Genomic DNA, 72,089 nt, shown 5'->3' with positions numbered 1-72,089 from the left:
GTCTTCCCCATTGAGCTAGTTATTCGGGTGGAGTTTGATTTTATCTATTATAATATGATATGAGAGCCCATCCTTTGGTGTGGCTGTGTGGGGCCACCAGGCCACCAGCAAATGTCCAATCAGGCGGCTTTAAATTTCTTGGGCAATCTTCCGATTGAGTGTTTTCTTTTTTTTTTTTTTGGGGGGGGGGGGGGTGGTTAAGTTAGGTCCATTTAAATAAAATGTTCTAAAATATTCTGATGGACTTTCAATGTCATATTTGCCCAAAGCTTCAAATATAGTTAATTCAAATTGAAGAATATAAAGCTTTACCATTAGTTTTTTGTTGTATGGAGGTAAATAAATATTTTAAAAGAAACTAAATGTTAATGGACATTTGATATCCTAGTTTCTATATAAACCCTTTTATCTTCAAACAACTTTTTGACCTTCTAGTTTGTGGTTGGTACTTAAACGAATTGTTTTGCAGGTTCGAGGCTCAATTCCTCTACTGTGGGAGCAGATTGTTGATCTAAGCTATAAACCACACCTTAGTGTCATTAAACATGAGCAAACGGTAAATTTCTATTCTTGATGATGCTTGCACTCCAATTGTTCTACAAGAGGTTTATACTAATAACTTTTTCTTTTTTTCCTCCTTCGCATGTGCTTCAGCCACTTGTAGTGGAGCGTCATTTCAGTGATCTATCACAAAGATACGGAGAGATAATAGCAATTGATCTAACCGAAAAAGTATAGTTATAGCTGTACCCCTCCTACTCTAAGCAATGAAAATGTCACAAATTTATTTCGGATCTAGTGTGATTCGAAATATATGTTGCTGCTTCTTGATGCTTGTGAGGCAAAGATATTCATGATTGGATAAGAATGTCTTTAGCTTTCTGTTTTGGTTCAAACTGGTTGCTGGTTAAGGGACTTTTGTATCATATCATGTTTAAATATTTCCATATTTTTCAGCACCCTTTTCTGTTCCCTGCAAAAGTTTATGCAGGGAATTCAGGAAAAGGACTGGCTTAGTTTGGTTTATCATGTCCTAGAAGTTAAATCATAATCTTCATCTAGTCTCTGTTGCCATTTTCCCCTTCTAAGTGCATGTTACTTTATGTATTATCTTTTAACAATATTTTGTTAATTTTACTGTTGTAGCATGGTGAAGAAGGTCAATTAAGTGCAGCATATGCTGCTGAAATGAAAAATGTGCCAAACGTCAGGTGATGTTGAATCCTTTTCTCCTCATAAACTTATTGCTCTAGTGATGATGGAATTTCCTTCTGATTGTATAATAGAAACTGTATCTTTGTGGTGAGATGATTATTTTGTATCATATTTTCTTTTAACCTTTTTTTTTTTAACTCATGGATTACTGCAGATATGTGCCATTTGATTTCCATGGCCACTGTAAGGACTCAAACTTTGATAATCTGGAAATCCTGTATGACCAAATCTCTGAGGATGCTGAGAAACAAAGGTGATTACAGAAAAAAGAGAGAGAGAGAGAGAGAGGGGGCGGGGGGGAATTAAATAGGTAGTTTCCACAGCCCAGATAAGCTGGCAATCTATAGTTCAGATTCTTAATCGCTGCTGTTTCAGCTGAGCAGATACTTCTTGATAGATAGAGAAGGAAATGTACAAGAGGAGCAGAGAGGAGTTATTAGATCAAACTGTGTTGATTCCCTTGATCGAACAAATGTTACTCAGGTTTGCTGATAATTGATTAATTAATTGCTAAGATTTGAACTTGCTTACATATGACAATTGTTTTGACCGTCTTTACTCTATTTGTAGTGTTATCTGGCGCAGAAAGCCTTAAATCTACAGTTGCAGAGGATTGGGGTGCTTAGTCCTTCTGAGTGCATTTCTATGTTTGATGAAGAATATGGAAAGTATAGAGCATGTAAGGGATTCCTTGATAACTTCTAGTCTTTCTAGAATTACTGTCCTGCTTATTTGAATTCTATTTCTTATATTTAGTGTGGGCGGAACAAGGTGATGAAATAAGCCTCGAGTATACTGGGACTCATGCCCTCAAAGGGGACATAGTGAGGTATGAGAAATACTACTACTACTACTAGTACTCGTACCACTTCCGTATTGAAATTCTCTTTTCCTATTTTTCCTTCCGATACAGATATATTTTGGAATATTTTGCTGCAGGTATGGAAAGCAAACAATATTCGGAATGATTAAAGATGGGATGAGTGCACTTTCGCGATATTACTTAAACAATTTCCATGATGGAATTCGACAGGCAAGTTCATTTGTCTTTCACAATCTTCCACTCAATCTTGATCGTGTTTGACAAGTTTCATACATCTCTTGCAGGATGCTTTGGATTTAATAAGTGGCCACTATACTGTCAATCGAAACAGTCTTTCTCCAATCGGGCAGAATGGCTTTGATCCTTTTTCTGTAAGTAGCATCAGGACTTACTCTCTCTATTTTCTAACCCTCCCAATCCTTCAATTTTGTATTGAATTGAGAAAAATGGAAATTGCATTTTAAAGACCATATCATATCTCTAAGTTGGTTTCAGATGATATAAACTTGTCATCTTAAGAATTTCCTTGTTCTCCCCTTGTACCCAAGATGGTTTGGGTTTAAGGGGATCTTGGTTGACATATATGTAATGACCATTCTGATTTGACTACATGCAAAACTTGATGCATTATCATGCATTTAAGGAGCATCTGTTTCAACTTTTGTGAAAAATGATTCGATAAATTTTTGTATATAGCTAAAAAAATTCTAAGCCGCTTGTTTTAGCTTTGACAGAAACTGAAAAAAGATTTTTGATCCGAAAAGTATTTTATTTTGGATAAAAAATGTCGAAACAAACTCACCATAACTTCATTCATCCGAAATATAATGCACATGGCTAAAACCTAACTAACCAATTTTTGACAAGCCATTGCAGCACAATTTGAATGCAGTTTCTGGAAATACACTTTGTCTCACAAGTACAAATACAAGTATTGAATATGATACGGTACGATATGTAACTATAATAAGTTCAGAGAAAATATAAAGGTGGCAACATATATTAAATAAAATATTAAATGTATATTTATATAGATACTGGATATTCATCTTAATAAAAGATTTATGCTGATTTTTTCAATTGCTAATTTAAATGAAGTAAATTACATTGATTTCCCTTGAGGTTTGGTGATATGACACAAAACTCCGTTATTTATCGAAGCATACACTAACCTCCCTTGAGTTACAAGTCATTTGACACTTGGTACTCCTATATTTCACAAAGAAGTTAATGTAATTTACCCTTTTAAATATGATCAATTGTTCTAAATAATAGATAAAATAAACATTATTTTTAGTTAAATCAATTGGTCACAAATAAGAAAGTCCAATCTCATGCATATCCACATACAATTCACATACTTCATAAAAAATGAAGTACTTGTGCATCATAGGGAATAGATAACTATATTACACTTCATCTATGGCATAAACAACAAAATTTCATTGGCATTGGAATTGACATGTTATGAAGAAAACTCTTACCATGCAGTTCCTTCCGGTGACATCAGCATTGATAATTGGTGGTTTGACAGCAACAACCTTGACGGTTCAGCAAGGTATAGTAATCTTGTCTTTCTTATACCTTAATGAAGTGTCCTTGAAAGCACACTTTTCTTGCTTTTTTATTTTATTTTATTCTCTGATAATATAAACGTGTGTGGCTGCTTTCTCGTTCGTGCTGTAGTTGGGCGAAATGTGCACCAGTACGTGTCTACTGCAATCTGTGCTGGAATAACTGCTGGAGTTATGGCAATTCTCAAAGCTAATGGAAGGCAGTTTTGTTCAAGGCCCCGCTTGTGCGGTCTCTTGTAATACAAGTAATCACTTATTCGCTTCCTCCAATGAACAGAATGTAGAAAGTTTGTGTGTCTTATTCGATATTGTAAATATAATGCTTATGCTGTTAAATAATTTGTGTAAAGATTGATAGTTAGCTATCCATCCTGTTGATCAGTTGGTGTAGCATGGACCTCGGATTTCCATTGAGATGTCCAGATTTTGGTTCTTTTAAAAGAAAATACAGAATACAAAATTAATTCTTTGTTTCTAATCTATTTTCATTTGTGGATACTGTTGTGACTAAGCTGGAAATGTTGTGATTTGGCTTTCCCAACCTTTTCTAATTCTCTAGGATTCAAAATCAACTGTTGAAAGGATAGAATAGTCTCCTAATTTGATATCTTTGAGGCTTTTTGGTAGTTTTAGGAATCATGAGTTGCCCCATGGATTTACATCAGTTTCTTTTTGCTAAGTTCAGACTTAAAAGGTTTTTGGCTTATTTAAAAAAGTAAGGCATTCTCTAGTTTTTACACTACTATGGTGTATATGGTTGGATTTTTACTTTTTTTTTTTTTTTTTTATAGTGATTCCATTCCAATTATGTCGGTTTAATTTGGGATAGGATTATTCCCTTGGCTTTCCTTTGGTACATGGTCTACTTGATGGAGTGTTTTAAGCTGATATTCAAAGGGATTGAACATGTTGTTACATAGCTAAGTTTATGTCTTATCTCATACCTTTTGAATCTATGTGAGGACTGAGGATAACTTATCTTTCTTTTTTATATATTCTCTTATGTTCTCAGAATTTACTGAAAACTACATTTGTTTGTTAATGGTAAAAAAGTGTCCTGTCAACTTTGTTGAATTCTACTATAGTAATAAGCAAATTGTGTAGTTGGTATTGACAAGTTTGGCATCCTCTTGAGTGTTACACAAATGGTTTGTTCTTTAGCAGTCTCAAAATAACTCGAATATGCTCAATCTTCCAAAATTGCTCTCCCTCCCATCCTTGCCTTGTGCCGATGACCTCATGATTGCTAAGATTTGCTGATTTTCAGCAGAGAAAAGAGGCACCAAAATGGTGAAATAGACCAAATTCATGCTTTTATTTTTGTCTCCTAGTTAACTAACTGCCTTCATGTTTTAACCATCCTTATTCAGAAGTTAAGTGCAATGTCCATCTTCCCTTTTAAGGATTTTATTATATATTGCATCACTACTATTGAGGTCTAAGGCTTCAAAGACATTGGTTAAAAGATTTAAGCCTAATTGACTAATTGCTTAAGTAAATTTCCGGCAATACTATATATTTATATAACAAAACTTAGTTAACCTATGTTTGGATTGGTGGAAAATGAGGGATATGATGGAAGGAAAAGGAATTTTAATGAGTTCCATTACTTGAACAAAAATAATGAATAAAGTGAAATGCAGTATGAAATAGCGTGGAATATTATGCACTAATTAACTATCGTTAAATTTTTTTTTTCTCATTTTCCTACCAAAAGAAAAAATGGGGAGGATTGGGATGTGCATTACTGTTTTCTTTTCTTCATAAAAATTAGATATTCCAGTATTCATTTATAATATCTGAACGATAGAATAAAATAATTATAGCCAACTAAGATTTGATAGGTTAAGTGGTTAACTTCGTTCTAGTGGATGGAAAATTCCCTATTGTGATATCTCTCTTCCACTATATCTTAATTCTATTTAATTACTTACTATCAAAACAATCATAGGTTAAGAATTTAAGATAAAACAAGTAACCAATTTAATATTGGTAACTATTCTTTTATTATTTCATTTTTGTTCTCCCTTCGATAGTTTGATTGACATAATACATTGCTCTGCCTCTCGCTCTCTCTCTCACACACACACACTCACACTTAAAGGACACCAAACCAATGATGTCATACAAGATATAACTTCAGTCTTTCTTCTACCGAATGCAATGGTTTACAAAAGTCAGATGAATTATTATTGTTGTGTTAAATCTTTTCCTAGTCTTCTTTTACAAATACAATGTATCTTTCATGTGGGGACGGTGTTTTTAAGGTAGCGTTGGTAGAGAGAGATAGAAATATTAAGACTGAGAGATAGAGATAGAAATTGAAATAAATTTTAGTATTTTGTTTAGTGTAAAATGGTTGACAGAAATTGAAATAATAATGAAATTTTAATTTAATTTGTACAAAAGATAAAATTAGAATTAATTAATTGAAATGAGAGTATTTTATGTATAAAATATTATTAAAATTTCAGTCTCTATTTTTAAAAATTTTAATTTTCTGTATCCTCACTTTTTGGAGATATTGAAATATTGAAATTTTAGAGATAGATATAAAAATTTTAATACTAATCTCTAAACCAATAAATATAATACTAAATCACAATCTTTTTATCTTTATTTCAGTACTTCAAAACAAACATTTTATTTCAATACTTCAAAACAAATACTTAGCGTGAGTGAATTTTCTAATCAAAAGGTTATAACTAAGTTAACTGTACCAAGAAAGAAGAAAAGTAGGGGACAACTTATGCTAATGCTTAGCCCCAAAGATAAGAACAGAACAAAGACCCTTTCTCTTTTATTATTATTTTACATATTGCAGAGGAGAATCTTGGTTAAACAAAAGGTTTATCTTCTTAATCATAACGGGAAAGTTTGCTACCTATAAAATATAGGATTTTGCTATTTCCATAGTAAGGATATTATAAAAAAATATTTTATTAAAAGGTACTAAATATATATATTTTTTACATTTTTATTATATTAAATATATTAAAAATTTCAAAAATTATTATTATTATACCATCAAAATACGTTTTTAAGACATAAATTAACTAAATCAGTAATATAATATAAAAACAGTATTATAAAATTAGAAAAAATTGTAACTAGAATATGTGATAAAATTTACGGTAATTAGATTATTATATAAAATAATGGGGTTTATTTATTTACTTAGTAATATTATTACATTTGTGGCAATTTTTTTCAAAAAACTAATTGCTTAGTGTTGTTCATAAAATATAATTTTGAAGAATCTAGTAAGGAGTAACCAGTTTCCAAAAAAAATTTTCTTTTAATGTGTTCACCGCCAAGGGGGAATCTAGTCATGTGAAAACAAATTTTGATGATTCAAGCATATTAATTTTGAGTGATATCATCGGATGTGCATCAACAATTAAACGAAAAATGTCTTTTGTTTTTTCTTCTTTCTCCTTTTTCCTTCTCAGTTAGGAAAGCATTATATAATAATTTCAGTTTCAGTTTCTCATACTTTGGTAATATGATCTGTATAAGAAGATATTTATTTACATTGCTAAAGGCAATCCTCTCTCTATATATATATATATTAAAAAATAGAATCTAAGACTAATAATGTCGAACTTTTATGAATACAAATGTGATGGTTTTGGTCAGAAATGGTATTTATTTTTTTTATTTGAATCCTCTAAATTTTGAATTTTATTTTAAAGAATAAAATATAATCTCTCATTATTTATTTTATAAGTGAGACTAAAAAAAATATTCAATAATAAAAAATTACACGTTATCTTCTAAAATAAAAATTCAAAATTTAAAGAATTCAAATTCTATTTTTTTGTCCTACTTTTCGGTCCATTAAATGATGTATAATATTTAATTTAGACTAAAGAGGTGTTACCTTGTTCCAAGGCAATTTGGAATCCAAAGTAGCTCTTTCTGTGGATTTACTATTTTATAAAAAATCAAATAGTACTAATATTATACATTATGACACTTTCAATAGTGTCTTTGTATTTTACAAAAAAAAGTCGTAACTATAGGGATATACATTAAAATAGAAGGTTCATCACTTCATCCTCCACCTCATGGCAAATTCAGATATGGAGGAAATATTTGATGCCACAACAGAAGAAAGAGTTTACTAACACTTGATTTTTATACTTTCTCTTTCTTATTTGGCTCCATTTCCTTCACTTCTCTGTCTTACATGGCATGAAACCAAGAATGCCTGAAAAGGCGGCACTTTAAGGGTTGCATGCCACTTGCATGGGTCACAATGCCCCCACCACATCATTACTGTTATAATAAATTCCAACGGGCTAAATAAAGGATTTTTTATAATGAAAATTGGCTATTAAAAAAAAAAATTGGCTGAAATGATAATGAAAATTGGCTTTGATTTTGGCGCTTGAGAATACCGGAGGAGATAAAGTGTCTGCTCTGGCTTTGCCTCAACAACAGAGTTCCCACAACTAGTTACCGATTTTAAAAAGGTATTTCTACTTCTGATTTTTGTCAGAGATGTTATCTTATTCTAGAGAATATTAACTAATGCTTTAGGATTTGCCAAAAAGCTCGTCAAATTTGAATTAGCTTAAATTTGGGAATGACCGCTGAGGACTCTAGTTTGGAATTTGTGTCTTGGATTCGTTCTAACCTCAACAAAAATAAGTTTCTCTTTGCAGGGGCCTTTTGGTGGATTTGGAGGAATAGGAACAATGACATCTTCCACCAAGATGATCCATGGAGTAAGGAGAAAATTGTTCACTTAGTTAAACATGCTGCTCGAGATTTCTCTAATGTTGTTATCAACCAAAAACATATTATTCCTTCTTCTTTGAAATATAACTGGGAAACACCTCCAATGAATGTCTGTAAAGTGAACTGCGATGCAAACGTTTTTGAAAATGAGCAATTAGCTGGCTTTGGATGTATTATTAGAGACAGCATGGGAATTTGGATAAAAGGTTGTTCTGCCAGTATACCTCTTTCTAGTGTTCTCTGTTGTGAGCTTCATGCTATTTGGAGAGGGCTTGTTATGGCTTGGGATTGCGAGTGCAAAGAGGTCATATGTGAAACTGACAATCTTGATGCGTTTCTTCTTGTTTCGCGAGGCACAACCAGCATGATTAGGAATGACTCTGGTATGCTTGACAAAATCAAAGAGATGCTTCAGCGCAATTGGACAGCTACTTTAGTGCTCATCCAGCGGACAGCAAATAAAGCGGCTGATTTAATGGCTAAGACTGCTGTTTTAAACAAGCAGGTGTATCTAGAGTGATTACTGCCTCCTAATAATTTAGACATTATTATTAGAGAGGAGTACTACTCTTTTTCTTAAGTCTTTTTTCTTTGTGTTATGTTCAGTCACCAAAAAAAAGGATTTTTTATTTTAATAAATAAATTAAATGTTATATTTACCAAATTAAATATTTTTACGTGTATTTACAGATTTAAATAGCCTTACCATATCTCGTTTATACTGTAAATGAGGTTATTTTGCACGTATTTTGTTTACAATGTAAACGAGATATGGGTAGTCAGTCAAACACGTGAAACGAGATATACTTATCTGTAAACGAGATACGTAAAAACGCCATCTCGTTTACACTATAGACGATATATATATATATAAAAGACAAACCCAGCATCTATAAAAGAATGTGTAACTTTTGGTATTCTTCACACACATTTCATATCCTTTCTCTATATCCTCTTTCTCTAAAAATAAAGCTGAATGGCAAGTAACAATCCATTCATAGTTGTGCTTCTTTATCCGAATTGTCGTATGAGAAATGGCGACAACAGAGTGACATTTGAGTGTCAGGATCCGATATTGTTTTGCACTCAACGTGTGGAGACGCTGTCGGATTTGAAGAGTTTGATATTGAGTAAGATTGGCGGGACACAAGCGAGGAAAATCGGGAGGGTGGCGTATAGGTTGCTGGCACCCATGGAAAATGGAGTCTTCCAGTTTCGACTATTTCGACTTTACGGGAACGAGCATGTGCGACTGATGTTCAATATTCATGGGAGAGTCGTACAACAAGGTGTGGATGGTAAAGCAGAAGGCAATTGCACGGATCTATGGTGATTGAGAAGAGTCGTACAACAAGGTGCCGAAAATGCTTCAGGCACTGCAGAGCTGTTTCTCTAGCACCATATGTGACCTACGCGTCAAACCGTACTATGAATGACACCTCATGGTGCGCAACTGCTGCATGCTTGACAAAGTATTTTCGGAGGGTCTCGGAATCATCTATCTGGGGCATCTGGCGGACCCGATCCCGTAGCCATACAAGTTTCAGCGTGAACGACTCATTCTTCTGCGCCGCCTGCTGTGCTGCCACGGGAGGCCTGGCACCGAGGAGCTGCTCCACCAACGCCCACGTCTCCGTATGGTACCACCTACAAAAGTCACAGAGGCACCCCCCGACGGAGTTACCGTGTGCACGTAGGCCTAGGTGGTAAGCCACGTCCTACAGGGTGATAGTGACCTCACCCCACAGGAGATGAAACGTGTGCGTCTCTGGACGTCATCGCTCCACCAATGCCGAAATCAGGGAATTGTCAAACGTAAAATCCCTAAGTGGCACAGTGTCGCCGAATCCGGCCTCAACCAGATACGGGACGATGGCATCCGGTGGAGGTATAGTATGGCTCACTCGCCAGGGCAGTAGGAGGTGAGACCTCTGATTAATGACAAACAAAAATAATATTTAGATTATATTAATTATAACTTATACATTATTTTTTTACATTTTAAAAATTTAATTTTACTTTTATAAATATTTATTTCTCAAAAGTCTCAAGATTAATTATTATTATTATTTTTATGACAAATTAAATAACATAATACAACTAAATAAAGTCCTAAATTTCTAATAAAATAAAAAAAGCACAATTTGTTAATGCAAACTGTGTTATACTATAATAGCATTAAATTTATAAACACTAACAACATAGCACGGAAATAATAGAATTTGGACCTGATAATATTTATGTCATACGAACCTAGCACAAGCAGATAGAGTTTTAAATTAAGTCTACAGACCTAAACCTTAACTCATATACCAACGTTCCAGATCTACATGACTACCCTAACAATGGAAACATCATTAAATTTAACAACCATAACAAAACTAACCTCGAAGACGGCCGCCCTGGTGTAATGTGTCGTCTCATTCAGCCTGTTTATGTCCCAGTCACTCCCCACTTAGCATGCCATCACCGCTTGGGTCAAAGGTATAGTCAGAAAGGATTAAAAGAGGGGAGAAAGAGGTTGACAAAGTGAAACTGGAACCCGAAAATCAGCTGTAAACGACTTATATATATAGACACGTACGGGCCATATCTCGTTTACACTGTAAATGAGATATACATGTGTCACGCTGATATGTCATATCAAAAAAATTTAAATCAATAATTACTCTAAAAAATATTTATTCTGATAAATATAACATTTATTTTATTTATTAAAATAAAAAATCTGCTAAACAAAATAAAGTTATGTTATTTAAATATATAAAAGTGTATATTTTTAAAATTTGACTGTTTAATAGATAGCTAATAAAATCTAATTTTGAATCAACATTAAATTGGTTAAATGGTAAATAAATTTGTTTATTTCACTGATGGGTGAAATTTCTCAAAAGAATATATATATATATATATATTTTAAGATTTTAAATTAATCACATTAGTTCTTTCATCACTTCTATTATTAATAACGTTAAAATTTATTAATGTGGCACGTTAAGTTATACCACACTTATTATAGTATATATTTGGTAATTTTAATTGGCTATTAACATAATAAATTTATACAATTAGATCAAACTAATTCTAAATTGAGGGAGACTTAGAAACATTAAAATCTCTCAATTTAGGGTTAATTTGATATAATTTCATAACTTTATCATGTTAACAATCAATTAGAACTTTCATATGTGTATTGTGATGTCATTTAACATCTCATATCAATAAACTTTGACGCCATGAACAATGAAAATGATAGAAGGACTAATGCAACCAACTTAAATTCATTGAAGTACGAATTTGATTAAAAAAATTTCTTTCGGTGTTCAATTTAAAAAATGAGTGATCTTTTAAGGACGAAATTAATCATTTATTCTATATATAATTCTTTAAATTAAATAATCAAATTCTGAGTCCATGACAAATCTGGCAAGATGTTTAGTGTGAGTGTCATTCACACAGAAACTTAAAAGATTTGGTGTAAGTTATTGTTGACTTCAGAAATTAGTTTCAATCAGATTATCTGTGAAGTAGATTCAATAGATGTGTTCTTTCTGGTAAGTCATTGAAACTTTTTTGACGCAACATAAAGAGAAAGTTATTCTCTAAAAGATTCTGGAGGTTAAGAACCATAAAAATTGGGAGCTGCATTTTGTGTTGATCCATCAGAGTACTAATGGCATACTGGACCGGTTGGCAAAATATGGTACTCATGGTAACTGCAACGCAAGAAGTCGGATGCAGCTGCTGTCCCTCTTTGATTGTTCATGGATGATTTACCTAAAAAAGTTTCTTTTTATTCTTTTTTTTGCTAAGATTCTTCGATTCCTCTCTTACCATTCTTAAAAAATCTTCATGTGTAAACCAAGAATCTAAGCTTCGAAAAGATCGTAGTCCACCTCTGAATTTGAAATCCTAACTATAATTGGACAGTGATCTGACAAACTTCTCGGTCCACCTTTTAATTGAATCTTCGGGAACTCTTCAATCCATTCTACACTTAATAGAACTCTATCAATACGACTACAATTGCAGCATCTGAACCATTTAAATTTTCGATCATTCAACGGTAAGTCCATCAACTGCATATCTTGGACCCAAGCCTTAAAATCTTCTGCCGATACTGTTAATCTGTCCTGACCTTTCCTCTCTTTAATTTAAATAACCTCATTAAAGTCTCTCATGTAACATATCAAAACTTGACATAGCTTAGCTATAAAATTCAGTTCTTCCCATACAGCGAGTTTATCCACTCTAGTATGAGCACCATATACTAAACAAAAAGCACAATCGAACTCATTTTTAATAGGACTCCTTCAATACATAACTATCTCTCCTCTTTGTAATAGTTATTCATTTTAAACAACATGTTATTTCACCTTAACAACAGACTTCCAAACATATTTTTCGAATCTTCAAATTTTCATCCCACAGCATTACTTTTCCAAATACGTACTATATTAAATTTAGTCACAATTTGTATTTTAGTTTTAACCAAATATAACATATTTAATTTTTGTTTCTTTTTGAGTTTTTTCAGCATACTCAATTTTCTAACATTCTGTAATCCCTTAATATTTTAAGAACTAAAAATTATTTTAAAAGTTAATTAAAAGATGCATAAATTATTGAAGTTGTTAATGCAATATGTGATGTTGTTGGGATATTTTTTTTTGGCATTATATTATGATGATATTGCAACGTGAACCAGGTATTATTAGTTTCACCTAATAATAATAATAATAATAGAGATGTGATACAGATTAAAGAATAACAAATATTTTTATGGAATGTTTAGTTAAAAAGATAAAATTATAGAATGCAAGTAAGGTTTTATTTTATTTGAAAATCATAATTATTTTTATTTTTATCTCTAATATTTATAATTTTTAAAAAAAATATTCTTATGTTTAGTTTTATTTATTTTTTGTTTTAGTATTTTTTATTTGTTTTAAAATTATCCTTAAATATTAATTTCATATAAATTTTTAGGGACAAACTAAAAAATTTAAAAATAATTTTGATATAAATTAAAAATATTAAAAATAAAAATTAAATAAATAAAGAATATTAAAAATAAAATAAAAAAATCAAATATTAAAAGTATTTAAAAAAAAATTCTCAAATGTTAAAAATAAAAATTATACTAAAAATAAATCTGATTTCATCCGGGCATAAACATCCCTAGTAACAACAAAGAATATGATATTCTAATGTAGCATGATAAATAGAAAATTAGAGATATAAAATCTCAAATCCCAAAATCCCCCAAAATAGCGATACCACACCCCCACACTCTGATTGAGCACCCCACATACACACACGCAGAATTCAGAAACCCAATCGCCCACCCAATACTACCCATCAAACTCTTGAAAACCACATCCCCCCTCTTACCTCTTACCTCTTACCCCTTACTTTCAGCGCTTTGCGCCACCTCTCTTTTTTCAAGGTGATCAAGACTTCATTCAACACTTACCCCCAAAAACAAAACCAAAAGCATGTGAAGACAAATTGCACCGAAACTAGTCCCCACCACACCAAGTAATTTGATGCTTTAAGTATCTCTCATTTCTATTACCTCTATTTCTCACTTGTGTGCTCTCAACACATAACACAAAACACTCCTTTTTCCCCCTCTTCCCCTGTTTCTCTTACCAAATGATGAAATGACTCTGTATTCGTCATTACTTTTGTTCTCTTCCAATTCCAACCACTACTACTCTCTGGCCAATGCTTCCCTTCTAAGCCTAATCTCACATACCTTTCTTTTCTTCACACTTCACTTCACTTACACCATAATTGAATTTGATTCTCTGTCTCTTGAACAACACAAATGGCTGATGCGAATGCAGCGATGTTCATTGCCTTCCTGGAAGAGTGGATGATTCGCCAAAGAAACTACCACCAAGAGCTTCTGGCTGCGCAGGAAAACCGTCATCGACTTCGAGATTCCGATAAGAGGGAAGTCATAAACAGAGTACTCTGCCACTACGAGGAATACTTCGAAGAGAAGTCAAAAATTGCCCAACGCGATATCTTCCTAGTGTTCTCGCCACCGTGGTTCAGTTCCTTGGAGAAGTCGTTCCTATGGATCGCCGGGTTCAAGCCAGGAAAAGCATTCCACCTCGTGAACCAGGCGGTACGCGACTTGACTAACGAACAACGGCGCAGGCTGAGCCAGCTCAGCATGGAGACGAGGATGAAGGAGAGAGACCTCAACGACGAGCTGGCCAAGGCTCACGAGAGCCTCGCAAGCCCGCCGCTCGTTGATACGGTGAGAACCCATGGCAGGGCGTGTCTGAGTCGCACGAGGTCCACGGAGGCCCGAGAATTAGAAAGAGAAGCAGATGAAGGTCCTCCAAGCGAGCTTCGTGCGGCAATGGAGAGCGTTGTGGCAAGTGCGGATGAATTGAGGACAAATACGGCATTGAATGTACTGCAGATATTGAGGGCAGATCAGGCGGTTACTTTCTTGACAGCTGTTGCTGAGCTTCAGCTTAAGATCAGGTCCTTGGGGTTTGAGAAGGATGCACAAACTGCAGCTGCTCAAAATCATTGAAATCATATAAAATATCTTGAAAAAAATAATTAGAATTTTGGGTGAGCTGTTCGTTGTTTACCGCTGGGCCACTTGTTCGTCAACTGTTTTTTTTTTTTTTTTTTGGTTATATGTTGATTTTAGGTTTTTATTTGTTTTAGTTTTTAATTTTTTTTTTTTTAATAGAACGATGGTTTTGTTTGGGTTGTATGATGAATGGGACTAAGGAGTAAGGAGTCAGCAATGAGCAAGGCCATGCAAGTGGATGCTTTAGCTTCAAGCCAAGGGTTCACTCCAAGGAAACCAAGATCTCAATCAACTCAACCAGTTGCTGCGCCCACTTTTCCTTTTAGCCCTTTTTGTTTTTCGTAGTTTATATTTCGAGTCATTATATTCACATAAACACCTTTCTCCCCCACTGTAAATATATAATATATAATAATAATATATCAGAGGTGATATTATAATCATCGTCTTTTCGAATACTTATCTAACTCGATTTTCATTATTGAAATTTTAAAGGTAAATTAGTTGTGCCCCGCATGCCATAAGGTTTTTTTTTTTTTTTATTATGAGAATCGGGTAAAAGAGTTGAATGCATTGAACGTGAAAATTTGGGTTTCAATTAATAGTTGAGACATGATATAAATAACAGTAGAAAAACAAAGAAATTATTTTTTATTTTAAGAAAAACTTATTCTAAAGAACTCTGTAATATTTGGACACGGATAATTCTTTTTTAAATAGATAAATATATGTTTAGATTATTTTTTATTTAGTTTTTCATCCTAAACCTGTGATTAGGAATTAGATTCATGTTTTAAACAAAATATTTTATCTCCAAATGAGATGTCTAGGGATTATCTCCAAATGTACAATATATGATTTGATTCATTTCATGAGTTAATATGACAAGTTATGAGTGAAGTTTATTTACTTGGCTTCTTATGAGAATTTCTTTTGGATATTGCTTCAGGCAACTAGTATTTGATGGGACAAAAGATCCTTTTAAACAAGCTTTGTTGTTTATGTAAAAAAAAAAAAAAACCCAGCTTGTTTACATGTTTTTATGTCTTAGGTCATATTAATGCTTGAGGTTATCATAGATATTGATGCTATTTGTTATTTGTCATCTTAATATTTCAATCTCAAGTTTTTAACAATAGGATAAGGATGATTGAAATTTTATTGGTCATACAAACTTGTTAGTAAACAAGCCTAGAAAATTCACTATCTAAGAGACTACGGAGATGTCATATTGCATGAGTATTTCTTGTTTTTGCCAATGTACTCGAATAGAGAATATATTGGATTATTGCTATGAGTATACACACCTAACTAAAAAATATTATTTTATATAAAAATATGTTTTGAATATATATAGAATAAATTTGAGTACACTCATTTTTTTAAATTAATTTAGAATTAGGTTATTTTGTATAAAATTTATTTACATTTAATTTTTTATTTTTAAATTATATAAATATACTGTTTAAAATATTAAATTAATTATTTAAATATTTATTTTAAGATAATTATTTATATTATTTTAATATTAAATTTGACTAAAAAATATTTTATTAATTTAAAATAATACAACTTAATAGAAATAGTTAACAGAGATGAAAAAAAAGTCAAAAACAAAATAAGGACACATAAAAACAAAATAGAAAAAAAGGAGCACCTTCAACAAAAAAAATAAAAATAGCATTATCTTTTATATTTTTATCTCTCATATTTTTAAACATTATATAAATTAATTTTAATAATATTAGTAAAAAATGGTCATTTTTAATAATTAATTTCTCTGGTTTCTAAAACAAAACTTTTAAAAAAATATAATTTTTTATTTTATGATATATTATTTTATATTTATTTTTAAATTTATATATATATATATATAGAATTGCCTTATCTTGTAAATCAGTAGACATTGATACTGCATGATATTTTTTATCTGAATAGTTGTTTTGGCTCCTTTTTACGCAACACAAATGGCTAAATAAGATTGGTAGAGCAGAAAAATTCAACTGTTGTCTTCAAGGTTCAAACATCTGAATCAGAATCTGACTCCAGTCAAAGATAGCAGCTGAATTCGCTCAGATTACGTGAATCCACAAATACTGGAAATCCTTTGATATTTTTGGCTAAAAGGTTGTTTTTGTTCTTTTGCGCAATATAACTAATTAAATAAGATTGGCAGAGCAGGAAAATGCCGAATGTTAAAGCGGCTGTTGTTTTCAAGTATCTAATCAGAATTTGACAGATGTTTCCAATCAAATAACAGAGAACAAATAAATCCATCGTAGCTTACGTGAATCCACCAACACTGAAGATCCTTTGATATTTTTGGCTAAAGGTTGTTTTGGTTCCTCTCTGCGCAACATAAATGATTAAATAAATTTGGTAGAACAGTCAAATGGCAAATGATAAAGCAGCTATTCTCTTCAAAGCATCTAAAAATTAAAGCAGATTTCTCCCATCAAATAACAGAGAACAGCCAAATCCATCGTAACCTATGTCAATTCACAACACTGAAGATCTTTAGCTGTAGAGTAGTTAATTCTTATTATGTCATTGTATTGTCATTAAATGACTCAATAAGATTGGAAGAGTTGGAGAATACCAAATGATAAAGTAGCTGCTATCTTCAAATATCGCATTATGCATTTTTAAAATCTAAAAATCAAACAAATTGTCTAGAGAACAGTTGAATCCATGTCTACATCAATCCACCAACACTAGAGATCCTTGATTGTAAAGTGGTTAATTGTATTGCCATCAAATGATTTAATGAGATTGGAAAAACATAAAAATATCAAATGATAAAACAACTGCTATTTTTAAGCATCTAAATATCAAAAATATTCAATCAAATAATAGAGAACAATTGAATCCATCCTAGCCTATCAACAGGTAGTGTTTGGTAGAGAGACAGAGACTGAAAGACTGAAAGACTGAGACTGAGAGACAGAGATTAAGAGACAGAGACTGAAATAAATTTCAGTATTATGTTTGGTGTAAAGTGAGAGACATAAATTGAAATAAGAATAAAACTCTAATTTAATTTGTACAAAGGATAAAATTAGAATTAATTAATTGAAATGAGAGTATTTTAAGTATAAAATGTTATTAAAATTTTAGTCTCCGTCTCTAAAAATTTCAGTCCCCTGTGTCCCTACTTTTTGGAGGTACTAAAATACTGAAATTTTAGGGACAGAGACAGAAATTTTAGTACCAGTCTCTAAGCCAACAAATATGATACTGTGTCTTAGTCTCTCAGTCTCTGTCCCAATACCTCAAAACAAACGCTACTTAAGAATTATTGTTGTAGAGTGGTTCATTCTTATGTTATTGTATTGTCAGCGAATTAATACCCATTGGCATTAATATTCATTAGCATTACATAATATTTTTTTTTCCTAAGACACACCTGCCAAATTGACGTAGTTGGCACGCCCTGTATATTATCAATCTGAGGTTGGGACATATCTTGTTGGGAGTACTGATGGAGTCTCTTACTGTGGTTTCTTTAACAAGTAAATGGAGTACTCGGTTTTTATATATACTATAGTTTGGCATACTACTTATGAGAGATGTGTGCTATATATAACATTGAAGGCGAATGCCCATCAATTAGGACACATATGGTCAATCTGAGGTTGGGACACTGTTGGGAGTACCGATGGAGTCTTTGGTACATTGCTTTTGGAGAATGTGTGCTGTATTGGCTGTATTTGTTAAGACATTGACACTAATTGTAAAAATACGATGGTACACATTTACTATTTGTTTGTTGAAACATAAATTTAGATGGATGCAATGACACAAAATACATGTATTTAGTATTCCTCCTTAAAGCTGAAATACGGAAATATAATGTAAAGGAGATAGGACACAAATTTTGACCTTTTTATCCTTAATTATTTTTGAAATTATCAATAGATAAAAACATAAAAGATCAAATTGACATTTAGTTTATACATGTATGTCTTATACATTATTATCAAACACATTACAAAATTTATGTATTTATATCTATATATCTTTGTGTATCTGTATATATGTCTCAAGGACCCTACCAAACAAATATAATGTTAAAAGCTAAGGTCTAAATACATTTTTATTTCGAATAGGTCAGTTAGGTTTTTTGGAGTTGGTCCTTTATTTGTGTATCATCATCATTTGTAATTTCGTCCATAAATTCAACCCATTAAATGTGGGAAAAATAAATAACTTTAGAGGATTTAACATTTAAAGTGGGTCATCAAAGATTAGCAACCATAGTATTTGTATTAAGTGAGAGACCTGATCAACTTGCCTCACTACTCAGTATAATTAACTGTTCCTTCAGTTTTTGCTTAGCTGTACTTTCGAACTTACAGACTATGAGTGGAATTTTCTTTCAATGTCATTAGGTGTGGTAAATGGATTGTCACTGGAAATTTAAAGGAACACAAATCTTTGGAATATGATTGGATCATTAAAAATGAACATAAGAAATTCTGTTTCTTTTGGGCATTTCCAAAAAAATCACCAAGTTTCTATTTCAATTTATTACCAAAAGCATCCAAGAAAGAGCACTTTAAAATAAATTAACTGAGAAACAAAGTATAAGCTTTACATTTATTAGAAGCTAAATGAAATATAGATCAAAATCTATAATGATCAAGAACCATATAACTATACTAACTCCTGCTGTAAAATCTAAAGCAACCATGACTGCATCGAATGATTCAAAACCAAAACTAAAAGGGTCATTTAATTGCATCTTTGGTTGTTTCCTAATTGTTGGTCGAGTGGTCAGCAAGTGTTGGGGGTTCGAATTCCGCTTTGAGTATGCAACAACTCATTAGCGGTAACGAATTAAAAATAATCCAAATATGTTAAATACCAAATACATTAAAAAAACACATTAAATCCAAACATATTAAATACTAAAGATATTAAAATTCAAACATATTAAAAGACATATATATATATTTTTAATTTTTTTATTTAATTAATATATTATGGATCCGTGCTCACCCCTAATGAAAACTACAAGCGAAGGAATAGGAGTTACCGCCAAAGAGACGGTACTAAACTACTAATAACATTTGAGTATAGCGACGACACCAAGAAGATAAGGCCAACAACACCAACAGAACAAACCTGCCAGGCTATTGCGGTCCAAACAGTGGCAGCGCAAGTGACAACAAGTGCAGTATAGATTTGCATCTCCAAAACAACAGAAAATGTTTCTCGAATGGGGATTCATAAAGTATGAGAAAACTGCATTGAAGCCTAATTGGGATGCACAAACTAGTGAATAGGTAGTACAACTACAATACTATTTGGCTATTGCGTGAAGAGTGAAGAGTTAAGATATGAAAATTGAAAGAAGCATTTATATTCAATACAATATATGAATATGGCGTTGAGAGTTCTGCATTTGTTTTGCATTTGAATGTAGCCATGACTGTTTAAGATTGGATAGATGAATATAATTGAAAAGTAAAATTTGGATAAAAAATCAATAAATTCAGAAAAAAGATAGACTTAGCTAGCTATTTTAAATAGATTACAGATTAGTTAAACTTTTAACTTGGTCCTCAAAAGTAAAAACATTAATGAGGGATCCTCAAATTATAATTTTTTTTTGATAGATATCAATTGGGTCACAAATTGGTCCAAGAGAACAGTAAGTGGGACCACTTTGTTGTCAAGAGTGAAGACATCAATATCATTTCAAAGAAAACAAAAACTATTGGCCCAGGCCCTAACAGCTAAAGATAACAACTGTGAAAAACAATGAAAGACAATAGATATTGTAAAAAAATAATAAATAAATAAAACTAAATCTTGTATATCCATTTACCCCTTATTAGTTCAATTCACAATCTACACCAAAGGAAACAAGTGGAAGAAAGTTAGACTGGCGGTGGTGGAGTGACGCCAAAGGACGATGACACTTTTTGTCATGAGATTGAAATCGAATAGGATTCAAAATTTGTGGTATGATATTTATGGTTTAGGACTTAGATAGTACGAATAATGAAAAAAGATTACCTCACGAATAGGATGGCAATGGGTATTCATGGGGGTGGGGATTCTCCCCATCTTGTTTAACAAATTGCTATCCGTTCGACCATTTTCGTCATAGATTTCTATTTATTTTTCTTCACAGAGGAGGCCGTATCTGTGGATATTAAACTTAAAATAAATAAACACAACTATGATAAAATTTTATACAATTCAACTAAAATATATTAAATTAAACACACTTCAAACACATTTAATATAATAACATAAACACTAAACCATTGCTGGCAGGGCTGTCACTGGACCTTGTGTTTCACCTTCACTTGTGAATGGTAAAGGTTCTTGGACGTTAATATTCTTATGGCTAGACATAATAAGAACTGAAAATAGAACAAAACAGTTCATGCATCAAGAACAAATTATTAACTATTAAAAAATCAATAACACAACAAGAAATGAATAAAATATGAACAAAATTCTATATATAATAACAGGCGAGCATAATAATTAAAACATGATTTTATGGCCCAGTTTCAATTAATTTTCAAAATCAGCTTTTTACATTCTCAATTTCTCACAGTTAAGTTACAAAATGCAATTTGTAAGATGTAGTCAAGTCACGAAGCTTTTGTAGAAAGCGATCGGTGTGATGGATTGAGGACCAAAATGAATAAATGAACTACAAAACAGGGCACTCACTCCTGATTCAATCATTCAGAGTTTCACACCAACTTTACCCTCATTCTTACATGCAAAAACCGAAAACAGCAAAACTCAATCATCATTAATAATTAAAAGTTGAAGATCATGACCTTTGTGATGATTACATCTTGTATCAAATTATTATTATGGATATATTACATGATAAACTTCAATTTATGCTTGGCATTTCTAATTTCGGTACACATTAAAAAATAAAATTATAAGATCTATTAACATCGTATAAAAGAGGATTTGGATCCTCTAAAGTTTGAATTTTACTTTAGAGAATAAAGTATGATCTTCTATTCTTGAATAGTTTTTCTTTTATATTTATTATTAGTCCCACCTATGAAATCAATGGTGAGAGATCACACTTTACTCTCTAAAATGAAATTCAAACTTTAAAGGATCCAAATCCTATAAAAGAAATGCCAACTACCAACAACACCCAGAAACTAAGGGTGTGTTTGGCAAACGCGTTGAGGAGGAAAGAAGCACGTTTGAGTCTCTTGAAAGTGTCACTTTTATGTTTGGCAACTTTTATTCTTCTGAACGCAGAAGTGATTCTGCCTTTAAACGTACGTTCAGGAGAAGCTAAAATTTGTAGCTTCTGCTTTTCACGTTCATGGTAGCTGATTATCTTAGAAAATTAGGTGGAAATTTTATTTCTTTTTTACCAATCCTATCCTTCATTTTCTTCTATACAAAGGATACTAGTAACTATTACCATCACAGTTCTCTATAGTTCTTCTTACTTGTTCTTAGTTCCAATTTTTTTTTCATCAAAAATAGTTGATACAATAAAGGAAATGGATTATAGTCCAAAATAATACTAAATTAAAGAGTACTGACCGTACTAAAAAAATTATAGAATATTTTCTTTTTGTTTAATATTATAAAATTTATAGTACTCTTTTCCATATTTTTATTTTTTATTGTATTTATTTTATTTATATGATAAATATTTTTTATATTATTTTTGTTAGCGTTTTGATTTTGCATGAATATAAAAAAAATTATTTAAATTGATGTCTCTTTTGGTAATTTTTCATCTAAAAGTGATTTTGAGTAGTATAATCCAAACAACATTTATTTTATTATAATCAATTTTGATATAAAGATTGCCAAACATAAATCACGTTAACACAAACTTACTTTTCATCAAAATTAATTTTGCAAAATCAATTTTATGCAAACTCCCGTTTGCAAACTGTAATCTAAACACACACTAAAATTTTCACATTAACAACATAATAACAACACAAGGTGCAGTAACAGTTTAGGAGAAGAGGAAGATGAATCTAAAATATCTTTGTCGGAGAGAACAGAGGTGGTTCAAAATTATCTATTAATACTACAATACTATTTATACAAAGAGACTATCTATTAATATAATAGAAAAATAGATTACAGACTAGTAAAATTTTTAAATTGATCTTCAAAAGTCAAAATATTAACGACTGATCCTCAAATTATAATTTTTGTGTAGCATAGATATCAACTGGGTCACAAATTGCTCCAAAAGAACAATAAATCATAAATGGGACAACTTTGTTTTCAAGAGTGAAGACGTCAATATCACTCAAAAGAAAACAAAAACTATTGGCAAAGGCCCTAGCAGCTAAAGATAACAAATGTGAAAACTTTTGAAAGACAATAGATATTGTTTTTGAATAATATAATTCCTTCTTTAAATTAGTTTTTGAAAATTTTTTTAATTAAATTTATTTATTTTTTAATTTTAAATTAGTCAGTTAGTTTTTCGATTACTTTTATAGCTAATAATGTCAAAGTTTATTGCTGTGGTACGTTAAATAATATCACAATACACATCTAGTAGTCCTAATTAATTATTAACATAATTAATTTATAAAATTAGATTAAATCAATTCCAAATTAAAGAATTTAAATACCTCAAGTTCTTTCCCTAATTAGATTTTAATTTGATCTAATTTGATAAATTTATTATGTTAATAGTCAATTGAGACTCTTAGAAGTATGTTGTGTGTCACTTAATCTTACACATTAGCAAATTTTGAAACCATCAACAAAAAAAAATTGGCAGGAAGACTAACATGACTAATTTAAAATCTTTAAAAGACGAATTTGATTAAAAAAATTTTCAGAGACTAATTTTTCTTTGTTTTCGCAAAAAATTTCGGAAGGAGACATTAGATCCTACTCAAAAGATTCTTTGTTTTCAAGATGTGATAAAAGATGACGGGAAAAGGGATAGATAGTTCATTTTCTGCTGTGTCTTTTGATGTTGATCTTTGTAGACAAGCCCTTATTAGAATGATTATTGTGGATGAATTGTCTTTTTTACACGTTGAGGGGAGGGTTTTTATTATTATATGAATTGTTTGCGACCCAAGTTTCCAATTCCTGGATCACAGTTGCTAGGAATTGTTGGAAGTTTTATTTGAATGAAAAAAATAAGTTGAAGTCTATTTTTAATCAACCATATCAAAATGTTTGTTTGATAACTGATTGCTGGTCATTTGTGCAAAACTTGAACTATCTTTGTGAAGGTTGTGGTAGGCTTAGAGAAGGGAGGGTTGAATCTATGGCTTCCTTTGTGTTACTGTTATGACCCTTTTAATAAAATTACAATTCTGATTCTATTTAAACTAAGCAGCGAAAATTTATGAGACAATTTATTTTTGTCTCATGAATATCAGAAAACAGAACACAGCAGAGAAGAGAAAAGCTAACACCAGCATGTATCCTGGTTCGGTTGCCTTGTGCTATGCAACCTACGTCCAGTCTCCTCCACAACAGTGGAAGAATTTTCACTATAGTTAACAGTATTACATACACCAATTTCACAGGATTGACCCAATCCTTTCACACTCAAGTTCTAACCTAACTTGACATTGGTTATGCTAATACCTAACTATTCACTCTTAGTGCTAACCCAACTAAGAAAGGGATACCTTACAGGTACAAGATACAAGACACTTAACCAACCTAAAGAAATCAGGAAATAACTCTAGATTTTTCTCTCAAGCGTTTCTTTCAGCCTTTTTCCACTCATGGCTTTTTCTTAAGCTTTCTCACGATGCCTTTTCTCACAAGAAATTATAGAAAGATAAACTTAGAAAAGTGCATTACAATCAGTAAAACATGAAGGAGATTGAGTTCATCAACAGCCTCTGTACTATGCGAAAAATCAGATTGGCAAGTCTCTGATTCAGTTCTTCATACTGGCGGAATGCACCTTTGATTAGGTTACACTGTCCAGTTAGTTGAACTTCTTCAAAGAGCTCTCTCAGAACAAAACCTCTATTCACTGGTTTTCTCTCCTTACTTCTGAATGTGCAGATAGTCTTCTTTTATCTCCTTGCGTGTTGCTTGGTTCTTCTTCCAAGGTCAACACCTTGAGCCTTGAGCTTCACCAACTCACAGATACACTTTTTCTCCTTAATCCCTAGAGTAGAAACTCTCCTTCTGACTTCCTCATCTTGACCGAAAGCCATATAGCAGTAACCATAGAAATCTTCCCATAATCAACTTGATCTTAGCCCTTGAAAACCAACTTGGTCCCCAAGTCATGTTTAAGACCGTGGATACACAGCAGAGAATAACAGAAACCATCTTTCCTTTGTATCCCATTTCGGATAGAGCAGAGAGTTGGGAAGAAGAGAAAAAGATCTGATGCATGCAAGAAGAAATGGGTTACCTTTAACCTAAGCTTGATTTGGTTTGGATTTTCTGATTAGACTTCTGTGTTTCAAGCTTAATTCTTCTCTCTCTTGCTTCTTTGATGACTAGCTTAGGGAAGAAGCTCTTTCTCTCTTTCTTACTTTTCTGATTTTCTGATTTGACTGAGACAGAGAAGAAAAGGAACGTTGATTTAGTGAAAGCAAGTGAGAGGGAATTGAAATTCAATTCGGGCTTGGATCGGGTTCTTCTCAAGTTCAGCCCGTTTTGATTTCTTTGACTTTTTGCTTTTCCTTGGACTCTCAATTTTGCTTTCAGCCCACCATCCTTGCTAATTGCTTTTCATTCCATTTAGGCTATTGAATTCTGGCCTGCAATAATAAACAATTAGTAATAAGTAATTATAATTTATCAACACTAATTATTTATTTTGCCCAAAAATAATGTTTGTCATTACTAATTAATTTGCTTAATTTCTTAACTCAACACTTTGTCTTAGTACTCATTACATTGATGCTAATTGAAAACTACAAAAAAGAATCTTTAATTTTTGTACTATCAAGAATCACAAGGGAAAAACAATTGGTAGGAAAATTGGGAGATGCTTGTTGGGATGGGAATATCACGGGTTTTTCTATAACTATTGATAATGCTAGTTCAAATGATGTTGCATTTTCATACTTGAAAAGTAGAATGGAGGATTAGAACTCACATCCATTAAAGGGAGAGCTTTTGCATGTTAGATGTTGTGCTCATATTTTAAATCTTGTTGTGAATGATGGGTTGAGAAAAATGCATAATTCAATTTTAAAGATTAAGAATGCAGTTAGACATGTGCGTGCATCACCAAGTCATACTGAGAGATTTAAGACTATGATTAAAGAAGCTACAATTCAAGAAAAAGATACTATGTATTTAGATTTTTTACCAGGTGGAACTCTACCTTTGTAATACTTGAAAGTGCATTGAAGTTTCAAAAGGTATTTAAATGATTAGGGGAAAAAGATTCAGAATATGCTATGATGGCTGGTGTGATCCTTAAGTCAGAGGATTGGGAGACTGCAAGACATTTTGTCAAGTTTTTAAAAATATTTTATGATGTAACCAACAAAGTTTCTGGTTCAATATTTATGACATTTTCTCAATATTTTAATTATTTTTGTAAAATATTGTCTATACTTAAGTATTGAATGGAAAGTTTAGATCTGATGCTTTCAGGCATGGCTGAAAAAATGAAATCCAAGTATGATAAATATTGAAAAAATATAAAAAATACCACAAATATGATGATTTTTATTGCAGTGGTTCTTGATCTTAAGTATAAGTTTTTAGTTAATTAAGTGGAGTTTTGAGAAGTTGTATGAAAAAGATGTTGATTTCTTGACTTCAAATGTGAAGGAAACGCTTTTCAAGGTGTTTGATAGTTATAGGCTGTTTGATGAGATTGATAACTATCAAAGATCTACTCATCAAGATCCTCCTAAAATTGACACATAAGAGCTTGAGCAAATAAATTTCTTTTGCTATGAAATTTGAGAAGAAAATGCAATTCAATGAGAGTGTTAACAAGAATGAGGTGAATTTATATCTTATGGAGGCTTTAGAGAAGAGTGGCGTACAATTTGACATTTTAAACTGGTGCAAAGTAAATTCCACTAAATGTCTAATTTTTGGACAGATTGCAAGAGATGTCTTAGCCATGCCAGTTTCTACATAGCTTCAGAATCGGCATTTAATATTGGAGGAAGGGTGTTAAATAATTATCGGAGTTTTTTAACTCCAATGACAGCTGAAGTATTAATTTGTATATAAAATTGGCTACAAAACTTTCCAAAACTTATTTTTGAGGAGCTCATTGAGGATTTGAAAAAGTTGAAATTAGGTATGGTCAAGTTTCGATTGATAATTTTTTTTATAATTTTTTAATAATTTTTAATCTAGTTTTTATTTATATATATTATTTGTTATGATTATCTTTATTTTATATATTTAATAGAAGTTGCACCACTCCTGATCCTAATGAAGAAGATTCTGATATTGAGTCTTATTGAGTACATCTTGTTATGGTATGAATTGTTCTCTTTATTATTAGAATGTATAATTAGATTAGAATATTTTTTTACTGGTGATATATTATTATTATTATTATTATTATTATTATTATTATTATTATTATGTAATTGCCATTCTGATTTCAGGTTGGTTTGCTTAAAGAAGTTTAGTTATTTTATTGGAGAGGACACTAAAACGTAACTATCTTTTGTTGAAAATTTATATTTATTTTTTGTTGTGTTGACTATTAAACTTTTAATCTTCTTTAATTATCATATTTTAATTTCTTTTGTTGTTAAATTTTATTTGATCAAGATTTTATTAATTATTGTGTATTTATATTTGTTGATTTCAATATTATGATTTTGTGAAATAATATGACAGATTTTTGTTTGAATTGATCAAAAGAACCAAACAAACCAAATCACTCAAATTGATTTGATTTGGTTCAAATGGTCTCGATAAAAAAATCGAACCTAACTGTACCGCAAATACCCCCTACTTATTATCACTCGTTCTATACCTACGCCTCCAATAAAATTCAAATTATAGCCATAATCTTTTAACATAACTTACTACACTTTTTTTAACATTAAATTTCCATGAATATCACTTATCACACTTAAATTATCTCATAACTTACTACACTTCTTTTAACATTAAATTTCCATGAATATCACTTATCACACTTAAATTATCTCATCCAATATTATATTCCTACTGTTATGCTGTAGAAGTGTATTGGAAAATTACAGAAATTTCAGTTTATTGTTATTAGCTTTTGCATCACATAAATTGTAAATATTTGCGTAAATAACGACTCAAAAAAGTCAAATTTACACCTCTTCAGAGATAAAGAAACATACTGATTAAATTTCTTAAAGACTCATTTTTCAACATTTTGTAATGAATTAATAATGCTTACACTATTATATTACTAGCTAGCAAAAGATTTAAACATAATATTTTTAAGAGTAAACTACCATTTTTATCCATAGAAAAAAAATTACCATTTGTACCCATAAAATATGGGTTCTGCACAACAAAATTATTCAAACACTAAAAAATTACCTAAAATCCCTAAATTACCATTATCTTCATTACCACTTCTCTAATCTCAAATCCTACCACCACCCCCTTTCCCTTTCTAATTTCAAATCCCACCACTATCCCCTACACCCAGCCACCTTTCTCATCCCAACCCTCTTCACCCAGCCACCACCCCCTTTCCCTCCAAAACTCACATACGGAGATATTACACACACACCCCCACCCGAAAAAGAAGAAGAGAAGAGGAGGGGGAGGGAGACCGCACTGGCAACGTGGGGAATCGCCGGCGCTATCGGATCATCGTCGCTGTTGTTGAGGAAGCCCGAAGAGGAGATGCGAGCTAGAACCAAGGAAGGGGAGCTGTCGCCGCCGTCGCGCCTTGCTGCTGTCGGCTCCATCGGGTCTGTCACCGCCATTGATTGAGTCTGTCACTGTCGTTGTCGCTGGTCTGGAAGAAAGAGAGCGCACAAGAGATCGGAGAAGGAGGAGAGGACGACGACGCCGATGGGTGTTACTGTCACCATCATCGTCGACGCTGTTCAGTGAGGGAGGAAAAACCATTTTTTCTCTTTGCTTTTTCTATTGTTGTTGTTGTTGCTTTATGTGAAGAAGATGATGATGGAGGTATAGTGGTGGTGGTGGTGATGTTAGTGATGAAGGAAATGAGGTGGTGGTGCCTTTAAACTCAGAGTTGGGTTCAGGTGAGGGCGAGACAGGGAAGGAAAGAAGGAGGGGTGGATGATGCGTATGATGATAAGGGTAATTTGGAGATTTTATGTGATTTTTTAGTGTTTGGATAATTTTGTTATATGGAACTCATGTTTTATGGTACAAATGGTAATTTTCTTTTTTTATGGGTAGATGTGTCAGCATGTTCAACTTTTGTGGGTAGAAATGGTAGTTTACTCTATTTTTAATTTCTTTTAATCTAACAAGAGGGAGGGAGGGAGGGAGGGAGAGAGTCATAGTGGCAACTCCAACAAACCCTAGCAGCGGCGGTGGCTACGATTTTCGAAGGCTGACTTCGCGTTCCTGGCTGCGCGAACAGAGGTAGCTGACTTTAGTACAATGGAAGTTGCGACGGCGGCATTGGCTGGACGAAAGTTGCGCCGGAAGCTCGAGGCGAGTCAGACTGCAGACGTGAGAGGTGAGAGTGGAGGCTCGAGAGGAGAGGAGTGGGTCTGTGCCTCTGAGGGTGACTAGGGTCCTGATCTCCTTTGGCCCTTTCAGCACGCAAAACGCAGTGTTTTGCCCAAATTTCAAAAACCGGCCGGATCACGGTTCGGTTTGACCGATCGGTTTTCAGCCGGTTCGACGGTCCAATTTTGGTGTTTAAAATTGGCGGTCTTACTTTCTGTCCGAACCGTATTTATCCGTGGTTTCCGGTTTGACCGGCCAGTTCGAATCGGTTTTCAAAACATTAGATAGAACGCAATTTCGAATATTTTCAAATTGGCAAATGGATTGAGCGCCTTCCATAACTGAAACCATGTTAGAGCCTTCCCTTTCAAGCCTCTTTCCACCTCTATGAATCTCTGCTGCTCCTCTCTGCTCCTCAGATGTTTCTCTAGCGTTCCAGTATTGCTCAGTACATATTGTCCATCCATAACCATCTTTTCCATCGAATATTGGAAATGTATTTTCAGATTGTTGAGTTATTTGTTTTTCCAAGAAAAATGGAAGAAACCTCTCAACAAGAGCACCAATGTTAGAACTCTCTCTTTGAGTTAGGGAGAGAAACTCCAAATTGAACCAAGTTCAATATCAATTCATTAATTCATTTAATACATTGATAAAAGTCTCCTATTTATACTCTTAAAAGACTAAGTAATTCTAATGGGCATAACTAGTATCCTTCCTAAGGATTTGGATTCTCTAAATTTTGAATTTTACGAGGGTAAAGTATAATCTTTTACCATTTATTTCATAAGTGAGACCAAGAGAAAATATGAGAGAAATTATTCAAGGGTGAGAGATCACACTTATGAATATTAGAAGGATAAATTATTCAAGGGTAAAAGATCACAGAGCAGGTGTTTTATGGGTTTCACTGAATTCAATTTTTGTACTGCTGAATAAGGCAAGGGATTGTAAATATGAATGAATGTGATAAAATTGTGAATATGAATAAATATGATTGATGATAAATTTGGATATTAGCATTTTATGTTTGGTTGGTTATTTTTGTTATTTGACTTGAGTTTGTATTTGAATGAGGTCATAATATTCTGGTTTATATATTACTTTTAATTTAGATGATATTTTAAAATTTATATTAAACTATAATTATGTTTTAATTATTTATTTATATTTTATTTATTATTTTATTATAAAACGGTTTTTTGAATTCAACTACAATCGAACCAGTTAAACCTATAAACCAGTAAACCAGTAAACCAATAATTAGAGCAGTTTGATGACTGATTCGGTTTTCAGAGCCTTGGTAAAAACACAGACAGCTGAAAATGGTGGGTACAACACTACTAATTATTCAACAAAATCAATAACAGGCATTTTTCAGCATAAAACAATGCAAGCAGGGACATTTTCTAAGACGCAGCTATATCAGGAACAATTAAAAAATATTCTACATATGTATTAAAAATAAAAAAGTAAGGTTAAGAAGCCTAATTACTCAACAGTTACGTCAAAGACTCTTATACAATTATCAGCTCCACATGAAGCCAGTTGCATACTCATATGATCTTCGTCATTCTTCCTCCATGCGAGACGGTTTACAGTAGAGGCATGGCATATAAATGGATCAACACGTACCGCAAGTGTGGCAGCCAAACCTGGGGCCGAAATGCTCCCATCATCTGCTCTGTTGTAAGATAGTCTCCACAGTTCTATTTGACCATTTTCCATTCCAATGGCTAGAAGTCCATTGTTTCTCCGATCATATAGGCCAATCCAAGATAGTGCAGTCACACTACTTGCAAATTGAGGTAAAGTCAAAAGTGGTCTGACTGACGATTCCTTCTCTATGGCCCAGATTTTCACCGTCTTATCCCGTGAGCCCGTTGCAAATTCATGACTATGTGGATTCCAAGAACATGACCAGATAATTCGTTTATGTCCTTCCTGCCTTGCAAGAAGACTATAGTTGATTTCATCAGTGCCTACAAACCACATTTGAGTTGTTAGGATTATGCAGACCTACATTTCTTGCTGTAATATAGGTGTTCACTAAATAATATTATAGTATTTAACTTCTACACTATTGTTGTCTTGATTTACATTGCTGAACGATAATGCAAAAAAGATGCAAATCCACATGCCTTCATCCTATAAAGTCAATGATCTGTTTTGTTACCTGTTCTTGTAATTGTAAAAACGGAGAACTGGCGATCCCTTGAGACAGTCAAAAGAAAGTTGTCATCATGTGAGAATTCCATCTGTGTCACTGTTAAGCTGTGAGATTGCAAGCGGCCAACTGATTTCCATGAACCCACCTGCCAAAGCCATACTTCTGCCACAGTTGGAGATTGCGCCTGCAACGCATAAAACAAGCAGGCAATAACTACCAAATAACATAGAAATAATATAGTGGATGAAAGAATAACGCTGATAAGCAGAATCTAATCCCTTAATTAATAAAAATTCCAACCAGAAAAGATTTACATGTAACACTAAATCCTTTGTCTAATTATACAGGATCACTGCTTATAGATAGTGCGATACCACATACCTTGCATGATGATGCAACAAGCTCACCCCTATGGTCACAGCATAAAGAAAATAGTTCATTTCCATGACCATAGAGTTTGTGTGTTTCAGGCCACAGTGTGTTCCAAGCCAGTTGATCCTCAATTGGAGGTTCAGAGAACACGGTTGGAACTGCATCCGGAATAGTTTCTAGGGTATCAAGACCATCGGCCACACCTCTCTCAGGGGCCTCATGTACAGCTGCATTAGAAGAACTAAGTCAAATTTTTTAAGGACCAATGAACCAGAACAGACTTGTAATTGTTTCACCATATGAAAAGTCTAACATCATAAATTTCAAATTTCAAATTTCAACAAAATAACTGACCATGAACATATATAGGTTTCTGTGATAGTCCAAGAGCAGACATATTTGCACCCAAAATCTGAACATCTGTGAGGACATCATCAGAAGAACAATTCTTCTTCAGAGAAGCATTGTTTAATGTCTTCAAAAATGATAATGGAGCTTCAAACACTCGTGCAACTTTCTCATCAGCTCCACTTACAAAACGATGATTTCCCTTACCATGAACAACTGCCATACAATTTATATCATGTCCATGTACCTGAGGCCTTGCTATTTCATGCCAGAACTCCCCTTTCTTTAGAGATGCCTCAACTTTCCACGGAGCATAAATTCTAGCTGTCTGCAATTTTAATACATAGTAAAATTTTTTCAGAGCCAGAATTAAGCAGGCAAATGTTCAGAGTTATTATTTGACAACTGGCAGGCAGCAGCAAAGACTAGAATGATTTGAAAAAAGAAAATACATTAGCAAGTACATATTGCCAAGATTATCAAACTAGTTAAACATCACACGTAGATTTGGAGTGCAAGCCACTTTTAAATTGAAAATTATAAGAGAAAAGTTGACAAACACAATTGATTAATAGTAAAGCTTTTGTGGATGAATATATTTTTTAAATACCTGGTCATGACTAACAGCCATAATGTAATCACCGGATTTGGCCCATGCAACATCCGTCACTGATGCGAAATGACCAGAGGGGACCTTTTGTGGCAGCCAATTATCATTGACAACATTTTTCCAAAGATGGAATGAACCACCATAACCATGTGCTAAGATTGAATCTCCGCTTGGGCTCCAGTGACCACCATAGAACCCCAGAGCACAATGGCTTAGTTCCCCAACAGTGACGACATTCATCCAGACACCAGAATTCTTTTCAGGTTGCCAGATCATCATAGTTTTGTCCATAGAAGCCGATAAAATGCTTTGTGGTTGGTAATAGGCATCCCTTTCCACAGAATCAACCAAAGGGGGCTGCCACTGGACTGAATATACCCAATCCTCATGTCCGATCAAAAGAGATTCCAATGATATCTGAAAAGAGGATGAACCAGCTACAAGTACAGGACCTTCTATATAGGATAAAAGGCTTATTTCTTCCTTCTTGTATATGCCGTTTCCAGTGGTAATAGAGCTCCGTAGCGCCATCTTCCAAATTCGTATGCATTTATCTTGAGACGAACTCACTAGAAAAATATTGTTTGCGTCCCCATTGATGCTTATAGGCAGTGAGAAGTCCAAGCTCCGAATCCAATCTGTATGTCCTTTCAGCTCACATGCATGTACAAGCTAAGTTCATATGTAAAACAAAAGTAAATAAATAACTTGAGCGCATACAACAGTGGATAAATAAAATAAAATAAAATAAAAATAAAGGTTCACATTAATATAATTATGGGAATCAAAATACCTTTCCTGCCCTTCCTCCACAATAAAGATGGATCTTGTTATCCAACCCTCCCGTAGCAAGGACTATCTGCCCACCAGTTCCAGGCAATTCCGCCATCGACAAGGTTACCATAGATTTGGAACCAATGGAGAAAGAATCCAGACATGACAATTTACAGTCACCTACAATGATCAAGGAAATCTCAATAAATGTAGAGAAGTACAAGCATGACAACAATAAAGGTGAATGTCATATGGAATAAGGGTTTACCATTGCGTGTCGGTGGAAATACCAATTCCCATAGACAAATAGTGCCATCTGAGGAAGTAGATGCAAACAATGCCTCAGTTTGGGAAAGCATAATTCCACTAATGCATGTAACACCTTTTTTGTGTAATTTTGGTACTTGCAACACTTCCCTCCACTAAGAACAGATCAAAGAGAAAAAAAAATGCAAAACACAGTCAAATAAAGCTTCAAACTAACAATTGCATCTCAGAAGTTAGTTGCACACAATTGAAGATTGGGGTTTTGGGGGGAATGGAACAAACCGCACCTTTCCATCAATAAGGGACAGTTCCCACAAAATAATAGCACCATCTGCATCCCCAGATAGCAAATAATGCTGCTCCAACTGTTTTGCTGCACATTAAAAACAGATTATGCGCGAAGCATATTATTATTATTATTATTATTATTACTGGTTAATCACACATTCAACATTGAAAAAAGTCTCCTAAATCATATCACCACATCTATTGTCATGCTAAATAGTCTATAATACAGTTACAGTTTTGTTGTGGTAAAAAAAAAAAACATTAACTTGTAGACTTCAAGTAGAAGGAAGATTGAAAAGAAAATGGGTTACCTTTAAATAGGAACTTGCTGCTTGGTAACCAGTGTGTGCAATTCACAACTGCCTTGTGACCCGGAAGAGTAGTCAAAATATTTGCACTCTGAACAACAGATAAGTAAAATGAAAATACGAACTTTAAGACAAAAGGTAACTGACTGAAAAATGGATTAAATAAGTAATAAGTAATTTAAAAAAAAAAAAAGAGAAAAAGAAAAAGAAGAGTAGAGAAGGGACCTTGGGGCAGAATATAGCAACGGCGTTGTGGGCTCCGAAAGAGACAAAACCAGAAGCACCCCATGAAACGTTGTTGACTATTCTGTTGCATCCTGCTCCTATGAACACTCTCTTCACTCCAACTGTGCCGCTACTCTGCATTGTCATGCCTTCACACACGGAAAGACGATGGCAAAAGCTTTCAGGTTTGGATTTTGTTTCTCAGGGGAGAGAGGAGGGTGCTTCGCAATCGCAGTGATGACTCAAAAGAAGAAACATATTTGGGCTACAACTGGGCTTACACAAAACATAATCTCTAATGGGCTCTATGTTCAATAGTAAGGTCTCAATTCTCATTGAGTCATTGTAATTGGAAGTAACTGCTTGACCAAAAAAAAGAAAGAAGTAACTGCAACAGAGAAATATGAAAAGACATGATGAATGGCTGAATGAAAGTATCTTCTGCTGCAACTAACATAACTGTTAAATCAAGTCTAACTTGGAAGTTATCAACCAACTCAAAATTCAGTGATAAAAATATTACAAAACCATATATCAAAATTAGCTACAAGAACATAAATTTAGAAGCAGCAACAACAGGAAAATTTAAGCAATTAGCAGCATCAGCATCATAAATTTATGCAGAAACAACAGCAACAAAACAAATAGCAGTGGCAACAACAAGAAGAATTAATAGTTCAAGGAGCAAATAATTATTCATACCTTGAATGTGAGGGCTAAGGAGAGGAGAGAAATAGGTTTTAAACCCTACAAATGAGTTAAAAACAAAGGTTTGAATTTGAAAATATACATTTCGTTATGTGAGGGAGGAGCTCGAGCGGAAGGAGATGTTGAGTAAGTGAGTAACTGAGTACTGCTGAGCTTTGGGGAACCGAATTAGGGTTCTCTATTTTTTTTTTTCCCATGGACGAAACGACGTCGTTTGTCACCACAAGGTGAAAACTGGCCGGATCCCGGTTCGAACCGGGTTAAAAAAGGGTTTGAAATTAAAAATACTATTGTCGTTTCATTGGAGATGCGGGGTATCGATCCCCGTACCTCTCGCATGCTAAGCGAGCGCTCTACCATCTGAGCTACATCCCCATGTGGAAATTTCTGAATTTATATGCTATATATTTTAATTAATATAAAGCATATTCTATTTTCTATTTCTGTTTCATTGACTGGCTGGGTCTGGGTGACTGACTGATGAGAGAGCTGAAAGAAAAAGCAAAGAATTTTGATTTTTGAATGCAAAAAGGGAAAAAATATTACTATTAGCATTGGTTTGATCATCCAAAAGGAAAAACCCAAACCAAATTCTCAAACACAAACCTAACGACTACGACGAGGACACCACCAACCCACCATGTTCGCCAAGAAGTTGTTGCACAAAGCTGTGCTCCACCATTCCAACGTAACAAAACTTCCTTTTTCTTTCAACTTCATTTCTTCCTGGGGTTCTTTTTTATAGGTTTGAAATTCTTGTAATTTAATTTTTTTGAATTTATTTCAGCATAGTAAGTTCCAACACCATAGAGGCTTGAAGTCAAGTGAGTTGGATCCAAGAATTGTGATCCACTATGGCATTCCATCAACGGCTTCAGTTCTCGCCTTTGATTCCATTCAGAGACTGTTGGCTATTGGAACGCTGTTAGTTCATTTAATTTCCTCTCAATCTATTTATTATTACTGTTATTATTATTATTTTGATGGATGGTTTATAAACTTATAATATAAAAGCTGTTAGCTACAATAATTTTGGTCAATTTGTAAGCTATATTGTTTAGTAGTATAATGCTTAGGAAAATGAACTAGGCAATTTAGAGAAGTTTAATCTTTGGAACTCGGTGTTGTTAAGTAATTCATTTGATATTGACTATTTTTTGTTGTTGATGGTTTGATATTTATACCGTAGATGTTTAGATATTGCAATGTTCCTGCATAGAAAGATGTCATTGAGAAACGAAATGGATTCAACAATTTAGGGAAAAAAAATTACTCTTAGACTTGGTAATTGAAACATTCTAATTATCTGTGATAAGTATAGTTGCATATTGCTTTTTATTCTTGTACATATATAGATTCTATACTATGGATGCTATGTTACTTTAGTTTGCACTGCTCCCATATCTTAAAAAGATGTCAATGAGAAAAAAAAAAAGAGTTTCTGAAATTTTGAAAAAATAATTCATATATGAAAATAAGTTGCTTTTATTTTCTGTAAATTTCTTTTTATGCACTTGATAATTAGAAGAAGTGTGCATGTTGTTAGCGTTAAATCTAGCTGAATGTATCATACCAAAAAAAAAAATCTAGCTGAATGTAAACCATGTACATGGATGAAAGTCATATTCTAATATCCTATTATCGATTAGCCTGCTAAATGAATGTTCTTATTAACTGGATGTTGGGTGCTTATATTGCTTACATTGATGGCAGGGATGGAAGACTAAAGGTGATTGGCGGTGATAATATTGAGGGAATTTTGATTTCTCCTAAGCAATTGCCTTATAAGCACTTGGAGGTATGTTTCATCTGCATTTCTCAAATATGATGCAAAATTGTATAAATCTTACCTTTCTAAGCTTATGATGATTCTTCCCAAAATTAGAGGCATATTGATGCATGGATTCTTTTGGCATTTGCAGTTCCTTCAGAACCAGGGGTACTTAGTTGGTGTATTAAATGACAATGATATCCAGGTAACTTTGTTCTCATAGAATTCATTTTCTGTGATGTTAGTACGGATTTCTAATTAAAGGCATTGCTGGGCAATGAAAGATTTAAAAACTTTGATATCATTGGGTGCTTCTCTTGTTTTCCCAAGTTCCCTTCAAATAGCCTATATACTTTAGTTCTTCAGTTTCTTTACTTTTGTCTGTATTTTATGTATTTGCATTGTATCATGGATATTTTGGCTTCATTTTCTCTTTGCTCATTGTGAATTTGCTGAAAGAACAATGATAAGCATGATTATTTATGAAATGAACAATTCAGAATATAAGGTTATGGTTGATTTAATATTAGTAAGGTGATTGACCTAGATTTCCATGCCAATTATAGTGTAGCCAGAAGAATGCTGGCTGTGTTACTTTTATTTGTTAATGTTATTTTTATTTCTACTTTTTTACTTTTTTAATTTATGTTTTTGCAGATTTGGAGTCTCGAGAGCAGAAGCCTTGTTTGTTCTTTAGAATGGGAATCGAACATTACTGCTTTCTCTGTAATTAGTGGCTCCCACTTCATGTATGTTGGTTCTGTTTATGTAGTGGTTAACTTCAATTGATTATGATGAATAACTTCTTACTTTATTATGATATTCAGTTATGTCGGAGATGAGCATGGATCATTTTCTGTGGTAAAGTTTGAAGCTGAGGAAGGACAACTACTTAAGTCATCATATGATTTGTCTGCAAAATTTCTAAGAGGTAGTTCATGACTTCATTTGTGACGTTAGTTTCATGACTGATAAATGCTATATACGGTCTGCATTTTCTAAAGATGTGTGTATATGCATTTTATCAAACTATCAAAGATTACTCTGTCACAGGAGCGGAGCTAGCATAAAATTTGGAGAGGGGCCAAAGTTTAATTTTCGAATATAAAGAGATTAAAATAAAAATAAAAGTTTTAAGGGGGCTAAACCAAAATTTACACACAGTTTATAAGAAAAAATTTGAAGTTTAGGGGGGGCATTGCCTCCCTTAAAACATGAGAGGCTCTGCCCTACTGTCAAATGATCAGATATTACATATTAGTCCCTTCAAACCCCCCCCCCCCCCCCCCCACAAACAAAAAAACACACATACTCTTTGAGTTTCCTTGAATCTCTTTTAATGAAGTAAATACTATGTAACTGCTATGTCTGAATGTTTTCAGATGATTTTATGTTTGAGCTATTTGTCTTTCTTTGCTTTAAGATTTGCTCATTTCCATTTTTGCTTTCTTTTGATAGAAGCTGCCGGGTTTTCAGATTACAGTGACCAACCAATTGTAGGAATTCTTTCACAACCTTCGTCTTTTGGGAACAGGCAAGAGATACGTAGTTTATATTCTTATTTTTTGTCATAAAAGCTCATATAGGTATTTAGCGTTAATTATCTGTCTATTAGTTTCAAAATTTGAGATTTATCCAAGCAATGCCAGAGGAAAAATATATATATTTTTCTGTAAAATTTCCTATTATTGCTTGCACTTTCTAGTTTAACTTTGTTAAGTTTATCTCTCTCTGTATTCAATTTTCAAAATTACTACAATCTATAGTGAGCATAAGTGTTTTCGTATAACTCATATTCTTCTTCCTAGAAACAAAAGCAGCATGTAGTTTCTATCATATTAATAATAGCCATATCTTTGAACTCTGATTGAAACCATGGCAAAATCATTTCAAGCCAGTGAATAATGTCTCTGTTTAGACAGTGATTTAATGTGAAAAGCTTGAGGTTTCTGAACTCCTCAGCTCATATATTTATATACACTAATTAATCATTACAATACCTACTAAAGATAAAACATAATCATTCATAATTGATTCTAATCTAACCTAATTGACACCTAACAGCTAATTGACTAACCTAATCTAATCTAATTGACACCTAACAACTAATTGACTGAATTATCTGAATACAATATCAACAGTCTCCATCAGTATTTGATGCGTCATGTCTCCTTTTGTCTATGATATTAGAAAGTGAAGGGAAAATGTGTTTTGATACTGAATGTGTTCAACTTAAAATGAATTCCGGTATTTTTCTATATTTTTGCAGACTGTTGATTGCATTTCAGGATGGACTGCTAATTCTTTGGGATATAGCTGAATCTAAAATCGTGTTCGTTGGTGGAGGAAAGGATCTCCAATTGAAGGATCAAGGTAGTGACTCATCCGTTGAACCAGACACCAATGTTCCATCCGATAGTATTGAACAAAATCTTGGTGACAAAGAGATAAGTGCTCTGTGCTGGGCGTCTTTGAGTGGGTCCATTCTTGCTGTGGGATACTTAGATGGAGATATCCTTTTCTGGAATTTATCATCCACAGCACCTTCTAAAGGTCAACAAAATTCATCTAAAAATGTTGTTAAGCTACAATTGTCAAGTGCAGAAAGAAGACTCCCGGTCATTGTCTTGCAATGGTCCAGCAACCAAAAATCCCGTAGTGATTGTGATGGACAGTTGTTTGTCTACGGTGGTGATGAAATTGGATCTGAAGAAGTTTTGACTGTGAGTAATTTGTTCATGGCTATTACTATTTGGTTTTCAAATTTAAAATTTGTATCTTTTTCTTTTTGTTAGAATTTGGCCATTCATGTGCCTTCAAATAGAATAGAATATTATACTTGCTATCCTTCATTATATAAGTTAAATTTGAACATGTGTCAAGCCTAACTGGCTCTTGCATGATGTGGCATGTGAGATATAGCCATTCTTGCGTAAAGGAACATATTGTAAATGTAATGTTAAAATCTATGATTTTGTCTTTGCCTTGTAAGCTATAGCTCAAACTTTAGCAGACAGAGGTTGTGACATACAGAAATGAAGTGTGTCCTCTGTCACTTTGCATCTGATCCTTTTAAAAGAAGACAAGCTAAGACAGCCGTACAACATCAGTTAAAAATGTAAGAATGTCTAGAAACTATAGCAACTAGAAATATTTAATGGTAACATCTTTTTGTCTAAAAATTATATTATAATCTAATCATTCTTCTATACCTAATGAGATTATGCAGGAAATATTTAAAATGGAGAATATTCCATATGATATAGTCAATCTGGTTGATTACCCTCGCATTAACTAAATTATGGGTGTGCCTCCTATATATTTTCATTAATTTCTTACCCTTTATCAGCAGAATTTCTAACAACCAATTATAAATGTATGATGCTGTTGACTTTGTTGTGGGAAAATTTTTTTCATTTGTCGTAAACATTGAATTGATGATATTCCACTTTTCACTAGTATTTTTTTAAACCATATTTGTTGTGTTCCCCTAAACTTTAAAGTATTGTTGCAGGTTTTAACTCTTGAATGGTCATCTGGGATGGAGACAGTAAAATGCATCAGTCGTGCAGACCTTACCCTTAGTGGCTCTTTTGCAGACTTGATTTTACTGCCAAGAGCCGGGGCAATGGAGCTGAACACCAAAGCCGATCTTTTTGTGTTGACAAACCCTGGACAGCTACATTTTTATGATAATGATAACCTGTCTGCATTAACATCTCAGCAGAACAGGACCCCATCTATAGATGCTTTGGAGTTTCCAGTGCTAATACCTATTGCTGATCCTTCTTTGACTGTTACACAACTTGTCAGGTTGCCCAGTGAGTCAACTTCATCTAAGATTCTAACTGAGGTAATCTCTAATGACTTGCAGGTGATGTGTTTGTTTTGTGCTTCTCTAATGACTTGTTTCCTTTGTCTTAGGTAGCCTCAGTTCTAAGAACAGGCTCAACACCTAGTTTAGCAACTCCTTCAAATTGGCCGTTGACTGGTGGTGTTCCCAGCCATTTGTCCACACCTAAAGGTTCTGGGATTGAGAGAGTTTATTTTGCTGGTTATTCGGATGGATCTGTCCTAGTCTGTGATGCTACACATCCAGTCTTATCTTATATTTGCTACATAGAGGGAGAGGTAAGAATTCCACAAGTATTTTCTCTCCAAATATATAGAAATAGAAACCATATCCTTATGTTGGGTGTAAGTGAATTTTCTATATCTATTTGTTTTAACATTTTCTTTGTGTGTTTGGTAGGTGAAAGATATAAAAGTGGCTGGTTCAAGTGCTCCAGTGACAAAATTGGACTTCTGCTCGGTCTCCCTACTTTTGGCTATTGGCAATGAGAGCGGTCTTGTCAGAAATCTTTCTTAATCAGTTAAGCTATCAAAGGCAATACACTATTGTCCTATACTTAATCCTTTGCTGTGTGATGAATTTGATAGGTTTGCATTTATGACCTCCAAGGCCATTCTGATGGGAGAAATTGTCATTTTGTCACAGAAACAAAGAGTGAAGGTGATCTCTAGATTTCTCTCATCATCATGGAACCTTACCTTCCCCATTTTTTCACATATGGTATTTGTAAATATTTGTTCAGAAAACGTAATTAGTTACTTATGTTGTTAAACTTGTATTGCAGTCCATGAATCTCCACAAGGAAAGGGAACCCATTGTAGTGCTGTTATTTCCCTTCTTGGTTCTCCAGTACAAGCATTATCATTTTCAAATTCTGGAACAAAACTTGCTATTGGATATTCAAGTGGCCGTGTGAGTATCACTCTTATTAGTCAATTCACTTTGTTTCTTGTTGCTTTATATATATATATTGATGCATCTTGCTTAATAATTATTTCTTTTCAGGTTGCAGTCTGTGATATGACTTCAATGTCAGTTTTGTTCATGATCGACGGTGTACCAATCTCAAGCTCTCCAATCACTTCAATGATTTGGAAAGAACAAGCACGATTCCATAGTGCTTTGAATAGTCCAAAGCAATCAGAAACATCAAGCACAGGCAACTCTCTTGAAGAAATAATATTCATCTTGTCTCGGGATGGAAAGATTAATATAGTGGAAGGTGATACTGGTAAAATGATTTCCAGCCAACCATTACACGTGAAAGAATCAACTGCAATTTCAATACATGTTATAGGCAAGTTCAATTTTCATCAATTCAATATATTGCAAGTTTTACTGCACTTAGATTTGATTCGAAATTCTAAGAGAATTTTGTATTACAGAGGATAGCATCGCGACTACTGAAGCAACAAATGACAGACATGAGGAGGAGCCCTTGAAGGATACTGCTAGTGCTAGCCCTGATGAACCTGTTCGAGAAAGTAACTCAACTGGCATAAATTCATCAGAGGCTGAAAGTTCCTCTTCGGAAGTAACAGCTGCTGGGGATTTACTTTTTGATCCACTTGTTCTGCTTTGCTGTGAGAATTCATTGCGGCTATTCTCTGCAAAATCATTGATACAGGTCCTCTAACTGATTATCATGACAATTAGTACTTGCATTGGCATTGTTTTTAAATAAATTTGATGAATATTGTTACAGGGAAATAAGAAACCAATTCGAAAAGTGAAAGATACCAAGTCCTACTATTGGACTACAATTTTAAAGAAAGATGACAAATTTTGTGGGCTACTATCGTTGCTTCAGACTGGAATATTTGAGATCAGGTGGAAGCGCTAGTGCTTTGTTCTAGGGTTTTACCTTGCAATAAGTAATTATTGATTTTGCTAATAATGTGTATTGATAATTTTTAGCATTTGTCTGACAGGTCTTTACCAGATTTGGAATTGGTTACAGAAAGCTCTTTATTATCAATCTTAAGGTGGAATTATAAAGTGAATATGGACAAAACCTTGTGTTCTGATGATAATGGAAATATTGCACTGGTATAATATTCTTTAGAACTTTAACATTTCCTGGGACTCTATTTCTTCATTTTGCTTCTTCCATTTTTTATGGGATTATGTAAAACATACCTGATATTCTAGTCAAATACTCAGTCAGCTTACAATTTAGCAACTGAGTCTTCAAATCGTTCATCTCTTGCTGATAACTTACAGGCTAATGGTTCTGAATTGACATTTATCTCATTACTAGCCGGTGAAGACAAATTCAGGTATTTTTGCTATTTTGTAATGAATTTATTAATAATGTGGAATCGCGGATTCCTTGTTTACATGTGGAAATAAGGAAGAAAAAGTTGAATGAAGAATTTTCTATACTATTTTAGGAATCTGGAGCGTTTGCCTTGTCTTCATGATAAAGTTCTTGCAGCTGCTGCTGATGCTGCCTTTAGATTTTCTTCGAGCCAGAAGAAAAAACAGGTTTTAGTTTCTCTGATTTTATTTAGTATCCTAAATCCACCACTATTTGTATATCTAATCAGCTTAATCATCTTGGCACAGATCTCTGCACCAGGAATTTTAGGTGGTATTGTCAAAGGATTTAAAGGAGGGAAAGCCTCTCCAACCAATATGATTAAAATTCAACCCTCCAATTTCATGCATTTGGAAGACAAATTCTATAAGTCCCCCCGGTCAGATTTTCATCAAACAGTTTCAGATGAATTGGAACTCAATATAGGTTTCTTGCCAAACCGTCTATCCATTTTTACCTTTCATTATTTTGTTTGTTGGTAATATGACTCGCCCTCTTGTCCATCTTGTCCATGAATAAGTGTCTTTTAGTTTTTATCAATATATATATGTTGTCTAAGATTATTTGTCATTTGTGAATATCTATGAAACATGTTCTCTTTAGTTTAACCCTGATATTTATTACCCCAATTAATATAGTAATCACAAATCAATGAAAAGAGACAAAGGATGGTTTAGTCAACATAACCAAATTTATTGCAACATTCAAGCCAATTTAGTGATTTCTTAGTTCTTGTATGACAAACCTATATGACACTTGTAGTCTTGAAAACACAGAACATCAAAACTTGCTTCATTGTGGTACAGATGACATTGAAATAGATGAGCCCATAACCGAGGTGTCTACGTATTCACCTAATGTTAAGAACAAACAGAAAGGTAAACCACATTCGAATATTCGTCTCATATTTGAACTAGAAAGGTCGCCAGATCGGTAACAATTTTATATATTTTTGTGCAGATAACTTGCGAGAAAGGGAGAAACTATTTGAAGGTGCAACTAGTGATGATGTGAAACCAAGACTTAGAACTCCTGAAGAAATAATGGCTACTTATAGAAAAACTGGGGTAATGTTCTATCCTTCTTTTCTTTGAGATTCCTTTCTCTTTCTTCGTGTTCTGTTGATTTCAATTATTAAAATGTGTCGTTTAATGTGTGATTTCAGGATGCTTCTTCAGCTGCTGGCCAAGCAAGAAACAAGCTTGTGGAGAGGCAGGAAAAATTGGAGGTAGAAATTTTATGTGATCTCACGTTGCCAACTTACACAACTTCTATAATAACATTTTTTACTTATAAGATGGAGTACCAACACTACCTAGTGAGATAAGGCTATATTCTTGTTATATGATGAAGTAAATCTTTGATATTTCCTTGTTTCTGCTGTCTTGTGGCTAGTGAAATTATGAGGGATGGATAAAATGATTTATGATTATTGACATATGCATGTTATTTTGATTTATCTATTTTTTTTTTCCTGGGAATTGCAACTGTTTTTGGCTTTTTGGCAACTTAAAAACATCTTAGCCGAAAGTATCATTAGGGTGCATTTGTTTCACATATATATAGTTTTCACATATTTTTATAAGTTTTCAGTTTCAACTGAAATTTGTCTGCTCAATTTGATTCAGAGAATAAGCCAACGCACTGCAGAACTGCAAAGTGGAGCTGAAGATTTTGCATCATTAGCAAATGAGCTAGTGAAGACCATGGAAAGGAGGAAATGGTGGCAAATATAGAGAGAGAAAAAAGAAAAAAGGTGTGGGGGCCTTGGTTTGCTCAATCAATTCTGTATTTATTATCTTGTCTTGTATATTATATATGTGTGGCCGGTGTGGCCATTGGTTTTGTTTTTCGTTTTATTCTTTGCATATGATTAGCATAAAGATTTTGCACATTACACGGTTCTCCCTTGTGCTCTTCGTTATATTCTTGAAAGCAATTTCCTTAAATTGTAATGATATTTTATTGAAATTTAAATATAAATTTATTTTTTTTATTTTTTTAATGTTCTTTTAAATGATATAAAGTATTTAAAATAAATTTTTGTTTAATAAATAATAATATATATTATTTTTAAAATCTTTTTAAGAATATATGATAAAAGTAAAGTTGAATATGTTGATATATAATGATATTTAAATATGTCTAAGTATGTTTGAAAAATTATTTATTTTTTATTAAAACATAGATCCGAAAAATATGTGTGTTGGATAAATGTCGTATTCAAAATGTATTTAACATATACACACAACACCTCGACAAAGTAGAATTTCATAGTTTTTGGTTAGTACTCGGTCGACTTTAAATACTAAATTTTAAATATTAATAAAGAGTATTAGCAGTCTAACGTTTCTCGTAAAAATTAAATATTCGTTACTTATAGCATTATATGAGGTTCTGCGAACGCTACGCGTAGAATATTGGGTTATAATATTATTTTACTCAAATTTTTGTTAATGTTTAAAAGAAAATGTGGGTATCTTAATGTCGCAATTTTATTATCAATAAAAATTAAAATGCGAGATGTTAGAGGTAAAATAAATTGCAGAAATTAAAACAAATAAGAAATTAAAAAGAAGATGAAAGAAGAAACATGAACGTAAAAGATAAGAAGACGTAAAAGTAGAGGAGAGGAATTTTATTAATAAAAATTGGGAAAAAGCAAAGTACAAGCATTCGAGTTCAGAGAAATTATTTAAGATTCCCAATTTTACTCTGTGATGCCAAGGGGTTGAGAGCGTTTTGGGTTTCTAAGCGTTTTTCAAGAAGAACTGAACTCCAACTCCTTACAATGTGTTCCTAAAGCTTTATTTATAGACTAACCTAATGTCAGCTAACAGTTACCATTTGTACACTTGTTGCGGAAAATTTAGATTGGCCCGTAATCGTTCCCGCACCTCTTGTGAATTTCAAAAATCAAATAGATAATCAACTGTCAAATGATCTAATTTAATTTAAAATAGATATAAATATTATATATGGTGACATCACCATGTAACTAACTATTTCTTTTTATAATTTTCTTATAAAAATTATATTTTGTCTAATATAATGCCCCCAAAATTTTTCACTTGAAGTCGTACAGTGATTGAAAGTGAAAAGAATTGTTTTTTATAATAAATATAAATAACAATACGTATTGACAAGAATGATATTTTGAAACGCCACTTAAAAAGCACACAAGAGTACTCGTACTCTTTCTCTTTTCTTTGTTATTTTATTTATTTATTTATTATTTGTTTATTTTTATTTTGGCTAAACAAAAAATAAAATAGCCGAGTACTCTTATCTTCTTGTAATACTTGTGAGGGAGAATACGTTAGTGTTTGAATGCCAAAAGGCTTCTTTTTTAATTTCGTGCCTCCCATTCTCCCAAATTTTATCTACTCCAGTGCTCTTCTTCTATTCATAAGGATTCTACTGTATCTAGATCTTCTGATATTTCAGGTAGGATTTCATTGCAAGTTCCATTTTTATCTTTCTCTTTTTCATTGTTGATTCAGAGGAATTCTAATCTCAAAAATGGCATGCAAAATATCCCTCGTGTTATTCATGACTATGAGTACTAAAATCTTACTCTGAAGAGCATTCTCCTTTTTTTCTCTGTAATAATAATAATAATAATAATAATAATAATAATAATAATAATAATAATAATAATAATAATAATAATAATAATAATAATAATAATAATAAAACATGTACCATTGTGATATTCTTAGAAGGCATTATCCATGAAGAAAATAACACATAGAGGACCATAATTTTTGAAATCACAATGATCAAATGATCTAGTTGTAATTACCTTTTTTGATGATTGGTGCTCTTCTCACTTGTTGCATTACAAGAACAGTGGTCATCCTTTGACAATAGGTACTGAAAGCAACTTTAATGGAAGAGTAACAGGTCTTCCACCAAGAGAAGAATGAATATGTGGTCAACTGGCAAGATTTAAAAGGGAATAGGTGGAATTTATTTCTCCGTGAAGCATTATCCTTCTGAATGTGCAACAGATCTTCTAATGAAGTAGCTTTGACATGCAAAGATTGTGACTCTTAAAGATGGTAAGGAGACAAAATGGCCTGAGCTAACCCAAATTGTCTAGAAATGGCAATTTGGCATGTAAGCTACTCTTCTTAGGTCATCTTTACCTGAGAATCCAGCAAAAAGTAATTGGGGAGTCAAGAACTGCGACCAAATAGTGATACTTTCCTTCTGTGTAATCCTAGTTAGGATAAGAGATCGCGTCAACCATTTTGGACCGGTTTGACAATTAGCAAAAGGAGTCAGATTAATGTTGTGGTCTTTCTCTGGCAAGTAGTAGAAAGCACAGAAGAAGTGTTTCATCTTATCATGTGAGGCCATTAACTTGTCAGGAAAAACTAAGTTGAGCAGATGGTGTCCTGCAATAACAGAATCTGTAGGACCTTTTTGGGTCAAACATGGTTGTAGCTCAGATTAAAAAATAGCGGACATCCACAATTGAAAAAATCAAACAGGACCGTTAACATTAGTGATCCTCTTCTTCTCCCTCATAAGGTCTGTGATCCAATCTAGAGTAAGATATAGTTGAGCTAGAAACAATTTGGCTAAACACAGCCTCTTACCTTCGGCTAACATAATGGCCAATGGGAGATAAGTGACTTCGACTTGAATACTCCGGGCACAGAAAACAACGCCATTCAACCAATAGAGAAGGAAGGCTATGTGCTCATTATTAGAAACAGGTTCTCCATCTTGACCTTTGTTATTAAGAATGAAGCTCTGGTAGGTGGTGGAAGAGATATCAATGGCATACGCTACTCCTGTGGTTGACTGAGTAGTAGTTAAAATTTTCTCTCCCAAGGGAGGTAGGCCAGTTATCGTAGCTACATCTAGAAGAGTAGGAGTAATCATGCCATATGGGGTGTGAAAAGTATGTGAAGTCTCATCCCAGAAATACAATGCATCTCTCATTAGTTCTAAATTAACAGTGTAAGAGTTTTTACTAAGCTGAATTAGATCATATATCCCAATCTCTTTCCACAGGGTCATCTTCTCAGTTTCAACCTACCTAACCAAGCATGGTAACCTTCAAAGTTGGTCTTTGGGGATTTCTGAATAGTCTGTTGTTAGAGTCGAAGTATCCAATGGGAATGGAGTCTTGAAAAGCAACAGATTTTCTTTGAGGGTGACCAGGAAAAGTATTTTTTTTATCTTGTTTGCTACTTTGAGAGAGATAATAGGGCCAACGAAAGCTGAATCTACACCGTCAATGGTTAAAGAGAGTAGCACCTGAGATTCCCATATCTTTGATTTTGAGGCCTCTTGTTCAGGAGCAAAATCTTTGCCATTTTTGACAACAGACTTATCACAAATTGCCACTTTAGATGAAGAAGGAGGACTTGTTGACAGATGGTGGCTTGAGGTTGCCATAACAATGCAGATTAAAAAAAATCCAAGTATTAGGTGCCGAGATTGTCAACGATCAACAAACAAGCTGTAAAGGTAGAAAAAAAATGAAATTGAACTTATATGGGTTTTATTTGGTTTAAGCAGTAAGCAAGTATTTAACATGAAACAAGACTTAATACTGCTTGCCAACATTCGTGAATTAAAAAAGAAAAAATTCATAAATGAAACATGAAAATATTCATTATCTACTAGATTGATCGTTGTTAAAAGTAAGGAGAATGTGTATATAATCTAAGCAAATCCCTTTGTTTTCTATTGCATTTGTGTAACGTTGCTTCAGAGCATTGCCAGGGATCCTAGAATTGCATTCTTCATTAAAAAATCCAATAAAAAATTATCCAAAAGCTAAATTATTCCTAATTAATATGGGCACAAGATAACAATTATTTCTACTTACATTTAAAAAAAAATCTAGTTAAATTAAAATTGATCATATTAGTGAAGGGGCCACTTACTGTTAGAAAGAAGCTGGCAAATATATACACAAAGAAGTCTGGTAAAGCATCTCCTTCAGCAAGACCTCGAGGATTAGAAGACAGTTGAGTCAGCAGAAAGCAAATTGAAAAAATTCAAGACCTTGATCTTCAACACATTGTGAATAGGTTCCAGGGCAACAAGTCTACACCTAAAGCCAATACCGATAAGGTATGACATATCATTTAGCCTGATTATTAGTATCTCTTTCTTGTATCTCCTTTTTTTTATGTTAACACTTTCTTTTGTATTTTTGTTTAGCTTCAAAATTCTGAAATTCCCCCAAGTGAGCGGTCAGAAAAACAAATACCAATCACTTCCAATCACGGTCAGACCCCTAATGTGGTGAATAATTTATTGGCTGATTTAGAAAGTCTGAATGAAGCATATGAATGTAGCATGGATACACCGAAGGCCATAGTTGAATCTTGCTCTACCATTCAAAGTCACCTTCCAACAGAGCAGCTTCATACTACACCTCCCACAACCAAGATTGTTGACAATTCCATCCTGCTTCCATTGGCTCAACAACTTAGTGTCATTCTATCCAAACCTGTTTTGACACTTGCTACCGATCCGCACTTTAAGGCTCAGCTTTCTGATATTCTTCAAACTTTTTCAATTACACCACATCCTGAAACTATTGATCCTTTGTTGGCTCATTTGCAGAAGGTTTATAAGAACCTTTATGTCAAATTTTTGGATTCTCAAGCAGCTATCTCATCATATCAACAATCAATTGAAACTCTTTCTAAGTTGAAACAAGACACCTCCTCTTTTGAGACTGCCAAAACTACTCTGGCTGCCCATATTACAAAAGCTAAAGATCGGACTCATGAGTTATCTGAGGTAATTTGAGACTTGGAACAACAACTGACTGTCAAGAGAGAAGTAAAAAATAGGCTAGATGCTGCTTTGATAAAGAATGAGGGTCAATTTGCCAAAGCAAGTAGCATACTTGACAGTAGCAATGCGGCCTTACAGTCACTTGAAGAGAAGATGCTCTCCTCACAAGAAGCTGCCAAAGAAGCCAGGAACTTCCAAACTGCTCTCCAAACTGAAGCTACTTGCTTGAAGGAGATCTTTGAAACTTAGTCTTACATTTCTTATGTGAACCTTTGTGATTTTAATATGTCCCTGCAATCTTCACTTTTTTGGAACTTTAAGAGTTTTGTTTATTACTTGCTTTTGTATGCACTCTATCCTTATTTTGGAGATTTGACACTTGCTATTTTTTGGGAAGTTATTTCACACTAAACCAATTATTAATATCACAGTGACCTCTTTTGTATTTCATTTGGGATGACCTCCATATCTGTCCATGTCAGGTTGCACTGGTGCATGCCATCTTGTGTGCATTTGCCTCAAGTGCTGTCAAATTAAATCAAATGTGCATTTATTGACATGCCTCTAGCTTCATACAGGTTTATTCACTAAAATTTTAGTTCTATATGTTGGCATGTACTATACTGCACTCACAAAATGATAAGTTATTTTTTGTATTGACTCTTGTTTTAAATTGATACTTTGGACACATATTTGTCTCATAATCTTAATGCTTTACACTGTCAATGGAACTTACAATTCAAAGAAATCACAAGGACATGTTAGCTTTTACAAACTGAATTGCAAATATTAGTTAGCGCTTTATTTTTTCCCTTTGACACTTTAACTGGATACTTTCGTGTCCTTAAACATGTGAAATGTTTATCTCATGTATGCTTGGTCTATATACTTTTAAATATTTGCCATTTATTGAAGGAATTCTTCTTCCTGATCTGACTTCAATAATCTTATAGGTATTTCCAGAATAAATCTTGTCAACCACATAAAGTCCTTCCTAAGTTGGAGACCACTTACCATAAGTTTTTGACTTTTTTTCTATAGGCAAAATTGTTTTCCACACTAAATCTCCAACTGCAATTGTCTTTGCTTTAACACGGCGGTTGTATGATTTTGACATAATCTCTTTTTGTTGAATCACCCGCTCTAAAGCTCTCAACCTTTCGTCATCTAGTTCATTGAGCTCATCATGCAAAGAATTCAAATAATCTACTACTGGTATCTCATCTTGTCTAGCCACCCTTAAACTTTGCAGATTAATATCAATTGACAACACCACATCATGATCGTAAACTAACTTATACGGGGTGGTTCTAGTAGAACCTCTTGGAGAATTTCGATAAGCCCAAAGAACTTGACTGAGATTTTGGTGCCAATTTCTTGGCTGCCTTCCAATGTGTTTTTTAATTAATGCAATCAAAATTTTATTCGCTGCCTCCACTTGTCCATTGGCTTAGGCATAATACGGTGTAGAAGAAAGCATTTTTATATCCTTAGACTTGGCATATTCCATGACCTTTTTTCCGATAAACATGGTTCCTTGATCAGTGGTAAGAGATTTTGGAATTTTCCAACCTCTTGGAAGCTCTTCTTGTTGGACACATTCAGGAAAAGCGGACACAAAATATGACCTATTTAAACAACCAACATTAAATCCCAAACAGTTTAACACTTGTTCGACATTTCTAGCTAGATTATGATGCCCCCAAGTTGTTTTGCCTAAGTCTTTCCAACATATCATCAGCATTTTGACCATGTCTAGGTATATGAACATCATAATTAGGAATTGCTCCACCGTTCTGATTGACATTATCAAATCTTAAACCTTGGTTGTCATTTTCTTCTAAATTTACCACAATAACACTATCTGAATTCTGAGTTCCTATAGATGCCAATCACTCTGAGCTTCAATGGATAAAGTGAGATGTCAAAACTATTCAGAAGCAAAAAGCTACTAGTCCCGCTCATCTAATTAGAATCTGAGCTTCTCAACCTATTAGTCTTCTATTTTATTTGTCTAGTTGCTTGAGGACAAGCAACAGTTTAAGTTTGGTGTTGTGATGAGCGGATATTTTATACGCTTTTTGGGGATAATTTCATATAGTTTAGAGTATGTTTTAGTTAGTTTTTAGTCTATTTCTAGTAGTTTTTGGGAAAAATTCATATTTCTGGACTTTACTATGAGTTGTGTGTTTTTCTGTAATTTCAGGTATTTTTCTGGCTGAAATTGAAGGAGCTGAGCAAAAATCTGATTTAGGCTGAAAAAGGACTGCTGATGCTGTTGGATTCTGACCTCCCTGCACTCAAAGTGGATTTTCTGGAGCTACAGAACTCGAAATGGCATGCTTCCAATTGCGTTGGAAAGTAGACATCTAGGGCTTTCCATCAATATATAATAGTCCATACTTTGCACAAGGATAGACGACGTAAACTGGCGTTCAACGCCAGTTCTCTGCCCAATTCTGGCGTCCAGCGCCAGAAAAGGATCAAAAACTGGAGTTGAACGCCCAAACTGGCATAAAAACTGGCGTTCAACTCCACAAATGGCCTCTGCACGTGAATTGCTTAAAGTCTCAGCCCAGCACACACCAAGTGGGCCCCAGCACACCAAGTGGGCCCCAGAAGTGGATCTCTGCATCATCCATCATAGTCCACTCGTATTTTGTAACCCTAGGCTACTAGTTTAGTATTTAAACAACTTTTAGAAACTTATTCTGCATCTCATGACATTTCAGATCTAAACTTTGTATTCTCTGATGGCATGAGTCTCTAAACCCCATTGTTGGGGGTGAGGAGCTCTGCTGTGTCTCGATGAATTAATGCAAGTATTTCTGTTTTCCATTCAAACACGCTTGTTCCTATCTAAGATGTTCATTCACGCTTAACTGTGATGGAGGTGATGATCTGTGACATTCATCACCTTCCTCAATTCATGAACGTGTGCTTGACAACCACCTCCGTTCTATATACGATTGAATGAGCGTCTCTTAGATTCCTTAATCAGAATCTCCGTGGTATAAGCTAGAACTGATGGCGGCATTCATGAGAATCCGGAAAGTCTAAACCTTGTCTGTGGTATTCCGAGTAGGATTCAAGGATTGAATGACTGTGACGAGCTTCAAACTCCTGAAGGCTGGGCGTTAGTGACAGATGCAAAAGGATAGTAAATCCTATTCCAACCGGATCGAGAACCAACCGGTGATTAGCCGTGCTGTGACAGAGCGCGTGAGCGTAGTTTTCACTGGAAGGATGGAAGGTAGCCATTGACAACGGTGATCCACCAACACACAGCTTGCCATAGGAGGACGTGCGTGCATGAATCAGAAGACAGAGGAAAGCAGAGATTCAGAAGACAAAGCATCTCCAAAACTCCAACATATTCTCCATTACTGCACAACAAGTAACCTTTAATTTATGCTCTACTGGTTATTCACAATTCAACTGATAAACATAATTGACTTCCTGACTAAGATTTACAAGATAACCATAGATTGCTTCAAACCAACAATCTCCGTGGGATTCGACCCTTACTCACGTAAGGTATTACTTGGACGACCCAGTGCACTTGCTGGTTAGTGGTACGCGTTGTGAAAAGTGTGATTCACAATTCGTGCACCAAGTTTTTGGCGCCGTTGCCGGGGATTGTTCGTGTTTGAACAACTGACGGATTATTTTGTTGCTTAGATTAGGAAAAATCTTTCTTTTTTGGTTTAGAGTCTTTTATTATTTATTCCTTGTTAAAACACTTTAAATTGATAACTCAGTTATTTAGAACGTGGTGTTTATGTTCATGATAATTGGCTATCATATTTTTTTAAAAAAACCTTTTTCAAAAATAATTTTTCTATTAAATCCTGTGCCAAACTTTAAGTTTGGTGTTTTCAAAAATAATCTTTCTTAAAATTTTTGAAGGTCCCATAACTCATTTGGCTAGAGCGTTAATCTGTGTTCTTGGTAATTGGGTTAGAATCTTTTATACTCTTTTCAAACCCTTCTTTTTCGAAAATATTTTTTCTATTAAATCTTGTGCCAAACTTTAAGTTTGGTGTTTTCTTGTTGATTTCCCTTTGATTTTCGAAAATTTTGGTTTGGTTTTCTAAAAATTTTAAGTTTGGTGTTCTTTCTTCATGTTCTTGTGTTCGTGTGAGTCTTCAAAGTGTTCTTGAGTTTTCCTGGTGTCTTGATCTTAAAATTTTTAAGTTTGGTGTTCCTTGGTGTTTTCCCTCCAAATTTTTCGAAAACAAGGAGCATTAGATCTAAAAATTTTAAATCTTGTGCTATCTTATTGTTTTTCTCTCTCCTCACTAAATTCAAAAATATCTTTTTAAAATATCTCTTCTAACTTCCTAACTTCTTATCTTTTCAAAATTTGTTTCAACTAACTAACTAACTTTTTGTTTGTTTCTTAACTTTTTCAAAACTATCTAACTAACTCTCCCTCTCTCTAATTTTCGAAAATATCGTCCCCCTTTTTCAAAAATTTCTTTTTTATTAACTAATTAATTTCTTTTTTATATAAACAAAAAAAAATATTTAACTTCAAAATTCAAATTCCTTTTAGTTATTTTATTTTATTTAAGTATTTACTTCTTATAAAATAAAATAAATAAAAAGGTAAATCAGTCCAAGTTATATCCATAGATCCATCATGGACATAACTGGAAATGAACAGTCCAGGAGGACTCTGGGGTCATATTCTAACTCCTCTACTGCTTCATATGGGAGTAGCATATGCATACCCTCCATTGGAGTTAGTAGCTTTGAGTTGAATCCTCAGCTCATTATCATGGTGCAGCAAAGTTGCCAGTATTCCGGTCTTCCACAGGAAGAACCTACAGAGTTTCTGGCACAATTTTTACAAATTGCTGACACAGTACATGATAAGGAAATAGATCAGGATGTCTACAGATTGTTACTATTTCCATTTGCTGTAAAAGATCAAGCTAAGAGGTGGTTAAATAACCAACCTAAGGCTAGCATAAGGACATGGAAACAGCTGACAGAAAAATTCCTGAATCAATATTTCCCTCCAAAAAGGATGACACAGCTAAGGCTGGACATCCAAGGCTTTAAACAAGGAGATAATGAATCTTTTTATGATGCCTGGGAGAGATACAGAGAGATGCTATGAAAATGCCCCTCTGAAATGTTTTCAGAGTGGGTTCAGTTAGACATCTTCTACTATGGGCTTGCAGAAGGAGCTCAGATGTCTTTAGATTACTCAGCTGGTGGATCTATCCATATGAGAAAGACAATTGAAGAGGCTCAAGAGCTCATTGATACAGTTGCCAGGAATCAGCATCTGTATCTAAGCAGCAACCCTTCCATGAATGAAGAGGTTAAAACAGTAACTGCTGAATTCAGTACTGTAAAACAAGCTGCTGAATTCAATCAGCAATTAGATTTTCTAACAAAGCAGCTAGCTGAATTCAAAGACAGGTTACAGGAGACAAGGATAGCTAATATACATATGGACGAACAGTTTAAGCAAACAAAGCAGCAGCTATCAAAGCAAATAACAGAAGAATGCCAAGCAGCTCAATTAAGAAGTGGGAAAACATTAAATACCCCACTCAAAGCATCAAAAATTCAAGAAATGGGCGACCCATCAAAGATTCCCCTGAGGACAGTAAGAGCCCAGGGAAAAATAATTCTGGCACTAAAACACCAGAAAATGGGTGGAAGGCTGGCACTGAACGCCCAGACCATGCCCAAAACTGGCGTTCAGCGCCAGAAACAAGGCAGGATTGGCGTTCAACGCCAGAAATGGGCAAGAATCTGGCGTTGAACGCCCCAATGGGGCAGAATCCAGCGTTGAACGCCCAAAATAGGCACATTTCTGGCGTTCAGGCGCCAGGAACAGACAGTGAGTTGGCGTCTAACGTCACTCCAGCTTCTGACTCTGGTACTCAATTGCCAGTGAGGGATCAGACACACACAAGTGCTGATAACAACCCCTCTAAAAAGGCTTCTTTGACCACTAAGGTTGAGGAATATAAAGCCGAGATACCTTATCCTCAAAAACTCCGGAAAGAGGAGCAGGATAAGCAATTTGCTCGCTTTGCAGATTATCTAAGGACTCTTGAAATAAAGATTCCATTTGCAGAGGCACTTGAGCAAATACCTTCTTATGCCAAGTTCATGAAAGAGATCTTGAGTCATAAAAAGGAGTGGAGAGAAACAGAAAGAGTTCTCCTCACTGAAGAATGCAGTGCAGTCATTCTGAAAAGCTTTCCTGAAAAGCTTAAAGACCCTGGGAGTTTTCTGATACCATGCATATTAGAAGGTGATTGCACCAAGACAGCTTTATGCGATCTTGGGGCAAGCATCAACCTGATACCTGCATCCACTATCAGGAAGCTTGGCTTAACTGAAGAAGTTAAACCAACCCGGATATGTCTCCAACTTGCTGATGGTTCCACTAAATACCCATCAGGCGTGATTGAGGACATGATTGTCAGAGTTGGGCCATTCGCCTTTCCCACTGACTTTGTTGTGCTGGAAATGGAGGAGCACAAGAGTGCTACTCTCATTCTAGGAAGACCCTTCCTAGCAACTGGACGATCCCTCATTGACGTCCAGCAGGGGGAAATAACCCTGAGAGTCAACGATGACGAGTTCAAGTTGAACGCTGTCAAAGCCATGCAGCATCCAGACACATCAACAGACTGCATGAAAGTTGACCTTATTGACTCTTTGGTAGAAGAGATCAACATGGCTGAGAGTCTCGAATCAGAGTTGGAAAACATCTTTAAAGATGTTCAGCCTGATTTGGAGGATTCAGGGGACATGAAAGAGCCTCTGAACTTTCTTCTGAAAGAGGAAAAACCTCCTAAACCAGAGCTCAAGCCACTGCCACCATCCTTGAAATATGCATTTCTAGGAGAAGGTGACACTTTTCCAGTGATCATAAGCTCTGCTTTAAATTCACAGGAAGAGGAAGCACTTATTCAAGTGCTAAGGACACACAAGACAGCTCTTGGGTGGTCCATAGGTGACCTTAAGGGCATAAGCCCAGCTAGATGCATGCACAAAATCCTATTGGAGGATAATGCCAAACCAGTGGTTCAACCACAGAGGCGGCTAAATCCAGCCATGAAGGAAGTGGTGCAGAAAGAGGTCACCAAATTACTAGAGGCTGGGATTATTTATCCCATTTCTGATAGCCCCTGGGTGAGCCCTGTTCAAGTCGTCCCAAAAAAGGGAGGCATGACAGTGATTCATAATGAAAAAAATGAACTGGTTCCTACAAGAACAGTTACAGGGTGGCGCATGTGTATTGACTACAGAAGGCTCAATACAGCCACCAGAAAGGATCATTTTCCTTTACCATTCATAGACCAGATGCTAGAGAGACTAGCAGGTCATGATTACTACTGCTTTTTGGATGGCTACTCAGGCTATAACCAGATTGCAGTAGATCCCCAGGATCAAGAGAAAACAGCATTCACATGTCCATCCGGAGTGTTTGCTTATAGAAGGATGCCCTTTGGGCTATGCAATGCACCTGCAACCTTCCAGAGATGCATGCTCTCTATTTTCTCTGATATGGTGGAAAAATTTCTGGAAGTCTTCATGGATGACTTCTCAGTATATGGAGACTCATTCAGCTCCTGTCTTGATCACCTAAAACTTGTTCTGAAAAGATGCCAAGAAACCAACCTAGTTTTAAACTGGGAAAAGTGTCACTTCATGGTGACTGAAGGAATTGTTCTTGGGCATAAAATCTCAAACAAGGGAATAGAGGTGGATCAAGCAAAAATAGAGGTAATTGAAAAATTACCACCACCTGCCAATGTTAAGGCAATCAGAAGCTTTCTGGGGCATGCAGGATTCTATAGGAGGTTTATAAAGGATTTTTCAAAAATCGCAGAACCTCTAAGCAATCTGCTAGCTGCTGACACGCCATTTGTGTTTGACACAGCATGCCTGCAGGCGTTTGAAACGCTGAAAGCTAACCTGGTCACAGCACCAGTCATTTCTGCACCAGACTGGACATTGCCATTTGAGTTAATGTGTGATGCCAGTAATCATGCCATTGGTGCAGTATTGGGACAGAGGCATGACAAGCTTCTGCATGTCATTTATTATGCCAGTCGCGTTCTAAATGATGCCCAGAAAAATTACACAACCACAGAAAAAGAACTACTTGCAGTGGTTTACGCCATTGACAAGTTCAGATCATACTTAGTAGGATCAAAAGTGATTATGTATATTGACCATGCTGCTCTTAAATATCTACTCACAAAGCAGGATTCAAAACCCAGGCTCATCAGATGGGTATTGCTTCTGCAAGAGTTTGATATAGAAATAAGAGACAGAAAAGGGACAGAGAACCAAGTAGCTGATCATCTGTCCCGGATAGAGCCAGTGGAAGGGACGTCCCTCCCCTTTCTTGAGATCTCTGAGACGTTCCCTGATGAGCATCTATTTGCCATTCAGGAAGCACCATGGTTTGCCGATATTGCAAACTATAAAGCTGCAAGGTTCATACCCAAGGAGTACAATAGAATACAAAAGAAGAAACTAATTACTGATGCAAAGTACTACTTGTGGGATGAACCCTATCTCTTTAAGAGATGTGCAGACGGAATTATCCGTAGGTGTGTCCCCAGAGAGGAAGCACAGAGAATCCTATGGCATTGCCATGGATCTCAATATGGAGGCCATTTCGGAGGTGAGCGAACAGCCACCAAGGTCCTCCAATGTGGCTTCTATTGGCCCACACTCTATAAAGATTCCCGAGAGTTTGTACGTAATTGTGACAGTTGCCAAAGAGCTGGTAATCTGCCTCATGGTTACGCCATGCCTCAACAAGGAATCTTGGAAATAGAGTTGTTTGATGTATGGGGAATTGACTTCATGGGACCTTTCCCACCATCATACTCAAACACTTATATTCTGGTGGCAGTTGACTATGTATCAAAATGGGTTGAGGCTATTGCCACACCCACCAATGATACTAAAACAGTGCTGAAGTTCCTCCAGAAACATATCTTTAGCAGGTTTGGTGTCCCTAGAGTGTTAATCAGTGATGGGGGCACTCACTTCTGCAATAAACAGCTTTACTCTGCCATGGTTCGGTATGGAATTCGCCACAAAGTGGCCACTCCATATCATCCACAAACCAACGGGCAAGCTGAAGTCTCTAACAGAGAATTAAAGAGAATCCTGGAACGGACAGTAAATACCCGTAGAAAGGATTGGGCAAGGAGCTTGGATGATGCTCTGTGGGCTTACAGAACAGCATTCAAGACCCCCTATAGGGACCTCTCCATACCAACTCGTGTATGGTAAGGCATGCCACTTGCCCGTGGAACTGGAACATAAGGCCTACTGGGCAACCAGATTCCTAAACTTAGATGCCAAATTAGCAGGAGAAAAACGATTGCTTCAGCTAAATGAGCTAGAGGAATTCAGATTCACAGCTTTCGAAAATGCCAAGCTTTATAAAGAAAAATAAAAAAAATGGCATGACAGAAAGCTGTCATCTAGAATCTTTGAACCAGGACAGAAGGTCCTGTTGTTTAACTCTAGACTCAGGCTATTTCCCGGGAAACTGAAATCCCGGTGGAGGGGACCATACGTGATTACAAGTGTGTCACCATATGGTTATGTGGAGCTTCAAGATATTGATTCTGATAAGAAGTTCATTGTCAATGGACAGAGAATCAAGCATTATCTTGAAGGCAACACTGAGCAAGAATGCTCAAGGCTGAAGCTAGATTAAAAGCTCAGCAAGGTCCAGCTAAAGACGATAAAGAAGCGCTTGCTGGGAGGCAACCCAGCCATGGGGCAACAATCCTCTAAGCATTTTGCCCTATTTCTATCTTTATTTTTTATATAAGAGTTCATTGACAACAAGGTAAATAATCATTTACAGAAGACCTCGGCACACAAAACAGAGTAAAAGAGCTCAATGGCAAGAAAACGCCAGTAAAGGGGCATTTTGGGCGTTCAGCGCCCAAAATGGGCACCCACTGGGCGCTGAACGCCAGTAATGGCAGCATTTGGGCGTTCAACACCAGAAATGGCCACCCACTGGGCGTTGAACGCCAGGAATGGCAGCAACTGGGCGCTGAACGCCCAGGAGACCAGCATTTGGGCGCTGAACGCCCAAAACAGGCAGTGTTTGGGCGTTCAAACGCCAGGAGGACAGGGAGGAGCCAAATCCAGTAATCCCACACGTATTTCCATTTTAATTTCAAAATTTTATGCTTCAATGCATGATTTTTACATGAACATATCAAGAACCCTGGTTTCTAAAATCCCTAATTTCTAAAAATCCATCTTTCCAAATTCAATCCAACTCTTTTCAAAATCTTTTCTGAAAACAAATCTATCTTTTTCACTCAAAAATCTTTTCAACTAATCCATATCTTTTTCAAATATCCATATTATCTTTTTCAAAATTCAGAGTTATCTTTTTCAAAAATCTATCATATCTTTTCAAAATTAATCTCTATCTTCTATCTTATCTTTTTCAACTCAATCTTTTTATCTTATCTCCTCCAATTTTTCGAAAACCCACCCCCCACCCCTTTAAATTGGGCTCGGCCTCCCCCCTCCTTCATCAACAAGTGCTACTCAATCTCCTTCTATCCCTCTCCTTTCTTTTCTTTTGCTTGAGGACAAGCAAACCTCTAAGTTTGGTGTGTTTTTCCGAGATCACTAAGATCATGGCTCCCAAAGGGAAACAATACACTCCTAGAGGCAAGAAAGAGAGCGTTCCAAAACCACTTTGGAATCAAGGGAAGTTCTTATCTAAAGAACATTCAGACCATTATCTTAAAGTAATGGGTCTGAGATCAGTGATCCCGGAAGTTAGATTCGATCTGAAAGAAGACGAATATCCGGAGATCCAGGAGCAAATTCGAATCAGGAACTGGGAAGTCCTAGCTAATCCTGAAACGAAAGTAGGAAGGAACATGGTCCAGGAGTTCTATGCGAATATGTGGCAGACTGACAAGCAAAGACTATCTGGAACTGCCTGCTACGAATTTCGGACCATGGTCAGGGAAAAAATTGTTCATACCACCCCTGACAAGATCAGAGAGATACTAAAGCTACCTCAGCTAAAGGATGATCCAGACTCCTTCAACAGGAGGATGATGAGAGCAGACATTAGCCTGGATAAGATTCTAGAGGACATCTGTATTCCTGGAGCCAGGTGGACCACCAACACAAAGGGCGTCCCAAATCAACTCAAGAGGGAGGATCTCAAACCAGTTGCCAGAGGATGGCTGGACTTCATTGGGCGTTCTCTGTTGCCCACCAGCAACCGTTCTGAAGTCACAGTTAAAAGAGCAGTGATGATTCATTGCATCATGATGGGAAAGGAAGTGGAGGTTCATCAGCTGATTTCAACAGAGCTCTATAAGATTGCTAACAAAAATTCAAGAGAGGCCAGGTTGGCTTATCCAAGCGTGATTTCTCTGCTCTGCAAGGACGCTGGAGTCAAGATGGGAATAACTGAATATATCCTAATTGAAAAGTCAATCACCAAAGCATCAATGGAGAGACAACAAGCACAGGAGGATCATATCAAGAAGAGAGCACAGAAATTCCTCCCAGAGATTCCTCAAGCGGAATATTGGGAATATCTTGAGACGTCTGTCACCAAGCTACAGGAAGCTATGGAGCAAATAATAAAACAACAGAATGAACACAGTCAAATGCTGACCCATATGCTTAAAGAACAAGAGGAGCAGGGACGTGACTTAAGGGAACTGAAGCGCCAAAAATCTTCTGTAATACCAAGCCTCCCAAGGATCATAGGAACCCCCATACCCCCAGAATAAAGGTTGTTAATTTCCAATTTCTGCCTCAACTCTGTGACAGTGTCCTTATAAAAAAGTACCTTAGAAGTCATATAGTAGTAATTAGTATCTATTTTGATTTTATCTCCAATTAAGCTATAGTTTATTTTTCTCATCATCATTAAACATGAATAAAGTAGTAGATCTTTTGAATAAGAAGCAATAAAATTTCGAGTTTAAATAAAACAAATTCTAATTGGTTAAATGTGGTGGCAATACTTTCTGTCTTCTGAATGAATGCTTGAACAGTGCATATGTCTTTTGAATTTGTTGTTTAAGACCGTTAAATATGTTGGCTCTTGAAAGAATAATGAACATAAGACATGTTATTGATAATCTGAAAAATCATCAAAATGATTCTTGAAGCAAGAAAAAGCAGCAAAAAAAAAAAAAAAAGCAAGCAGAAAAAGCCAATAACCCTTAAAACCAAAAGGCAAGGGCAATTAAAAAGGATCCCAAGGCTTTGAGCATCAGTGGATAGGAGGGCCTAAAGGACTGAAATCCTGGTCTAAGCGGCTAAACCAAGCTGTCCCTAACCATGTGCTTGTGGCGTGCAGGTGTCAAGTGAAAACTTGAGACTGAGCGGTTAAAGTCAAGGTCCAAAGCAAAAAGAAGAGTGTGCTTAAGAACTCTGGACACCTCTAATTGGGGACTTTAGCAAAGCTGAGTCACAATCTGAAAAGGTTCACCCAGTTATGTGTCTGTGGCATTTATGTATCCGGTAGTAATACTGGAAAACAAAGTGCTTAGGGCCACGGCCAAGACTCATAAAGAAGCTGTGTTCAAGAATCATCACACTGAACTAAGAGAATCAATAACACTATCTGAATTCTGAGTTCCTATAGATGCCAATCACTCTGAGCTTCAATGGATAAAGTGAGATGTCAAAACTATTCAGAAGCAAAAAGCTACTAGTCCCGCTCATCTAATTAGAATCTGAGCTTCTCAACCTATTAGTCTTCTATTTTATTTGTCTAGTTGCTTGAGGACAAGCAACAGTTTAAGTTTGGTGTTGTGATGAGCGGATATTTTATACGCTTTTTGGGGATAATTTCATATAGTTTAGAGTATGTTTTAGTTAGTTTTTAGTCTATTTCTAGTAGTTTTTGGGAAAAATTCATATTTCTGGACTTTACTATGAGTTGTGTGTTTTTCTGTAATTTCAGGTATTTTTCTGGCTGAAATTGAAGGAGCTGAGCAAAAATCTGATTTAGGCTGAAAAAGGACTGCTGATGCTGTTGGATTCTGACCTCCCTGCACTCAAAGTGGATTTTCTGGAGCTACAGAACTCGAAATGGCATGCTTCTAATTGCGTTGGAAAGTAGACATCCAGGGCTTTCCAGCAATATATAATAGTCCATACTTTGCACAAGGATAGACGACGTAAACTGGCGTTCAACGCCAGTTCTCTGCCCAATTCTGGCGTCCAGCGCCAGAAAAGGATAAAAAACTGGAGTTGAACGCCCAAACTGGCATAAAAACTGGCGTTCAACTCCACAAATGGCCTCTGCACGTGAATTGCTTAAAGTCTCAGCCCCAGCACACACCAAGTGGGCCCCAGCACACCAAGTGGGCCCCAGAAGTGGATCTCTGCATCATCCATCATAGTCCACTCGTATTTTGTAACCCTAGGCTACTAGTTTAGTATTTAAACAACTTTTAGAAACTTATTCTGCATCTCATGACATTTCAGATCTAAACTTTGTATTCTCTGACGGCATGAGTCTCTAAACCCCATTGTTGGGGGTGAGGAGCTCTGCTGTGTCTCGATGAATTAATGCAAGTATTTCTGTTTTCCATTCAAACACGCTTGTTCCTATCTAAGATGTTCATTCGCGCTTAACTGTGATAGAGGTGATGATCTGTGACATTCATCACCTTCCTCAATTCATGAACGTGTGCTTGACAACCACCTCCGTTCTATATACGATTGAATGAGCGTCTCTTAGATTCCTTAATCAGAATCTCCGTGGTATAAGCTAGAACTGATGGCGGCATTCATGAGAATCCGGAAAGTCTAAACCTTGTCTGTGGTATTCCGAGTAGGATTCAAGGATTGAATGACTGTGACGAGCTTCAAACTCCTGAAGGCTGGGCGTTAGTGACAGATGCAAAAGGATAGTAAATCCTATTCCAACCGGATCGAGAACCAACCGGTGATTAGCCGTGCTGTGACAGAGCGCGTGAGCGTAGTTTTCACTGGAAGGATGGAAGGTAGCCATTGACAACGGTGATCCACCAACACACAGCTTGCCATAGGAGGACGTGCGTGCGTGAATCAGAAGACAGAGGAAAGCAGAGATTCAGAAGACAAAGCATCTCCAAAACTCCAACATATTCTCCATTACTGCACAACAAGTAACCTTTAATTTATGCTCTACTGGTTATTCACAATTCAACTGATAAACATAATTGACTTCCTGACTAAGATTTACAAGATAACCATAGATTGCTTCAAACCAACAATCTCCGGGGGATTCGACCCTTACTCACGTAAGGTATTACTTGGACGACCCAGTGCACTTGCTGGTTAGTGGTACGCGTTGTGAAAAGTGTGATTCACAATTCGTGCACCAAAAATCCAACCCAGCTCCCATTGTGAAACATAATCAAAAGCCAATTCCAAAGCCCAAGCACATTTTGAAGCCCAACAAAACTCAACTAAAGTCCAAGTCTAAGTTCACTTTCAAACCCAAACCCAAATTTAACCCACCTAAAAGAATTACAAGATCTCAGGCAAAGGGATGGAGTACTAACAAAGGCAAGCAACCTCTTCATGTAGATTTAACTACAAATGAATCAACAAGTGATGATGGAAGCTTAGAGGATACATCTTATGTCCCAGTGCAGGAGGCCAACTCTAGCAATGATGATGAATTAGTTGCAAGAATTCGAAACCAATTAGGAAAGAGGTCATCAAGGTTCAAAAGAATTCAGGCATGGCTAAAGGAAAGGAGAAGATAGAAAAAGATACTATTATGCAAGCTTATGATGCAATTGTTGAGGATTTATCATATGTAGAGGTGGACCTCAGTATTCTAGAAACTCCAGGGGAAGGAATTTTGTATGAAGCTCTTGACCCTCGTGCAGAATCTGATGGAGCCAACTTGTGGCACTTGGAGGAGATGAAAACTCCTCCTAATTCGGAGGATGAGTTGGATTCTGATGGGGATTCGGATGATTTTCCCATCCTCCAAGAGGGCCAGAGATTCAGTAAGCTGAAACTTCAAGTGGGCATGAAGTTCAATACCAAACAAGAGTTCAAGGATGCTGTGCGAGAGTTTACCATACAGGAGGGTAGGGGGATTAAGTTTGTAAAGGGTTGTAGAGCGGTCCTTGCCCATGATATCTTGGAGGGTGTTGTTGCCTAAAGGGTTGATCAGGGCCTCTTGGCTCCATCCATCTTTGATTGCTTAGACCTTGATGCATATTCCTGTTATAGCTTCTATTCCTTTCAACAAATTTAGAACCAAACTCAAAGCGAGAGGGGTGAGAATTCATAGTAGCTAATAGAAATAAAAAGGGAAAAACAAAAACAAATAAACAATTAAAAGAAAAATATTTACAATAACCAATAATAAGGCACACGTTTGCAGTTCCCCGGCAACGGCGCCATTTTGACGATCAGTTTTTCTACCGGTAAAGAAATACAAAAATATGATCGCGTTGTAAGTATAGCTTCTAAACCAACAAAGAATCCTTTCGTACAAACATTTTAGTTGTCACAAGTAACAAACCCCTTTATAATTGATAACCGAAGTATTCAAACCTTGGGTCATCTTCTCAAGGAACTGTAGGGAGGTGTTCTTAATATTGGTTATGAGTCTTGTAAATTGGGGGTTTTGAAAGTAAGGAACAGGTAATTTAAATGACAAGTAAAATAAATTAACAAAAATAAAATCTCTTGGCAAGGTATAAGAATTAGAATTCCTATCCTAGTTATCCTTATCAGATGTGATGAGAATTGGATTTTAATCCCACTTAGTTGACCTTTACTAAAGCAAAGGAAAGTCAAGTGGACTAATTAGTTTGATCCTCAAGTCCTAGTCAATCCCTGTGAGAAGACTAGCTTTAGAGCGATCTAGATCAATTAGTAATTTGCCAATTTCGACCACTGCTGAGTTTGACAACTCAAGTGTTACCAATTACTTAACCAAAGCCAAAAGGAAGAAAATATCTAAATTAAATTAAAAGCATTCATAAATAGAATAAAACGATCATAAATTGAAATACCTCAAATAAAATTAATTAAGAAAATCATAACATGAATGTAGCGTAAGCTAAATTGGAAAGATAAATAATAATTAAAGGTATATAATAAAATAGAAAATAAATAAGAGGAACATTAAACCTGGAAATTGAGAAGAAATAATCTTAAATCCTTTAAGAGGAATCCTAATTTTAAATCCTAAGAGAGAGGAGAGAACCTCTCTCTCTAAAAACTACATCTAAATTATGAAAAGTGAATAATTGAAGACTTGTTCATGACTGGATGCATTTTCCCGCTTTATAACCTCTAATCTGTGCTTTCTGGACTTGGATCTGGGCCGAAAAGGGTTTCAGAAATCGCTGGGAGCATTTTCTGCAGTTTTTGGTGCATGGCGTCTGTCACGCGTCCGCGTGGGTCACGCGGTCGCGTCATCTCGGAGTTTTCCTTGTCACGCGTTCGCTTCGGTCACGCGTACGTGTCATCTGCGTTCTGCTCAAGGCGCGCGTCCGCGTCAGTCACGCGTTCGCGTCACTGCCTTTTTGCGCTAGGCACGCGGCTGCGTCGTCCATGCGGTCGCGTCGCTGCCAGTTTCTTCAAAAACTCCATTTTGTGCTTTCCTTCCATTTTTATATGTTTTCTTTCCATCCTTTAAATCATTCCTGCCTTAGGAGATATGAAATTACTCAACACACAAATCACGGCATCGAATGGTAATAAAAGGTAATTAAAATAATTATTTTTAAAGCATAGGAAACATGTTTTTCACATATATCACATAATAAGGAAGGGAAAGTAAAACCATGCAATTTCACATGAATAAGTGGGTGAAGGATTGAATAAATCACTTAAATTGAGCACAAAATACATCATGAAATATGGGTTTATCAACCTCCCCACACTTAAACAATAGCATATCCTCATGCTAAATCCAAGATGAAGAATAAGGTAAGGTTAAAGTGGTGGAATCTCATGCAATGCAATCTATTCTAAATGCAACTACCTAAATGAATCATGCAATTCTAATTGTTATTCACTTGTATATAAAGCTTACATGTAGTTAAATTAATTCATATCCTCAAGGAATCATATATGCATAGTCAAACCTTAGATAATGTTAAAGCACTTTTACAATTGAGATGGGTAAAAATATTTTACAGACTTGCAAGACAATTAACAATTTAAGCAGAGATATATGGTGATGAGCTATTGAACCCTCACTGGATTTTGTGTTTACTCTCTAGTCACTCAGTGTTTATTGGGTTAATCACTCTATTCTTTTTCTATCCTTACTTTCTATAACTTTGTTCTTCATCTAACCAATCAACAAATATGGAATACAGACATACAAAAATCATGAGGTCTTTTCCAAGGTTGTAATGGGGCCAAGGTAAAGGTAAGGGTATATGTATAGGGCTAAGTGAGCTAATAAGTGAATCCTTGATTAGTCTAAGATCTCACCTAACATACATACTTTATATAATTTTAAGGTTCCTTTACCTATTTACCCAAATTTTCTCACTTTGTTTTGCAAACTCAAGTATTAATTTTAAATTTGAAATTTTTGACCCATGTGCATTGACTTATTTTGCAATTGGGGAATTTTTTGTATCCCCTTTATTTAAATACTTGAAAATCTTCTCTCTCTCTTTTTTTTTCAATGCACATGGTAATTCAATTGACTTACTCTTTCTACATGAGCATGCTTCCCAAATTTTATTTTTTTGAAACAACTTATTCTTTTTAAATTCCTACTTTATTTCTATCATCCCATGTTCCCATAAAAATTCCCCATACTTAAATAATGCACAATTTCTATCTTAAGCTAACCAAGGATTCAACTTGGGATTTTTATTTTGTTTTTCTGCTTAAGGCTAGTAATGTGGTTATAGAACAGAAGGGGATTTAAAAAGCTCAAGGGGGCTAACAAGGGTGATATAAAAGGTAGGCTAATTTGGGATAAGTGAGTAAAAATTCAAATGATGGCCTCAATCATCTCTTGGTATGTATCTATATTCTATAATTGGACATATAGATTAAAACAAAGTAAAGAACATTAGAATAAAAAAGAAGGGTAAAACACACAGGAATGAAATTTATGGTCTGAATGCAACCATACAATTAAGCTCAAAACTCACAGGCTGTGTGTTCTCTAACTCAAAAATCATATATCAGTTATACATGTCATGCAAGTAAAAATTAAGAGTTCCCATTATTCTCAATGTAAATCTTAGGGTGGCCCTTAAAATCTTAGTGTTGTTCCTTGATGAAATGTTGTTAACTAACTAACATGTAATGCTATATATACAAGGTGTGTGGATTGTTTTAATTTACTAAGATTTCTAGTTTACTCCTTTTATTTTCAATTAAATCAAACTATTATATGCTAAAAGGGTAAACTTTATACTAACTAATCCACATATTCTATAACTAATAAGTTTAGAATTGCCAACTAAACTAAATGTCTGAAATATAAACTAAAGTGCAAAATGTGGAAATAAAGTAAAAATACATGAAAAGAATAATGTATAAGTACTGAAAAATAAAAATAAAAATAAAGATAAAAATAGAAAAATAAACAAAATAAGATAAAAGAGTCTGTAGTGGTTCACCAAAAAGATACGCCAGGGATGGCGACCTCCCCACACTTAAAATAAAGCATCGTCCTCGATGCTTACTCAAGCTGGGTGTGAAGGAGTGTCATCACTGGAAGGATGGGCTGCGGGAGTCTCTGTGGTGGCCTGAGGATCTGCAGACTAGATGAGGGTAGGAGGATCTCTCTGCTGCAGTGGAGGCTCTAACTGTATAGGAATCTCTGGGTCTGCAGCCTGAATCTGGTGTGGCTCCTCCTGCTGTGGCGCAGCCTGCTCCGGTCCTTCCTGCTCAGCCTCTCTCTGTGCATGTGTCTCATCCTCATGCTCGCCCGCCTCCTCCTCGGATGGCTCTGATGGTGTGTCAGGCTCGGAGGAGATGTCGCTGCCACATCAGATCATCAACTTGAGGTGCTCATAGCGTCGCTTGTTGTGACGCTTAGATCTCTCATATCGCCGCCAATTGCGGCGCTCCATCTGGTCCAGCTGCTGAAATAAGCGGTGCACGAGGTGGTAAACGGGCTCTGAGGCAGGTGGAGGTGCAGTGGGTGGGGCTGGTGCAGCAGTGGAAGAAGAAGGAGCAGCTGAAGATGTGGCCGCCTCACCAGAAGCGGTAAGGAATGGAGGTCTGTAGCCTATAGCCTGAAACTTCCTGCTGTGAGGAATGATCTTCTTGCAGTTTGCAGCAGTCGGCTTTGCATCAGCCAGCTCCCAAGGCACGTCAGCTCGACGGCCGAGCTGGGTAATCAGATATGGGAAAGGAAGAGTGCCTCTGACATGGACCCTGGCCATGTAATACCGGATGAATCATGGAAGATACAAGTCCTTACCCTCCATCACACACCAGATGAGGGTGATCATAGCAGCAGGCAGCTCCGTCTCATGAGTGCTCAGCATAACAAAGTTGCTCAGGATCTGGTGCCAGAGCCGAGCCTTATCATTCAGATACATCAGCTTGATACCTTAGGCATCGCTGTGTTCTTCCCCATGACCCATGGGACAGTAGGATCAAGGGCTATCCTCTACTTGACAGCATCCCAGTGAAATCGCATAAACCTCATATCCTCTTCAACCTTTTGGTAACCGTCAGGCTGATCTGACTTAGGCTGAAGGCGGAGGATGTCCTCAATAGCTTCCTCAGTGACCAGTATTTGTTTCCCTCTGAGGTGCACTGCATCCAGGGAAGTCTTGAAATAGTTGCAGTAAAACTCTCTTACCGAGGAAGTATTGACCTCTGTCAAGTTTCTCTCTAAGAAGAACCAGCCTCTCTGTTTGATCCGATCGGAGGTGTACTGCTGTAGTTCTTCTGAAATTTTCAGAGTTCTCTCCAGGTACAGGTTCCTGGAGGTGGCAAACACCGGATACTTCAGCTCATAGTATCTGTTTGCGAATTTTACTGGATCATTGGCAGGGAGGAGCTGGTCAGCCTTCTCCTGCGGAGTAAAGTGCTTTTCCCGCCAGGAGTCATCATGCATAATGTCCAGGATAGACATAGAGGATTCGCCTCTTTTCCTTTTGCCAGTGGTGGCTTTGCCTTTTCCTTTGCGCTGAGGGTCAGACATCCTAAAAAGTAGAAATTGCAGGATATAATGAAAGAACAAAAGTAGGAAAACAAGTAGGCAAATAGAATAACAACAATTGAAGCACATAGTGGCAAAAGAGCAGTAGAATTATGAAATGAGGTAAGTATATGTGCATTATGGATTGTATTTGAGTTAGAAATCCGAGATGAAAAAATCACAATCCAAAATGTAATAGAAGTAGAATTCATGTTAATTAGGAAAAATCATAATCATGCCGTGAGTTAGAAAGTTAAAGTAAATAGTTAAAAACCAAAAAGAGAAGTTTGAAAGTTAGATCGGTTAGGATTGAAAAGGAGGTGAGAAAGTGGAAATCAGTGTGTTAGTAAAAAGAAAGTCAGAGTAAGTGGCATGATGATCGGTTTCTAAGTAACAAGAATTTCACAATTTTAAGCAACAGTCAACTCATATTCAAGCAAGGAAATCAGGTTGATGATGATTCTTATAGATATAGAAATAGCAAAAAAAATGAAATCGAATAATCAAAAGTGCAATTTATGAACCAGCAAATTGAAAGGAAAAAGAATGCTGGTCCGTGCATTCATGAATTAGTTTAGTTGTAGCTAAGTAGTGCAAAATTGAAAATTGCCAAAACCAATTCCTGAATGTAAAAATGAAACAATTTGCAGAAAATTGGGCAGCATTCCGGCTAAAATTGGATGTTCCCGGGTAATAAACAGCAAGTAGAACAGTTCATTAAAATAAAGCTGCAAATACACATAAGTAATATGAACATGAAAGAGCAGTGTAACAGCAACATGAAACAGTAAAGAACAGCATATGAACAGTATGAACATCACAGCCAGATTAAAAGTGCATAATAAGCAACAAGTACGGCGCAATTATCAGGCCTAAATCCACTAACCACATCCTAGCTACCTAACCACCTAGAATCCACTACAACATGCATCTCTAACTATCCTAAGTTGAACATAAACTGAAAAATATGCAACTAACTATGAATGAAAAAAAAGTGGCGTTTGGCGGAACCTGGTATGCGTATGAACTAAGGTAGGGATCAGAGAGATGGCGGGGGTGTGGTGGTGGTGGTGCGGACGCGGCGGTGATGGGCGGTTGGTGCGGCGGTGGGCGGCTGTTCGGTGGCAGGGGGTTCGGATAGGGTTTAATGGTGGAGGGGTAGGTGGGTAAGAAGAAAGGGGGTGAGGGTGGTGATGGTGGGAGGCGGCGCTGGTGGCGGGGAAGTCGTGGCTGGTCGCGGTGGGGGGGGGGGGGGCAGTGGCGGAGGGGAGAGAAGAGAAGGGAAGAGAAGGGGGGAAGAAGGAAGAAGGAGGGGGGTGGGCATCGCGGTGGGTCTGGGTGGTTGGGGGTGGTACGGTGGTGCGGTGGTCGGAGTGGTGGTTGGGGGTGGTGGTGTTTGGGTGGGGAGCAGAGAGGGTTGCAGAGAAGAGAGGAAGAAGAAGGGGGGTATGGGGGGCGTGACGGGTAGGGTTTCGCGTGATAGGGGGTTAGTGATTTTGAATCCACGCGAACGCGTGGAGCACGCGATCGCGTGACTAGGGTGAAATGGAGTTGACGCGGTCGCGTGACTGACGCGATCGCGCAGGTTGGGTACAAGATGG

General features: G+C 35.4%; 4 protein-coding genes and 1 non-coding gene across 10 annotated transcripts in view; 3 read left to right on the top strand and 2 right to left on the bottom strand.

Moving 5' to 3' along the window:
• The window catches only part of SAC8 (SAC domain-containing protein 8), a 7,093-nt gene extending 3,003 nt beyond the window's left edge, over nt 1-4,090 (top strand). The window contains exons 10-21 of one of the 3 annotated variants that reach the window (XM_088485962.1): nt 470-556; nt 655-732; nt 1,147-1,211; nt 1,370-1,468; nt 1,599-1,698; nt 1,786-1,894; nt 1,972-2,044; nt 2,155-2,248; nt 2,323-2,409; nt 2,915-2,986; nt 3,530-3,596; nt 3,725-4,090. In XM_088485962.1, coding sequence (XP_088342088.1) covers nt 470-556; nt 655-732; nt 1,147-1,211; nt 1,370-1,468; nt 1,599-1,698; nt 1,786-1,894; nt 1,972-2,044; nt 2,155-2,248; nt 2,323-2,409; nt 2,915-2,986; nt 3,530-3,596; nt 3,725-3,852 — 1,059 coding nt within the window. In that variant the 3' untranslated portion in view covers nt 3,853-4,090. Of the gene's footprint in view, nt 1-469; nt 557-654; nt 733-1,146; nt 1,212-1,369; nt 1,469-1,598; nt 1,699-1,785; nt 1,895-1,971; nt 2,045-2,154; nt 2,249-2,322; nt 2,410-2,905; nt 2,987-3,529; nt 3,597-3,724 lie in introns of all 3 variants that reach the window. The other 2 variants (XM_088485961.1, XM_088485963.1) reach the window with 2 other exon arrangements.
• Nucleotides 4,091-13,576: 9,486 nt separating this feature from the next.
• Nucleotides 13,577-15,379, top strand: LOC107637928 (protein ZW2). Its single transcript, XM_088485776.1, has 2 exons — nt 13,577-14,958; nt 15,083-15,379. The coding sequence occupies exon 1, from the start codon at nt 14,192-14,194 to the stop codon at nt 14,915-14,917; it is 726 nt and encodes a 241-aa protein (XP_088341902.1). The 5' UTR covers nt 13,577-14,191; the 3' UTR covers nt 14,918-14,958; nt 15,083-15,379.
• A 15,468-nt stretch (nt 15,380-30,847) lies between these two features.
• Nucleotides 30,848-35,798, bottom strand: ELP2 (elongator protein 2). Of its 3 annotated transcripts, none has more exons than XM_016343105.3 (11): nt 35,592-35,798; nt 34,890-35,277; nt 34,668-34,755; nt 34,356-34,441; nt 34,070-34,223; nt 33,821-33,981; nt 33,028-33,699; nt 32,424-32,745; nt 32,079-32,296; nt 31,704-31,881; nt 30,848-31,509 (listed from the first exon to the last, which is right to left on the bottom strand). In XM_016343105.3, exons 2-11 carry the CDS (start codon nt 35,034-35,036, stop codon nt 31,019-31,021), a joined length of 2,517 nt encoding a protein of 838 aa, XP_016198591.1. In that variant the 5' UTR covers nt 35,037-35,277; nt 35,592-35,798; the 3' UTR covers nt 30,848-31,018. The 3 variants fall into 3 exon arrangements, with proteins under 3 accessions (XP_016198591.1, XP_016198590.1, XP_016198589.1); XM_016343104.3 differs by having other exon boundaries at nt 34,890-35,038; nt 35,592-35,777; XM_016343103.3 differs by having other exon boundaries at nt 34,890-35,248; nt 35,592-35,744.
• Nucleotides 35,799-35,899: 101 nt separating this feature from the next.
• TRNAA-AGC (transfer RNA alanine (anticodon AGC)) lies at nt 35,900-35,972 on the bottom strand. Its single transcript has one exon. It is a non-coding gene; the product is annotated as a tRNA-Ala (tRNA).
• An 85-nt stretch (nt 35,973-36,057) lies between these two features.
• Nucleotides 36,058-45,546, top strand: LOC107639563 (uncharacterized). 2 transcript variants are annotated; one of them, XM_016343100.3, is made up of 24 exons: nt 36,058-36,285; nt 36,385-36,521; nt 37,311-37,395; nt 37,520-37,573; nt 38,026-38,117; nt 38,196-38,299; nt 38,827-38,902; nt 39,638-40,091; nt 40,883-41,221; nt 41,293-41,499; nt 41,621-41,719; nt 41,809-41,881; nt 42,006-42,133; nt 42,227-42,518; nt 42,607-42,848; nt 42,927-43,051; nt 43,153-43,270; nt 43,445-43,500; nt 43,615-43,708; nt 43,790-43,967; nt 44,348-44,419; nt 44,502-44,608; nt 44,707-44,769; nt 45,170-45,546. In XM_016343100.3, the coding sequence occupies exons 1-24, from the start codon at nt 36,238-36,240 to the stop codon at nt 45,275-45,277; spliced, it is 3,351 nt and encodes a 1,116-aa protein (XP_016198586.1). In that variant the 5' UTR covers nt 36,058-36,237; the 3' UTR covers nt 45,278-45,546. The 2 variants fall into 2 exon arrangements, 1 of the variants encoding a protein (XP_016198586.1); XR_015881427.1 differs by having other exon boundaries at nt 36,059-36,285; nt 43,615-43,705; nt 43,786-43,967; nt 45,170-45,493.
• Nucleotides 45,547-72,089: the final 26,543 nt, after the last annotated feature.

The sequence above is a fragment of the Arachis ipaensis genome, chromosome B4 (assembly GCF_059453495.1).
Source record: "Arachis ipaensis isolate K30076 ecotype BB chromosome B4, ASM5945349v1, whole genome shotgun sequence".
NCBI classification, from domain to species: Eukaryota; Viridiplantae; Streptophyta; class Magnoliopsida; order Fabales; family Fabaceae; genus Arachis; species Arachis ipaensis.
Note: the sequence above shows the minus strand (reverse complement) of the source record. Positions and strands in the feature narration are given on the sequence as shown.

Excerpts from the sequence above, each read along its gene's own strand:
- LOC107637928 (XM_088485776.1), top strand. The coding sequence starts at position 14,192 with ATGGCTGATGCGAATGCAGCGATGTTCATTGCCTTCCTGGAAGAGTGG.
- LOC107639563 (XM_016343100.3), top strand. The coding sequence starts at position 36,238 with ATGTTCGCCAAGAAGTTGTTGCACAAAGCTGTGCTCCACCATTCCAAC. Across the intron at positions 42,849-42,926 it reads CTGCAAAATCATTGATACAG|GGAAATAAGAAACCAATTCG; the intron begins GTCCTCTAACTG and ends ATATTGTTACAG. Across the intron at positions 43,709-43,789 it reads CGAGCCAGAAGAAAAAACAG|ATCTCTGCACCAGGAATTTT; the intron begins GTTTTAGTTTCT and ends ATCTTGGCACAG.
- ELP2 (XM_016343105.3), bottom strand. The coding sequence starts at position 35,036 with ATGACAATGCAGAGTAGCGGCACAGTTGGAGTGAAGAGAGTGTTCATA. Across the intron at positions 32,746-33,027 it reads TGGCTGTTAGTCATGACCAG|ACAGCTAGAATTTATGCTCC; the intron begins GTATTTAAAAAA and ends TTAAAATTGCAG. Across the intron at positions 32,297-32,423 it reads GAAACCTATATATGTTCATG|CTGTACATGAGGCCCCTGAG; the intron begins GTCAGTTATTTT and ends CTTCTAATGCAG.